This window comes from Aythya ferina (assembly GCF_964211825.1).
Source record: "Aythya ferina genome assembly, contig: HAP1_SCAFFOLD_225, whole genome shotgun sequence".
NCBI classification, from domain to species: domain Eukaryota; kingdom Metazoa; phylum Chordata; class Aves; order Anseriformes; family Anatidae; genus Aythya; species Aythya ferina.
In genome coordinates this window covers 812-61,759 of record NW_028181311.1, presented here as the reverse complement: position 1 = coordinate 61,759, position 60,948 = coordinate 812, and the positions used below count along the sequence as shown (strand labels likewise).

The window sequence follows — 60,948 nt, the reverse complement described above, 5'->3', positions numbered from 1 at the left end:
CGTTGTACTGGAAGTTGATGCAGCTGGTTCCATCCGTAACGTGTGACTGTACAGTGCTGTAAAAGAACTATTTTTTCACAGCTTTGGAGAAAGTGAAGCAGAGAAAACCACGCGTAACCACTGATACCTGGACCCCAAACTGCCACAGACTGACGGTGATGCCCACTGGATATCTCCTGATACCCTGCTGCCTTCTGACTGCTCCAGCAGAAGTCCCGTTTTAATTAGCCAGCAGGTCCCTCTGAGGGAGGGACTTTGCTAAAACTCCTGCCGTAGGAAGTATCCTACGGGAGCCAAGTTGCTAAACTGATGTGTGGTTTTCCCTTAACCCCCTCACCCCTGACTTTCCAGCTCCTGACGACACTGCCAACGTGTGCAGTGTCACCGTGTGCCATCTAGGTGCCAGCTGCCATGGTTTATATATTGTAAAATTAGTGATTTGGGACTCGTGAGCACTGAGGAGAGGCTAGCAATTGCTTAAGAGCTTTCCTTGTGTCGCTCTGGGGCAGGGAGATGGGTGAAACATCTTAGGCTTGAAAGTGATTCCCTGCAGAGTGACGTGCTCAGATCTGCACAACAGATCTGTCGTTTTGGTCACCTTATTAGATCCCTGCTTGAGAGGTTGCTTGCAAGAATCGATTCCTCTTCACCTTGATGTGTCAAGCTAAAGACAAATCTGTGCCGAAGCACTGTTTGATCAGACGAGTGCCTCGGTTCAGGATTGTTCTTTGACAGCTACAGAAACAGCAGGACGATCAGCGCCTTCAGGAACAGATGAATTTGATCTTGAGGCTGTCGTAAAACAGGTCCCTGAAGTTTGAAGACTCTTCAAATAGTTTGGGCCAGCAAGGAGCAGCTGTACGTGGCAGCTGCGGTAACTCGGGGCTCCGAGTCTCAGAGAGCGTGGTGAAAGCTGGCTGCTGGAGGAAGCTGAGGCAGCGTTCAGCTCTAACCTTTGCCTTCTTGGCTGGCATCTTTGCACTCCTGCTGTCAGTGGGTGTTGAGTGTCCGTCCCCCCAGCCTCAGAACGTGCCCTCAGATGTAGGCAGCGTTTAGCAGCTAGAATTCCCTCAAATAGAAAGAGTACAAATGATGCGTTTTCTGCTTTTTCTTTGGAACTCTTAGCTTGAGGTTTTCCTGCAGGCCTTGAGGTTTCTTGCAGCAGCAGGGATGAGTTCTGTTAGCAAGAGGCTGTTCTGTGCTTTGACTGTGGGAAGATGAATGGTTACGTGTGCACCGTTAAATATAACTTGACACCTAGCACACCGCACTTGCAGCCTGTGGGGTGCTTTAACAAGCAGGTAAATCAGCAGAGGCTGTTTTGCAGCCGGGGTGATGCTGGGTGATTAAAAAGCAGGGGCAGAACAAGGAGTTTCTAGTGTTTGTTCTTGCTTGTCATCCGACTCTCCACTTCCACTGTTCTTTAAAACAAACAAACAAACAAACAAACAAAAAAAAAACAAGCAAGGGGTAAGCATCTTAATATCTTTATTATAAATGGAAGGCACAAAAGAGGCCAGCAACAGAGACTGTCCAAGAGAAATGCTTTGTGCTTTATAAACAAACAAGGAAGTACCCTTAGGTGGGTGTGATAATCCTCCTCTAATGCGTTTTTGGGGTGCAAAAATAGATTTGTTCCTTTCTTGCTCTTCTCTGCAGGACAAAGGCAGAATAGGCACTGCAAAGTTCGACCAGGGAGGTCAGTTTGTTCCGTACTGAGAAAGACAAGCCTGTAAAACAAACTAGACAGATTTTCTTTGTACTATTCATCTTCCTTCAGCAAAGGCAAAGCTTATGACACTTGTTGGTGTGTATTTCCAGACCCCCAGCTACTGGCACTGTAGCGCATCTCTAATTCTTTGGTACAAAAGGTTCAAAATCTCTTAATGCAAAAATTTTACCAGCACCCTGGAGCAAAAAAAAAGAAATCTAAAACCCTTACCAACTTCTATTACAGACCTGCTGAGTGCACCAGAGTTACTCATTTTTATTCAGGCTTTCAGGGGCAACTTCAGTTGGTTTAGTGCTTGGATTGCTCTGTTAGCAGATGTCAGTTTAAAAAAAAAAAAAGCTTTTGAGGTCCTTTTTAAAATGAGACTGTTTTTTTGGAATTTGGAATACTGCAAGGTATCGTTGGTTTTGCTTTCTTCCCATTCCTTAGACCAGATCCATTCAGATTCTGAACAGCGTTCCCGGTCTGTTCTGGAAAATGGAAGGCAACAAGCAAAATGATGAGCTCCTTGGGCAGTCAAAAGAGCTAAATCTGGAGAGTGTTTTGAGTCAAACTTCCATGCTAAGGAGCACCAGTAATTGTTAGAAGTAGCTGCAGAGGAACCTGCATGGCACTGGGTGTGTTTCTGAAGGTGCTAAAGGTCCGAAGTGACGATTCCTATCCATACTAAAGAAGAGAAGGAAACCTTGCACTTAACTACTGTTTTTATTCCCTTTGTCCAGCAGTCAAAAGCAGTAACTAATATGAGAACCCAACTTTTCCTCTCTTTATTTTAGATTTGGGAAAATTCCCTGCCAAAAAAATATTTCCTGGAAAATTCACTAGTGTTTGTGTGAGTAAAAGCTTCCAACCTTTTATTATTAATTTGTAAGAACTATTTCATCCACTTTTGTCCAGAAGAGTCAGAAATAATTTGCACAGAAATGTGCAGCGTTTTAATGAAAGGATTCAGAATCACTCTGAATTGAACTTTATCTGGTCTGGTTGCAGGTTTTGTGACATTTAGTGTCTTTAAAAAAAAAATAATCAAAATTTCTGACTTCATATCAGAAAAAAAGAAAAAAAAATGCTTGTGGCGAAATAAAATCTGTTGCAGCTCTGCTCATCGAAAACTCATTGGCTGTTAAATTGGACCTAAGTCGTCTTCTCTAACCTTTCATGATCCTGCAGCAATGGATGATGATGGATATATGGATTAGGGAACAGCACGTGATGGCAAACCTGTGGTATTTGCTACGGCGCAGAAAGAAAAACCAAATTGCTTCCAAAAAATCAAAGTAATTCAAAATCCTTGGTATCATGCAGCCGTGCCACTGGCAAAGTGAGCATTCCCCTGCCTCTCAAAGCTTGCTGTACCCTTGATCTGCTGTCTTGCTGCTGTTAATTGATTGCAACTCTACGTGTCTGATCAGGGCTACGAGTTGTTCTCGATATGGAGATCATACAACATATACTGTGCACGCTTGTGTGTATAGATATGTTTATCCTGTATGCATGTACATCCGTATGCATATTTGTGTGCTGGCCCCCAGATCCCTCATGTTACAAAGCATCGGCCTCGAAGGCATACTCATCAAAATCTTTTGTAGAGCCTCCATTTTTTTCTAGTTCCCTCAAAATGAGAGAATTTTTACGCGCTCTCTGTGTCGAAAAGGCAAAAATTCTGATTTTCACTGTCGCTCTCGCTAACTTTCTCTCACTCCCTCCTCGTGTGTGTATAAACACAGATGTGTGTATGCGTATGCACATCTGTGGATTTAGATGCACTGGTATGTTTTTTGCTGTACAGGTAATAAAGACGGGGAAAGGTTTTTGTGTTTTCTTAATAGGTGAAGAAATCTTGAAGACCAGAGATTGGAACATGCTGAATTTTAAATTAAAAAAAAAAAAAAAAAAAGTTAAATTGTCCGGCTGTGGAAGATGGAGCCTCATTTTTGCAGCCACTTTGAATCACGAGTTCATCTCTAAATGCGCTGGTTTTTTTTGTTTTTGTTTTGTTTTGGGTTTTGTTTTTTATTTTTTTGAAGAGCTAACTAACCCTGGCTGCATCCAGTCTGAGAGAGCATTCAAATGGACTTGCTTCCTCTCTTAGTTATAAGCTGTTTAAAAGCGCATCCTATGTTTGAATTGTGGATGAGAGGTTCCCTTGGCAAAGTGAGGAGGAAAATTCTTCCTACCCCTTTATTATTAATTCACGGATTCAGTCTTGGTTCGGCCTACAGGAGCAGTTAACTGGAAGCCTTTGAAGATCGATAACTTTGCTGAGGTTGTCCAGGTAGGTGAAATCGAAGACCCACAGGGCCTGGAACGTGCTGTTTAATGCGTCCTAACTGTGTTCTAGAGAAGTTATTTGTAGCCATAGTTGATTATTGACTTGCATGTATCATCAGGTGGTTTTTTAAGGAGTGACTCCGTTTTCAGGCTTCCAGATGTGCTCCAGGTCATATTATTGAGGATGTGGAAGAGAACGCTTGCTGACAAAGCTCCTGGCAGCTTTACAGAACTTTAATATTTAGTTAGTTCATGTAACAGCTGATTTCAAGGCTTTGCTCTCTTTGAGAGACTGATAACTTGATTTGATTAACTGAAGAAAGCTGGAAAAATGTCCGTTCCTCATTATTTTTCACTTGTTACTTTCTTTCGGGTTACTTTTAAAAAGAAGATTTCACTGATCACAAGCCAGTAGAAGACTTTCAGCCCAAGCAAGGGTGAAGACAGCTCTCTCCAAGAGCAGAGGAAGTCCATGTGGAGAGAACCCGAGCTTGTTAGCAGAACTCGTCGGCATGTCTAAACAAGGAGACGATTGCTACTTCTATTTCTATTCTACCTGTACCAAGGTATGGCTGGCTTTCCTTTGCTTTGCTTTTTTTCCCCCTTTTTTTCAGGAAGGAGTAGATTAGGAGGAGGAAGCACACTGGTCTTTGGTTAACTTGAGAACCAGATAGATTGTGAATTCAGTTGTAGCACCATCAGGCAGCAGCATGGCCATTTTTGAGGCTGTACTCTATTTTCCTTGTTGGTTTCCTTTTGGTTCCAGGGAGACAAATGTGCCTACCGCCACTGCGAAGCTGCTCTGGGCAATGAGACGGTCTGCAAGCTGTGGCAGGAGGGTCGTTGTTTCAGGAATGTCTGCCGATTCAGACACATGGAAATTGACGTGAGTGCCTAACAATGTGTTCTCAAAATAAATCCACAAAAGCATTTTTCAGTGCCGTAGGTGTACTGATTGTGCTTTTGCAGGATAGATTTGTTTGCTTCAAAATCATACTGGTTTCTGTTACCAAGAGAGGGGGTGGGAGGAAGCAGAGGGAAATAAAATCAATGCCTTAGGTATGTCTTAGCAAGATATTTGTTTATTTTTTTTTATTAGATGCTGACAGTTTTCTCAAGAGATGCAGAATAGCTGTTAAATAGACTGCTAAAACCTGCTGGAGCAGGGGGGTAATAAACAGGCTGTTCTATCCTCATGGGAGCAGGCTTGATAATGAACTATCAGGTGTCTTCTGACCCACAGTCCTTCAGATAACGCTGTTGTAGCTGCCTGGGGTAGGAAGTGGGGAAAGTTAAAGGTGCAGCAGAACTAAGTGTCCAAGAAGTAGTTCTAGACAGGGTTAACCTAGGCAATTTCAGATGTTCTTTTTCCCTCTGAATAATCCTAGTATAATCCTAGGTGTATTAGTTTAAGCCACCCTCAACTGATGTCTGAGAGTGCCTGTCTTCTCAAACTGAGTGATGACCAAACTAAATGTGCATAATGGTTACAGCTTATGCAAACTTTGTGAATATGCCCAGAAATACTACACTTAACTGAGAAACTGACCTTTGGAATGATGTTTCAGCACTGTGTTGTGACAGCTGTCACAATCTGGAGCTGTGCATCTCTTTGCAAGCCTCAGGTGCATGTTATCACGAGCTTTTCTTTCTTTCTGTCTTCAGAAAAAGCGCAGTGAGATTCCTTGCTACTGGGAGAACCAGCCGGGAGGCTGTCAGAAAGCCAACTGTGCTTTTCATCATGCAAAGGGACGTTACATCGATGGACAATTCCTACCACCAAGCAAGAGTGAGTTTAGGTCCTTTTTCTTTAAGCGCTGAAGAATTAATTTTGAGTAGTACTTAGTGGGTGCCAATCCTGTAGGGGGCGTCAGGTAACTGTTCATTTGTGAGTGCAGGAAAAGGTCTGCAGTCATAGGTGTACTGCACCGAGTGTACTGCTGGTGTTTGTTTTCTGCTTTCGTGCTCAGCTTCTCTTTGCTTTGTGTGATGTTTGCCTTGCAGTTTGCTTCCTGTTGTTTCCTCTTTTGCTGGGTGGTAGGGAGATGTGTTGTTGTTGGAAGGGAAATCATTGTTCACGGTGTAAGCAGTGATGGGATGGGCAAAAGGAGATGCTGAATTCGTTGTCTGTGCGGGTTATCTGCCTTTGCTACCATCTCTTTGCATTGTGGTCAAAGTTTTAAACTGCCATATTACCGATGATCCTCCTCTTCCTCTAGCTACGCTGCCAAGTCCGCCTGAGTGCGCGGACGATGATCTGAAAGTGGCTCAGATGTCACTGCAGCAAAACAAACTTTCTGTCCAGTCAAATCCCTCTCCACAGCTAAGGGGGTGACGAAAGTGGAAAACTCTGAAAATGTCCCAAGCCCTACACACCCTCCAGTTGTAATCAATGCTGCAGATGATGATGAAGATGATGATGGTGAGCATGTTTTGGTTCTTGGAAGGAATTTGTGCTGTAAATGATTGTGTAAATCTTTGTTTCTTGAAGGAATTTGTGCTGTAAATGAATGTGTTAAATCTTTGGTTCTTGAAGGAATTTGTGCTGTAAATGAATGTGTTAAATCTTTGGTTCTTGAAGGAATTTGTGCTGTAAATGAATGTGTTAAATCTTTGGTTCTTGGAAGGAATCTGTGCTGTAAATGAATGTATAAATCACAGATGACCTGAGGTCTGACTAGCGATAGGGCAGGCAGTCTGGCCAGGTCACTGGTGGCTTTGTCTGGCAGTCAGTGGACAGAAGCTGAAACGTTGGAGGAAAGCTTAGAACCACTCCTGGCTTTAGCTGGTCTTTTGTGTAAAGTTCTATGTGAAACTAGGAAGGAAATTTCTTTTTTCTGTCTGAAGAGCAATGTGTTGTGTAGTAGTTAAAGCTGCAGAGAGAATCTAGAGTCCTAGATGTTTTGTCCTAGTGTATTCTACTTAGGAGTTCATCAGGTCAGTGTAGCTGTTTAAAAAAAAACAGACAAACAAACAAACAAACAAACAAAAAAACCAAAACAGCAACAAAGTTTTTTATATGAACCATGGGCTGAAGTGTCACTGCATGAGCTACGTAATCATGACCAACCTGGTCTATGCATAACTGAATCGATTTTTCCCCTTCAGACCAACTTTCTGAGGAAGGAGAAGAAACTAAAACTCCCGTCCAGCATCCAGCTGCGGAAGGCAAAAATGGATTACGGGTGATTTCCACTCGGAAAGGCAGTTCTACTACTACTAAACAAGGTATGCCAGCACCTTAGTAGGATAAATCAGAAGAACTTGACAGTTAAGTCAAAAGCAGCGTGGTGTAAAAACACAACAAAATGTAGGGGTGCTGAATGGAGTCGGTTATTTCCATGATCTCATTTCTGCCATTAATACCATCATGTGCCCATTGGGTCAGAAAGGTGAACTCCTTTTCTTTACTTTTGGAGAACAAAACAGGGCCACAGCATGGAGTTTAAATGGCTGCACGTGCAGCCTTGCAACCACTGTTGATAAGCCATATCTAACGATAGAGGGATCTAATATCGTGTAAATGGATTAAAATGTGGATCTAATATCGTGTAAATGGATTAAAATTAAAACTACATTTTGAACCCTGAAGGATGAAAGGAGGGGCAAAATGCCATTGGTTCTATGGCTCTTTCACTTGTGAGGAGTGTTGACAGGCTTTATTCGAAATACTTCAGAAAGTTCCTGAGCGCTAAGAAGCCTGAGGACCTGTGGTCCTCAGTGAGTGCCTCTAAGCCTGTCTCATGAACTGTTTCCTGTTTTCAGAGGGCAATCTGAATTTTGGAATAAAAACACTTGAGGAAATCAAATGGCAGAAGATGAAGGAAAAAAATAAGAGACACGGTGGTGAGTTAATATTCCCTACTTTCTTATCCTGTTCACGGCAGGTGATGGTGACTGGGAGCTGCTTGAGGGACAGACTTCCATTTTTAGCTGGGGGCATAAAGCAACCTGATTCTCAGCCAGCTGGTATTCTAAATGGGAGTTCAAAGGGCAACCAGAGGCAAATCAGTCACCTCTCTTCTTTACATGCTCTGCTTGCTGTATTTTTGACAGTAACAAATCATTTAAAGTTTTTTGTTCTTTGTGATAGTTTTTTATGTTGGGCAAACTTCCTTACGTTTTGGTTGCTCTGAACAGAAGGTTCTTCAAGATCTTCTCTTCGTCCCGTTGATTCTTTGATTTTTCCTGCTCCAGAAGAGGAAAACGTCCGGACAGTGGTGAGAACTGTGACAGTGTCTTCCAGGAAAGGTAATAATGAATGCTTTTGTTTTGATTTCATTACTCCTAAACTGGAGGGTTAAGCAATAATTAAAACAATTCACCCATGTTAGCCTTCTGGTGCTGCCTTCTGTTCAAAACGTGCTTTTATGCTTAAAGTCCCTGGTTGTACTGGAAAGATTTGGTGCTCAGGTTAAGTGCAGTGGCAGGAGAGAAAAAAAAAAGTGTCAGTATGCCAATAGGGGGGTAACTGAAAACCAGAAGAGTAACGAGAAGAGCGAGCTGTAGAAGCCAGTGCTATATAAGAAGCAATTTCTGAAGCATTAAAGAGGCGTACAGTGGCAGGTGTGGACACAGTATGACAGGAGTTTGTGTATAAATTGTTTAGAGCTGTGCAAATGCCTTTTAAAGGGAAAAAAGTGTGGAAGTACTTTTACTCGTAGACATTCACCTTAGAAAGGAATATTTCTCAGCATTTGCACCTAAGAATATTCTGCTTGCTTATGCAGCTTTGTTCTGCACAAAGTATAGGTGTCAAGCAGACTCAGATTCACTCTCCACTATCTCAGCTGGAATTTGAAGCAAGCACTGAGACTATTAATATTTTTTTTCCATGTTAATTATAGTTAAAATATGAGTTTATGTGGTTTAGCTGTCAAAAGAGTGTCTGACTGGAGTTTTTTGGACATGGGCTAACAGGATAATATTTCTGTTGGCTACTGGTTTCTGTGAAATAGAAAAAAAAATTCCCTTTTGTTTTAGGGGAGGAACCTGTGGTTCGAGTAGATCTTGCTGATAGACAAGGAAAACGGAAAGCCTCCGCGGGTAAGAACTTTTTACGAGCTGTTACGTAGGTGCTGCCTTCTATATATGACTGCATTAAAGAGTATTTGTGATGTATGAAAGGAAAATACATTGCAGTGGAGATCTGTGTTGACTGCAGAAATGGCAAAAAAAAAAAAAATCATTTAGCAGCTGAAAGGCAATTCTATGAAAATATGCTTGAAAAAGAGAAGCTTATTGTTGACTGTTCTCAAACCTTCCTGCAAAGAAAAGTTCTTACAATATTCCTTGTTTTCTCTGAAGATGATGTAAGCAGCCTTCCAGTGAAGCGCAGCCTTGCTGAAAGGCTGGGGAAGAAGGTAGAGGCTCCGGGAAATGCTGACAAAGCACCCAAGAGAGAGACAGGTACTAAATGGGCATCTGGATTGGATTCCTGGGTTTCGTATTTAGTCTTTCTGTTTGTCCTTTTCCAGTGATGTTTCTTTTTGCATGTTGGCTGAGGTCGTAATCACTGGGATTCAAAGTTACCTTTCCTGTCTTGTTTTGAAATGTGAACCTGAAGTTGACATTATGCAGCCTCCCTAATTCGTTCTTTTTCTGTTTTGCAGTTCGAGTTCCCAAGTCTCTGAAGGACAGGCTGGGATTACCTCCTAAGCAGACCAGTACTGAGAGAGGTAACAGCTAGATATTAAATATGCTTTCTCCTCCTTCCTTTCCACGAACTTGGACTGCTTTCATACATCCCTACAAACTAATTTAAACGAAAACAAAGAACTGACGCCTCTTGCTTGAGTGCTGAAGCTCTTCTGACAGCCACTATCAGAACTCTGGCTCTAGGTGTGTGTTTATTTTCTACTTGTGCCTTGTCGAGGTTTTTAGCTGCTTCTGTGAACCGTTACGTACAATTAGAATAGAACCACTGCCAGGAGCAGGAATTTGAAATGCAGTCTGAAAAAGTAATAAAGTAAAGCAGCATTTCTGTGTAGCAGTTCTCTCTGGATAGGGCTGGTCTTCAAAATACAAGTGGCTCAGAGGAGGAGGAGAATGTTGTTCTAAGGATATTGTTCTAAGATGCATTATTGGGAACGCTCAAGATGAGTTTTCCTTAGTGCTCTGACAAATTTTGGAGACTTAAAATATTGCTGGACTCTCTTTAAATGTTGGTGCTTCTCCTCATTTCTTGATGATGACAGGGAAGGCTGCCAAGCCGATGGGAGAGATCCATGTGAAAACACTGGAGGAAATCCGTCGTGAGAAAGCTCTTCAGAGACGCGAAACTCAAGCCAAAGCCGAGGCTGAAGGGCATGGTAAAACTGAAGATTCCAGCGCAGGGGCAAGAGCTGCTCGTGCAGGTCGCATCCAAACTTTCTCTGAAGCCTTGTCCGAAAAAAAGAATAATCGCTTGGTAGAAGAGAAGAAAAAAGCAGGAGAATGCCATAGCAAGAGCAAAATTCAGGGTGAGTCCAAGAAGCAGCTCGCTCTGTCCGGGCCCAGCAAAGGGCAGGCGAAGGAGCCGGCAGGAAAAGTCAAGCCGGAAGGAGAAGTGCGTGTTAAAACCTTGGAAGAAATAAAGCGTGAGAAAGCTCTGCGGATGCAGCAGAGTGAAGGAGATGTGCCAGCTCCCTCAGCACAACCCGGACCTGCCCCAGCAGAGCAGAAATCTTTATGGAGCACAAAACTAACAGGTAATAAGATGCTTTAATGCCTGCCCCAGTGAGGTGCTTCCCATATTGAGCAAGTTCAGTTTGCTCAGGATCTGCTTCATGGATAAATGCTGAATGGCTTGCACATTGTAGCCTTTCTCTCTCTCTCTCTCATGGGACACAAGGAAATAAGTGCACAAAGGAAACAAGTACCCAGCTTTCTTTATTTCTGCCGTTGACAACACTTTTTTTTGTCTTTTTTTAAAGCACCTGAAAAAGAAGAAAAGAAGGCAGTGGAATTGAACCGGCCTTTTCCTAAACTTTCCTCTGGACCTGATGTACAGGTGAGTCCTCTGTGAAGACACACATACATTCGTACAATTTCTGATAATTCTGACAAGTTTTGTTACTCACCGTGTGCCACCCTCTTGAGTGTGTTCTTACCCTTCAGCAGCTGGTAGGAGCTGCAGTGCAGTCTAAATCCTATCGCCAGCAGCATTTCCAGACAACTCTGTAATCCTCAAACTTGGAATCAGTCTGTTTATACCACAGCAACAAAGAAACCCTGTTAGCACCAGCTGAAATCTACACAGTTAACGTGGAGGGAATTCTTTTTGTTCTTACTGACTTGATCTGTCAGACATGAAGGATTTAATACAGAAGGCCAGAGTTCTGCGTTCAAGGAAATCAATCTGTCAGTGGATACTGTATAGGGGAACTTGTATGACTTTCTGCTGCTTAAAAAGAATGTGATAAATAGATGTACAGCAGAACACCCTAGCTGTTTAAAGAAGCTTGCCATAGTGGATATTGCAGATATGTGAGACTGCGTCCATAGTAAAGCATGGCTCTTGTTACAGGCAGAATTTTATGGAAAAAAAAAAAACAAAAACAAACAAAAAAAACAACAGTAACCTGAACGAGATTAATATGCTGTTCCACATCAAGACCATTTTGGAGGGATTGCTGATCAGATTTTCTTAACGAAATCTCCACGGATTTTATTTATTTTTTTTGTCCTATTCATGCACTACTTTTCTTTCCTTCTAGCCCACTCAGCAGAGTGGAACTCGTAAATGTCCAGAGAAGAGCTTTGAAGAGAGACGGTGGGAGAAGTGGCAACAGAGAGAACAACAAGAGAAGCTTCGGCAGGAGGAAGCTGCTGTCAAATCTACTGCTGGCTTCTTTAATACTGAACCAGCAGGGAAAGTGGCAGCTCAATTTCAGGGCCAGGAAGCTAAAAGTAAGTGTTGAAGGTTAAGAGTTACTTAGGTTGTCTTCTGAAATACAGACAGAAGATGACAATTCTCATGCTGTAACTCTGGCTGGGTGCATTTTGCCACGCAGTGCTACGAAGCGAAGGGTGTACTTTCTTTTTCTTAGTTTGTTTCTTTTCCTGCCAGCCAGATGTTAGGTAAGGAACGGGAGACTAGAAAATGACACTACAAATGTGGACTTTGTAGAACAACTTACCTGTGGGACATCACTGCAAGGGAGAGGAAGCTGGTACAAGAGTTGCATACACTCTTGTCCTACTATAACTGCTGCTTTTTCCTTTCCTAGCGGGAGCAGGACTTTAAATATAAAAGCTGTCTATATTTGTGAACCTAGCTTGCACTTAGGATTGCTATGTGTCTGAGGTTTCCCTTGTCCTGGATTATTATTTACTGTAGCTCTTCGGTTTCTTTGTTCCTTTGTATGGATTGTTGGTAGACAGAGTTTCCTATGTGGAAAAGATTCCTGAGAATCCAGGCAATGGTGGTGTAATTGTGCTGGCCAAATGCATTTAAGTGTGTAGAAGGACTGTGGAAATGATTAAGAGAACCTGGATTTTTCCTGAGGCAGAGCAAGACTGTATCAGTTCTCTCTTCCTTTTACTCTAGCCAACTTTATGACATCTGCGAAGCCTTCGCGTGGGAAAGTCACTTTCCCCAAGAAGAAGGCACTGAAACGTAAGGCACCTGGGAGTTATCCCTCTGCCATAGCAGCTGTGGAACTACAGACTGCCTTTGATGCTGACATGATGGGACCTCCAGCCAGAAAAGCAGCCATGGTAAGGCCAGGGGCTAATGCAGCGATGGATCCCTTGTTAAATTTCTACCCTCCTCTATTTGAAAAGGTGGAAAACTCAAACGTTCTGCAGGCCTTCTGTTTCCTTTGAAATCCAGTAGCTGTCTCCAGGATGCTTGTAGAACCCTTCTGTATTTATGAGATGAATGGCACTCTTTAACCGGTACTCTGATGCTGTGATTTCTCTGGTGTGGGGGATTTTGTCCATTAATGCCATGTTCTTAAAAGACACCAGATCATGAGTAACCTCCAGGTGAATGTGAACTTTCTTCAGGAGCACCTTGGTTTTGTATTTTGGCCACGGCTCCGCAATGCCAGAGGAGAAGCAGTGTGGAGGAAAAAGCTATTAAGGAATCTTTTACCCATGTGTCATAAATACTGTTTTGCTGCTTTCTAGGGTGTTTCAGACGTGCCGGAGCACGTCCCAGCCATCAGACTTGAAGAAAATCCCCAAAACAGGTGACAACCCCAACTTGTTCTTTTTCTTAATCAGTGTATATCCCCAGGGAAACATAAGTTCTGTCACATGTGGGAAAAAATGAGGGTTCTGAGATAATTGAAGCCAAAATCCATCAAAGGAATAAGTCACCTGAAACCACTTTCTAGCAGCTAGCAGGATTGCTTAATTAGGCTTTCTTGAAATGCTGCAAGTCAGCACAGCTTTCCGGTGACTTCTTGGGTTGTCTGAATACCTGAACGAGGATGAGGTGAAGTTCTACTTCCTCGTGAGGTGATAGATGATGAGTAGTGTCCTCTGCCTTTTGGTCCTCAAGAATGCCACCTCAACTCCAGGTGCCCTGGCTTCACAGATAAACCCCCAGACTGAAAAATGTACCTGGTAACACATCGGGCTCTAAATGTAGCCCTGGGTTGATTGATAACAATCCCTGTGTAAGATTGAAGCGTAGGAGGGCTTGCCTACAGTTTTAAGAGCCGGTTTGCAGGAAAGGGATTTCCCGTTAAGAAATGGCATATCCTGATTGTTCTTTCTTGCTCTCCCAAGACCTGAAGTGCGTCTTGGAAGCCCGGAAAGATTTGAGGAGCAGATGGAGATGGATCTCGAGACCTCGACCTCAGCTTCTTCCCAGCCAGAAGAGGCACGGACACGCTGGCTGAGTTCCACAGGGAACGCGCCCTTATCTGCGGATGAAGATTTTGAGAAGCTACTTTGGGAAATCTCAGGAGGCAGACTGGAAGCCGAAATCGACTTAGACCCAGGGAAGGACGAGGATGACCTCCTCCTTGAACTCTCCGAGATGATTGACAGTTGAACTGCGTAGTCCTAGGGTATAATTAAAAAAAAAAAAAAAAAATTAAAACTGTTCTTCTTGTTGGATACCCCGAGGTGATCCTTTTTCTAACTGAGGCTTTGCAATGAGACTTAAAGCACAGTCTGAAGTGGTAGAAATTGGCAGGATCTGCGCTCAGTTGTCCTAAATTTCCCTGCTGGTCAGAGTTAAGGTCTTGTGCATCCGTTCTGTAACTATAGGTGGTTACCTTCGATATCGAGAGGACAAAGCACTTCTTTTGCCACAGAAAGTTCTCCATTGGCACGCCATGGTGGCTACAAATCGATCTTCTGATGGAGCGATGCTCTGAAGGCTGAAATGTAAATCTTCTTCCTTCCTCCGCCCTTGGCACAACTCGATGTTGGGCACATTGTGAAGCTTCGGTGTTCTGATTTCTCGGACAGTTGATAGCCAAATCCTGGAGTTACTATGTCAATTCTTGACGTTTACTCGTGTATGCCATTGTTTTGACTGTACCCGTGTCAGATGATGAAGCTGTAGGGGTGGGAGGGAGCAGAATCGTTATTCCAGTGTGTTGTGGACCAAACTTGCTGCCAGGAATGGGGGTGGGGGTCAGCCCACCCAGCCTTCCTTTCAGTTATCAGGGGGGATCAGATGGTGAAAAGCAGCAGCTCTGCCATGCGGCTCCGCTACCCCCACTCCCTTCTGTTGTGCTATACCAAAGTTCCCCCAGGCTTTGGTTGGTGCTTTTTGCCTGTGTGAGGACTCCGGGGTGAGCAGTCGGGACTCTGCCACAGTCACAGGGTCGATGAAGGGTTGTTTAAGTGCCTCTTGGTTTTAAAACTTGCTCCCCTGAGCTGCTGGCTCTGCTGCCTGCTACAGCAAATGTTCGGGTGCCATCAGCATCGCGCTTGGGCATGGGCACTGACCCTGCGGAGGACAGAGCTGAGATTCGGGTGTATTGTGTACCCTGCCACCAGCCATCGTTTTTTTTCCCCTAGCAGGTCAATTTTGAATTATTTTCCGAACTTTTCGCGGCACGGTAGGCTCTTCCCGCTATGATTTGTGAAGCTGTGGGGGCCCTCAGGCATTTGCTGCTGGCAGAGGAAAAGCGCTTGTTGAATTTGTTGTAAATACTTAATGTTTGGACAAAACCACGCGTCTCTGTGTGTGTGTGTGTGTGTGTGCTGTGACGCCCCGGCCCCACCAGGGAAAACCTCCGCGGACGAAACTGCTGCTGGAGCTCACGCAGGCCTTCATCGTGCCGAAGGACTTCACGGGGACTTCTGCCGGCTCAGAAATGGGGGAGAAAAAGCAAAATCAGGAGGAGGAGAGCTCAGAGACTGCACCCACCTGCCCTCGCTTTCCCTTCACCCCAAGAAGCCCTGTTCTACCATCAGCCTTCGCCTCTTCTGCCTGCGGTGCTGGGAGCAGGAGCGGCGAGGCGGTGGCAGCCATGGCGTACCGCGGGCAGGGCCAGAAGGTGCAGAAGGTGATGGTGCAGCGCATCGTATCCTTCCTGCGGCTGGGGGGTGCCGGGGAGGTGGGTGGGGGGCGGCTCGGACCTCAGGGGGCTCGGCCCGGGCCTTGAGGCCTTGTCGCGGGGCCCTGAGGCCTCGCTGTGGGGTTTGGGGCCTTGTCCCGAGCCCAGAACTGTCGTCCCCGTGCTGAGCCCTTAACGCAGCGCCCCAGAACCTCATCTTCCGCTACCTGCAGAACGTGAGTACCGCGGGGAGGGGGCAGGGATGGGGATTTGGGAGGTGTGGGGGGAGTGGGGAGGGTCTGGGGATTCCCCTCAGTGAGTTTTCAGCTCCTGGCCGTGTCCCGGGACGGGTTTGTGGGGGATGGAGAGCTGTGCGGCGTGCTGGTGGGCACAAGGAGCCCGGCGTTTCCCCCTCGTGTAGCCGGGCGTGCAGGGGTGTTCCCTTGTGACTGGAAACGTGTTCTTCACCAAACGTGTAGTATTCACCCGATGGTATAACGTTCACATGTCAGATTGCTCATTGGAACTGCCCCTGAGAGTTGCTCCTCGGAGCGTTTGGGAGCTGTCGTGGCTGTGGCTAGCAGGTATTTCTGAACACATGAGAGAACAAAAGTGCTCAGTGTTTGTGGCCCGACTTACTCTCCTCCTTCGTTCTGCAGAGGTCGAGGATCCAGGTGTGGCTCTATGAGCAGGTGAACATGCGGATAGAAGGCTGCATCATCGTGAGTATCCGCACGTCCCCATGTTACATCTTTCATTTTCCCTCATTCACAATCGTGTTTTTTGGTCAAGAAAAGTTATCACAAGGAAAAAAAGATTTGTACTTCTCTGCCTTTCCCCTCGCCCTGCCCTTCCCTCCTGCTCCTGAGCCCTTCGTCAGGCCTTGCTGGGCCCTCTGTCCGGCTGTCTGTCTGTCCATCCGAACCTCTGGCCTTCTGTCCCACCACCCTGCCCCGTCCCTGCCCTCTCCCTAAGGAAGCAAAGAGTCCCCGGTCTGCCTTCATGAGGGGGGGGGAGAGGGGAGGTTCTGCTGAGAAAAAAATGAAAGATTTCCCCCTTAACGGGCACCTTGCGAGTTCTTTCGAGTTCCAACCTTCTGCCTTCCTTCCGTAGCAGTGCCTCTAAGGGGTGCGCTGTAAGGCAGCCCTCATCTGGCGCGTTGCTCCTCCGTTCCCCCAAGGAACTGCCTTCAGGATCTGACTAACTCTGGATGCACCCGGTTGTCGCCTTAATTTCTCCTTTAGCTTGCTGAAAACAAGCCGGTTGGGTGACCTTTTGCGTTTCTCGCTTAAAATTTGGATCGAGGAGGTCTGTGTTTCCTTACGCTGATGTCCACGCTGAAGGTGCAGAAGGGTTCCGTGCTGTTGCTTGGGTCAGCCTTGTTGCCAGGTTCGGAATGTTTAGCCTACCGGTGCTTCGGTGCTGTTGGGCTGCACTCAGAGTGTGAGCTCTGGGCGTTATTTCTCAAATACTGCGTTATTTGAGCGTACAGACCCGAGATATTCTGCGGAGAGGTGATTTAAGGCACGTCAGAACCACCGCTGCGGCGTGTGCCAGCGTCGGACGCCCGTTCGAGTGATCAGGCGGAGCAGGTGAGTTGAATTTGGTGCTGGGTGGCGAGGTGGTGTTGGGGGAAGAGCTAGGCTAAGGAGAGCTTCCTCTTGCTCTGCCCCTTCCCATCTCAAATGGCCGCTTCCTGGGGAGATGGGTTCGTTGGGAGGTTAACTACAACGTTACAGTGAGGATGAGGAATCATCTTTAGTCCCGTAGGTATTTGCTGCCAGGCCGCAGCGTTGATTTCAGAAATTGTATTTAAAAAAGGGAAAAGAAAGGAAAGATGTATTCTTTAACCTACTCTCTTTTCTCGGAGAGTAGATGGAGGAGCTTCAGCAGTGCCCTTCCTCCGGAAACGATTCCCAGTGTCTGCTCAGACACTGAGGAGGAAAATGGAGGAGAGCCACCCGATAGAAATAAAGGAAAGAAGGGGTCATGGATTAAGGGAAAAGCACTACTTAAAAAATTGGTGCTCTCTAAAAACGGGTTAAGGGTTTGGGACCTGCAGGTGCTGCCTACACCTGTGTGCGTTGCAGTCGTGCCTGTTGCCACTGAGCAAAACGGGGAGAGCTGCTTTGTCGAACGCGGCGTGTTAAAGCACGTGCCACTGCCTGGAAGAAAAGCACGGACTTCCCTCGTGTGGGCCTTCTTCCCTAGCGATCTGTGGTTTACCTGATGGTTTCCCATAAGCTGAGAATGTTTAAAAGAAAAAAAAAAAAAAAAATCAAAAACCAACACCAGCGTTGAGAGTGGTGAAGCAGATCCTCACGTGGGGACTCAGAATCAGCGGTGACATCACCATGCGAAGCATTGTGTGCGCTTCGGGTTGGGGCTGCTGCGAGCCTCGCAGCGGGGAGGGAGAGCGGATCCGGGGTGCCTCTGTGTCAGCCCTCTGCCCTGGTGGCTTCGTGAGCACTGAGAGTTTGACTCCTGTGTTCCCAGCTTTCGCTTCCGCACCTGCGGTGTGGCAGAGGCAGCGAGCTGCTTGCTCAGCTGGAGGAGGAAGAGGAGTGACCTCAACATTGCCGAGGTAAAGCACAATTATTGAAAAGATTTGGCAAAGATGTGGGTTGTACCAGCGCGGCTGCTGCAGCTGCAGCAGATCCTGGAGCATTGGAGAAGATAGAGAGGGTTTTCTTCATGAAAAGAATGCTGTTAAAAGTGTTTTCATGCCAGAAATTAGGATAAACGCCTCTGTTGTTTGACATCCTCTATTGAGCTGGCACATTGGCATTACAGCGTACCTGGCACGCTGTTTGTATTAAAAAAAAAAAGGTATTTTATTCAGGGCAGGCCAGAAACCTGCCTTGGCACTTGCACATCGCAGCAATGCTTACAGACCCTGCATCCTGGCTGCCAGGCCAGGATCTAAATCCGATGGTGCTGTTGGTAAACTGAAGCTCAGGAAGCGCTTCTGGGTTTTTTTGTCCTTCCATGTGAATTTTTACCCTGTGAAGATGGTGTATTAAGCTATTTTCGTAACAACAAATAGGTTTAAAAGCAGTTTCAGTTTAACATCTACACGCTTGGGTGTTATTAACAGAGCTTTGTATACTGAGCTGGTGCTTGGTAGGAGAAAAACCATCAATCTTACCTGGGAAACCTGGACCCCCTCAGCTACATACTGCTATGAGGAAACTCAGATGTAAGAACACACTTAAATAACACCTCACCAGAGCTGTTGTGCTCCTGACCACCAAAGGCACCTTTTTCCAACACCGTTGTACTGGAAGTTGATGCAGCTGGTTCCATCCGTAACGTGTGACTGTACAGTGCTGTAAAAGAACTATTTTTTCACAGCTTTGGAGAAAGTGAAGCAGAGAAAACCACGCGTAACCACTGATACCTGGACCCCAAACTGCCACAGACTGACGGTGATGCCCACTGGATATCTCCTGATACCCTGCTGCCTTCTGACTGCTCCAGCAGAAGTCCCGTTTTAATTAGCCAGCAGGTCCCTCTGAGGGAGGGACTTTGCTAAAACTCCTGCCGTAGGAAGTATCCTACGGGAGCCAAGTTGCTAAACTGATGTGTGGTTTTCCCTTAACCCCCTCACCCCTGACTTTCCAGCTCCTGACGACACTGCCAACGTGTGCAGTGTCACCGTGTGCCATCTAGGTGCCAGCTGCCATGGTTTATATATTGTAAAATTAGTGATTTGGGACTCGTGAGCACTGAGGAGAGGCTAGCAATTGCTTAAGAGCTTTCCTTGTGTCGCTCTGGGGCAGGGAGATGGGTGAAACATCTTAGGCTTGAAAGTGATTCCCTGCAGAGTGACGTGCTCAGATCTGCACAACAGATCTGTCGTTTTGGTCACCTTATTAGATCCCTGCTTGAGAGGTTGCTTGCAAGAATCGATTCCTCTTCACCTTGATGTGTCAAGCTAAAGACAAATCTGTGCCGAAGCACTGTTTGATCAGACGAGTGCCTCGGTTCAGGATTGTTCTTTGACAGCTACAGAAACAGCAGGACGATCAGCACCTTCAGGAACAGATGAATTTGATCTTGAGGCTGTCGTAAAACAGGTCCCTGAAGTTTGAAGACTCTTCAAATAGTTTGGGCCAGCAAGGAGCAGCTGTACGTGGTGGCTGCGGTAACTCGGGGCTCCGAGTCTCAGAGAGCGTGGTGAAAGCTGGCTGCTGGAGGAAGCTGAGGCAGCGTTCAGCTCTAACCTTTGCCTTCTTGGCTGGCATCTTTGCACTCCTGCTGTCAGTGGGTGTTGAGTGTCCGTCCCCCCAGCCTCAGAACGTGCCCTCAGATGTAGGCAGCGTTTAGCAGCTAGAATTCCCTCAAATAGAAAGAGTACAAATGATGCGTTTTCTGCTTTTTCTTTGGAACTCTTAGCTTGAGGTTTTCCTGCAGGCCTTGAGGTTTCTTGCAGCAGCAGGGATGAGTTCTGTTAGCAAGAGGCTGTTCTGTGCTTCGACTGTGGGAAGATGAATGGTTACGTGTGCACCGTTAAATATAACTTGACACCTAGCACACCGCACTTGCAGCCTGTGGGGTGCTTTAACAAGCAGGTAAATCAGCAGAGGCTGTTTTGCAGCCAGGGTGATGCTGGGTGATTAAAAAGCAGGGGCAGAACAAGGAGTTTCTAGTGTTTGTTCTTGCTTGTCATCCGACTCTCCACTTCCACTGTTCTTTAAACAAACAAACAAACAAACAAACAAAACAAGCAAGGGGTAAGCATCTTAATATCTTTATTATAAATGGAAGGCACAAAAGAGGCCAGCAATAGAGACTGTCCAAGAGAAATGCTTTGTGCTTTATAAACAAACAAGGAAGTACCCTTAGGTGGGTGTGATAATCCTCCTCTAATGCGTTTTTGGGGTGCAAAAATAGATTTGTTCCTTTCTTGCTCTTCTCTGCAGGACAAAGGCAGAATAGGCAACTGCAAAGTTCGACCAGGGAGGTCAGTTTGTTCCATACTGAGAAAGACAAGTCTGTAAAACAAACTAGACAGACTTTCTTTGTACTATTTATTTTCCGTCAGCAAAGGCAAAGCTTATGACACTTGTTGGTGTGTGTATATATATTTATCCAGTGCTCTCACAACAAAATTTTGATTTGAAGAGGGCACACAGATCTGATTTTTTTATTCTTTTCCAGTAAATAGTATAATAAGCACTGGTATATTTGTATAAAATCAGAGAAATACAAAACAAAAGACTGAATATTATATGGTATGCATGACATTAAAAAATATGGTGGTTTCAAAGCAATATGTACCCTGGTGTGTTTGCCATATACTAGAGTCCAGCTTAAAGTGCACGTGATGTGTATTGCATTTTGATATTAATCTCTATGTACAATGTTTTGCATGTAATTTATATGGTTCTTGGGAGAAAAAAAAACAAACAAACAAACAAACAAACAAAAAAAACCCCCAGAAACCATAGATCCACCCAAAAACCACCCTAAACCTACCTGATGTTCTCCAAATTCCACAATTTACCCTTTTCCATCATGATGACCACGGAAAACCCAACAAAACCCAATGGAGACCCCAAAACACGTCAAAAACACCCCAAAGAAAAACGACATCACCCCCAAAACTGAAAGAAAATCCCCAAAAAGCACGGATCCAATCCAAAAACCACCCTAAACTTACGTGATGTTCTCCAAATCCCAAAGTCCACTCCCAGCCACCATAAAATCCATTAGGATCTCAACGAAACACAACGGAAACCCCAAAACACGTCAAAAACACCCCAAAAGTAAACTGGATCAGAAGAAAAAATGTGATTTAACCCCCCAAAACCCTTAAACCTACCTGATGTTCTCCTAAATATACAATCCACTCCCAACCACCAGAAAACCCAATGGAAACCAAACAAAACCCAACGGAGACCCCAAAACACGTCAAAAACACCACAAAAATAAACAGGATCACACCAAAAAGGAAAGGAAACCACAAAAGCCATAGATCCACCCCAAAAGTCCCCCTAAACCTACCTGATGTTCTCCAAAACCCACAGTTTACCCTTTTTCACCATGATGACCAACAAGAACCACACTAAAACCCAACGGAGATGCCAAAACACGTGAAAAACACCCCAGAAAGGAACAGGATCACCCCCAAAAACGAAAGAAAACCTCCAAAACCACAGATCAACCCCAAAACCACTCTAAACCTACCTGATCTTCTGCAAAACCCACAATTTAAACTTTTCCACCATGATGACCATGGAAAACCCAACGAAACCCAACAGAGAACCCAAAACACGTCAAAAACAGCCCCAAAAAAGAACGGGATCAGAAGAAAAAACACCAAAAACTATGAATTTCCCCCCAAAACCACCCTAAACTCACCTGATCTTTTCTAAAACCCACAATCTACTCCCATTTACCTTAACGACCAACGAGAACCCAACGAAACCCAACAGAGACCCCAAAACACATCAAAAACTCCCTAAACAAGAACAGGATCATCCCAAAAAACAGAATAAAGGCCCAAATTCCATAGATCCACCCCAAAACCACCCTAAAGCAACCTAATTTTCTCCAAAACCCACAATTGACCCTTTTCCACCATGATGACCAAGGAAAACCCAACGAAACCCAACGGAGACAGCAAAACACGTCTAAAACACCCCAAAAAAGAACGGGATCAAAAAAAAAAACACCAAAAACAATGAATTTCCCGCCAAAACCACACTAAACTCACATGATCCTCTCCAAAACCCACAATCCGCTCCCATTTACCTTAACGTCAAATGAGAACCCAATGAAACCCAACAGAGACCTCAAAACACATCAAAAACACCCCAAAAAAGAAAGGGATCACCCCCAAAAAAAACAGAAGAAAACCGCAAATACCAAGAATCCACCCCCAAAGTCCCCCCAAACCTACCTGATATTCTCCAAAACCCGCAACTTACCCTTTTCCACCATGATGACCATGAAAAACCAAAAGAAACCCAACGGAGACCTCAAAACACGTCAAAACCAACACAAACACGAATGGGATCACCCAGAAACTAGAAGAAAATCCCCCAAAACCATAGATCCACCCCAAAACCATCCTAAACCTACCTGATCTTCTCCAAAACCCACAATTTACACTTTTCCACCATGATGACCATGGAAAACCAAAAGAAACCCAACGGAGACCCCAAAAAACGACAAAAACACCCCAAACAAGAACGGGATCACCCCCAAATCTGGAAGAAAACCCCTCAAAACTATAGATCCACCTCAACACCACGCTAAACCTACCTGATGTTCTCCAAAACCCACAATTTACCCTTTTCCACCATGATGACCAGGGAAAACCCAACGCAACGCAACGGAGACCCCAAAACACGTCTAAAACACCCCAAAAAAGAATGGGATCAGAAGAAAAAACACCAAAAACTATGAATTTCCCCCCAAAACCACACTAAACTCACCTGATCTTCTCCAAAACCCACAATCCACACCCATTTAAATTAACGACCAACAAGAAGCCAACGAAACCCAACGGAGACCCCAAAACACGTCAAAAACACCCCAAACAAGAACGGGATCACACCCAAATCTAGAAGAAAACACCTCAAAACTATAGATGCACCTCAAAACCACCCTAAACCTACCTGATCTTCTCCAAAACCCACAATTTACCCTTTTCCACCATGATGACCACGGAACACCCAACGAAACGCAACGGAGACCCCAAAACACGTCTAAAACACCCCAAAAAAGAATGGGATCAGAAGAAAAAACACCAAAAACTATGAATTTCCCCCCAAAACCACACTAAACTCACCTGATCTTCTCCAAAACCCACAATCCACACCCATTTAAATTAACGACCAACGAGAAGCCAACGAAACCCAACGGAGACCCCAAAACACGTCAAAAACACCCCAAACAAGAACGGGATCACCCCCAAAACTGGAAGAAAACCCCTCAAAACTATAGATCCACCTCAAAACCACCCTAAACCTACCTGATGTTCTCCAAAACCCACAATTTACCCTTTTCCACCATGATGACCAGGGAAAACCCAACGAAACCCAACGGAGACCCCAAAACACGTCTAAAACACCCCAAAAAAGAACGGGATCAGAAGAAAAAACACCAAAAACTATGAATTACCCCCAAAACCACACTAAACACACAAGATCTTCTCCAAAACCCACAATCCGATCCCATTTACCTTAACGTCAAACGAGAACCCAATGAAACGCAACAAAGACCCCAAAACACGTCAAAAACACCCCAAAAAATAAAGGGATCACCCCCAAAACTGGAAGAAAATCCCTCAAAACTATAGATCCACCTCAAAACCACGCTAAACCTACCTGATGTTCTCCAAAACCCGCAACTTACCCTTTTCCACCATGATGACCACGGAAAACCAAACGAAACCCAACGGAGATCCCAAAACACGTCAATACCACCGCAAACACAAATGGGATCACACAAAAACTGGAAGAAAGCCCATCAAAACCATAGATCCACCTCAAAACCACCCTAATCCTACCTGATGTTCTCCAAAACCCACAATTTACCCTTTTCCACCATGATGACCACGGAACACCCAACGAAACGCAACAAAGACAGCAAAACACGTCTAAAACACCCCAAAAAAGAACGGGATCAGAAGAAAAAAACACCAAAAACTATGAATTTCCCCCCAAAACCACACTAAACTCACCTGATCTTCTCCAAAACCCACAATCCACACCCATTTAAATTAACGACCAACGAGAAGCCAACGAAACCCAACGGAGACCCCAAAACACGTCAAAAACACCCCAAACAAGAACAGGATCACCCCCAAATCTAGAAGAAAACACCTCAAAACTATAGATGCACCTCAAAACCACCCTAAACCTACCTGATGTTCTCCAAAACCCACAATTTACCCTTTTCCACCATGATGACAATGGAAAACCAAACGAAACCCAACGGAGACCCCAAAACATGTCAAAATCACAGCAAACACGAACGGGATCACACAAAAACTGGAAGAAAATCCCCCAAAACCATAGATCCAGCCCAAAACGATCCTAAACCTACATGATGTTCTCCAAAACCCACCATTTATGCATTTCCACCATGATGACCACGGAAAACCCAACGAAACCCAACGGAGACCCTGAAACACGTCAAAAACACCCCAAAGAAAAACAAGAACGGGATCACCCCCAAAACTGGAAGAAAATCCCCAAAAAGCGCGGATCCAACCCCCAAACCACCCTAAACTCACTTGATCTTCTACAAAACCCACCATCCACTCCCATTTAACTTAACGACCAACGAGAACCCAACGAAACCCAACGGAGACCCCAAAACACGTCAAAAACAACGCAAACAAGAACCGGATCATCCCAAAAAACAGAATGAAGGCCCAAATTCCATAGATCCACCCCAAAACCACCCTAAAGCACCCTGATCTTCTCCAAAACCCACAATTAACCCTTTTCCACCATGATGACCAAGGAAAACCCAGAGAAACACAACAGAGACCCCAAAACACGTCAAAAACACCCCAGAAAGGAACAGGATCACCCGCAAAAACGAAAAAAACACCCCAAAACCATAGATCCACCCCCAAACCACCCTAAACCTACCTGATCTTCTCTAAAACCCACAATTTACCCTTTTCCACCATGATGACCATGGAAAACCCAACGAAACCCAACGGAGACCCCAAAACACGTCAAAAACACGGCAAAGAAGAACAGGATCAACCCAAAAAACAGAATAAAGGCCCAAATTCCATAGATCCACTCCAAAACCACCCTAAAGCAACCTGATCTTCTCCAAAACCAACAATTGACATTTTTCCACCATGATGAGCATGGAAAACCCAACGAAACCCAACGGAGACCCCAAAACACGTCTAAAACACCCCAAAAAAGAACGGGATCAGAAGAAAAAACACCAAAAACTATGAATTTCCCCCCAAAACCACACTAAACTCACCTGATCTTCTCCAAAACCCACAATCCACTCCCATTTACCTTGACGACCAACGAGAACCCAATGAAAGCCAACAAAGACCGCAAAACACGTCAAAAACACCCCAAAAAATAAAGGGATCACCCCCAAAAAAGAGAAGAAAACCCCAAATACCAAGAATCCACCCCCAAAGTCCCCCCAGGCCTACCTGATGTTCTCCAAAACCCGCAACTTACCCTTTTCCACCATGATGACCACGGAAAACCAAACGAAACCCAACGGAGACCCCAAAACACGTCAAAACCACCGCAAACACGAATGGGATCACCCAAAAACTGGAAGAAAACCCCTCAGAACCATAGATCCACCTCAAAACCACCCTAAACCTACTGATGTTCTCCAAAACCCACAATTTACCCTTTTCCACCATGATGACCACGGAACACCCAACGAAACGCAACGGAGACCCCAAAACACGTCTAAAACACCCCAAAAAAGAATGGGATCAGAAGAAAAAACACCAAAAACTATGAATTTCCCCCCAAAACCACACTAAACTCACCTGATCTTCTCCAAAACCCACAATCCACACCCATTTAAATTAACGACCAACGAGAAGCCAACGAAACCCAACGGAGACCCCAAAACACGTCAAAAACACCCCAAACAAGAACGGGATCACCCCCAAAACTGGAAGAAAACCCCTCAAAACTATAGATCCACCTCAAAACCACCCTAAACCTACCTGATGTTCTCCAAAACCCACAATTTACCCTTTTCCACCATGATGACCACGGAAAACCCAACGAAACCCAACGGAGACCCCAAAACACGTCTAAAACACCCCAAAAAAGAACGGGATCAGAAGAAAAAACACCAAAAACTATGAATTTCCCCCCCAAACCGCCGTAAACTAACCTGATCTTCTCCAAAACCCACAATCCACTCCCATTTACCTTGACGACCAACGAGAACCTAACGAAACCCAAAAGAGACCGCAAACCACGTCAAAAACACCCAAAAAAGAACAGAATTAACCCAAAAAATAGAACAAAATGCCAAATACCACATATCCTCCCGAAAAGCACCCTAAACCTACCTGATGTTCTCCAAAACCCACAACTTACTCTTTTCCACTAGGATGACCACGGATAACCAAACGAAACCCAATGGAGACCACAAAACACGTCAAAAACACCCAAACAAGAACGGGATCAACAACAAAACTGGAAGAAAATCCCCGAAAACCATAGATCCACCCCAAAACCACCCTAAACCTACCTGATCTTCTCCAAAACCCACAATTTACACTTTTCCACCATGATGACCATGGAAAACCCAACGAAACCCAACGGAGACCCCAAAACACGTCAAAAACACCCCAGAAAGGAACAGGATCACCCCCAAAAACAAAAGAAAACCCCCAAAACCATAGATCCACCCCAAAACGACCCTAAACATACCTGATGTTCTCCAAAACCCACAATTTACCCTTTTCCACCATGATGACCAGGGAAAACCCAACGAAACCCAACGGAGACCCCAAAACACGTCTAAAACACCCCAAAAAAGAACGGGATCAGAAGAAAAAACACCAAAAACTATGAATTTCCCCCCCCAAACCGCCGTAAACTAACCTGATCTTCTCCAAAACCCACAATCCAATCCCATTTACCTTGATGACCAACGAGAACCTAACGAAACCCAAAAGAGACCGCAAACCACGTCAAAAACACCCAAAAAAAAAACAGAATTAACCCAAAAAATAGAACAAGATGCCAAATACCACATATCCTCCCGAAAAGCACCCTAAACCTACCTGATGTTCTCCAAAACCCACAACTTCCTCTTTTCCACTAGGATGACCACGGATAACAAAACGAAACCCAACGGAGACCACAAAACACGTCAAAAACACCCAAACAAGAACGGGATCAACATCAAAACTGGAAGAAAATCCCCCAAAACCATAGATCCACCCCAAAACCACCCTAAACCTACCTGATGTTCTCCAAAACCCACAATTTACCCTTTTCCACCATGATGACCATGGAAAACCCAACGAAACCCAATGGAGACCCCAAAAAACGACAAAAACACCCCAAAAAAGAACGGGATCACCCCCAAAACTGGAAGAAAATACCCCAAAAGCAAGGATCAAACCCCCAAACCACCCTAAACTCACCTGATCTTCTGCAAAACCCACCATCCACTCCCATTTAACTTAACGACCAACGAGAACCCAACGAAACCCAACGGAGACCGCAAAACACGTCAAAAACACCACAAACAAGAACCGGATCACACCCAAAAACGAAAGAAAACCCCCTTAACCATAGATCCACCCCAAAACCACCCTAAACCTACCTGATCTTCTCCAAAACCCACAATTTACCCTTTTCCACCATGATGACCACGGAAAACCCAACGAAACCCAACGGAGACCCCCAAAAACAAAAACAAAAAAAAAACAAAAAAGAACGGGATCACCCCAAAAACTGGAAGAAAATCCCCAAAAAGCACGGATCCAACCCCCAAACCACCCTAAACTCAACTGATCTTCTGCAAAACCCACCATCCACTCCCATTTAACTTAACGACCAACTAGAACCCAACGAAACCCAACGGAGACCCCAAACCACATCAAAAACACCCCAAACAAGAACCGGATCACACCCAAAAACGAAAGAAAACCCCCTAAACCAAAGATCCACCCCAAAACCACCCTAAACCTACCTGATCTTCTCCAAAACCCACAATTTACACTTTTCCACCATGATGACCATGGAAAACCCAGTGAAACTCAATGGAGACTTCAAAAAACAACAAAAGCACCCCAAACAAGAACGGGATCACCCCTAAAACTGGAAGAAAATCCCCAAAAAGCACGGATCCAACCCCCAAACCACCCTAAACTGACCTGATCTTCTGCAAAACCCACCATCCACTCCCATTTAACTTAACGACCAACGAGAACCCAACGAAACCCAACGGAGACCCCAAAACACGTCAAAACCACCGCTAACACGAATGGGATCACACCCAAAAACGAAAGAAAACCCCCTAAACCATAGATCCACCTCAAAACCACCCTAAACCTACCTGATGTTCTCCAAAACCCACAATTTACACTTTTCCACCACGATGAACACCGAAAACCCAACAAAACCCAACGGAGATCTTTAAATAGGTCAAAAACACCCCAAACAAGAACGGGATCACCCCCAAAACTGGAAGAAAATCCCCAAAAAGCACGGATCCAACCCCCAAACCACTCTAAACTCACCTGATCTCCTCCAAAACCCACAATCCACACCCATTTAAATTAACGACCAATGAGAACCCAACGAAACCCAACGGAGACCCCAAAACACGTCAAACACACCCCAAACAAGAACGGGATCACCCCCAAAACAGGAAGAAAACCCCTCAAAACTATAGATCCACCTCAAAACCACCCTAAACCTACCTGATCTTCTCCAAAACCCACAATTTACCCTTTTCCACCATGATGACCACGGAAAACCCAACGAAACCCAACGGAGACCCCAAAACACGTCTAAAACACCCCAAAAAAGAACGGGATCAGAAGAAAAAACACCAAAAACTATGAATTGCCCTCCAAAACCACACTAAACTCACCTGATCTTCTCCAACACCCACAATCCGCTCCCATTTACCTTAACGTCAAACGAGAACCCAATGAAAGCCAACAAAGACCGCAAAACATGTCAAAAACACCCCAAAAAAGAAAGGGATCACCCCCAAAAAAGAGAAGAAAACCCCAAATACCAAGCATCCACCCCCAAAGTCCCCCCAAACCTACCTGATGTTCTCCAAAACACGCAACTTACACTTTTCCACCATGATGACCACGGAAAACCAAAAGAAACCCAACGGAGACCCAAAAACACGTCAAAACCACCGCTAACACGAATGGGATCACCCCAAAACTGGAAGAAAACCCCTCAAAACCATAGATCCACCCCAAAACCACCCTAAACCTACCCGATCTTCTCCAAAACCCACAATTTACCCTTTTCCACCATGATGACCACGGAAAACCCAACGAAACACAACGGAGACAGCAAAACACGTCTAAAACACCCCAAAAAAGAACGGGATCAGAAGAAAAAAACACCAAAAACTATGAATTTCCACCCAAAACCACACTAAACTCACCTGATCTTCTCCAAAACCCACAATCCACACCCATTTAAATTAACGACCAACGAGAAGCCAACGAAACCCAACGGAGACCCCAAAACACGTCAAAAACACCCCAAACAAGAACGGGATCACCCCCAAAACTGGAAGAAAACCCCTCAAAACTATAGATCCACCTCAAAACCACCCTAAACCTACCCGATCTTCTCCAAAATCCACAATTTACCCTTTTCCACCATGATGACCACGGAAAACCCAACGAAACCCAACGGAGACCCCAAAACACGTCTAAGACACCCCAAAAAAGAACGGGATCAGAAGAAAAAACACCAAAAACTACGAATTTCTCCCCCAAACCGCCGTAAACTAACCTGATCTTCTCCAAAACCCACAATCCACTCCCATTTACATTGACGACCAACGAGAACCTAACGAAACACAAAAGAGACCGCAAACCACGTCAAAAACACCCAAAAAAGTACAGAATTAACCCAAAAAATAGAACAAAATGCCAAATACCACATATCCTCCCGAAAAGCACCCTAAACCCACCTGATGTTCTCCAAAACCCACAACTTACTCTTTTCCATTAGGATGACCACGGAAAACCAAAAGAAACCCAACGGAGACCACAAAACACGTCAAAAACACCCAAACAAGAATGGGATCACCCAAAAACTGGAAGAAAACCCCTCAAAACCATAGATCCACCCCAAAACCACCCTAAACCTACCTGATCTTCTCCAAAACCCACAATTTACACTTTTCCACCATGATGACCATGGAAAACCCAACGAAACCCAACGGAGACCACAAAAAACAACAAAAACACCCCAAACAAGAACGGGATCACCCCAAAAACTGGAAGAAAATCCCCAAAAAGCACGGATCCAACCCCCAAACCACCCTAAACTCACCTGATCTTCTGCAAAACCCACCATCCACTCCCATTTAACTTAACGACCAACGAGAACCCAACGAAACCCAACGGAGACCGCAAAACACGTCAAAAACACCCCAAACAAGAACCGGATCACACCCAAAAACGAAAGAAAACCCCCTTAACCATAGATCCACCCCAAAACCACCCTAAACCTACCTGATGTTCTCCAAAACCCACAATTGACACTTTTCCAACATGATGACCAAGGAAAACCCAACGAAACACAACAGAGACCCCAAAACACGTGAAAAACACCCCAGAAAGGAACAGGATCACCCCCAAAAACGAAAGAAAACCCCCAAAACCATAGATCCACCCCAAAACCACCCTAAACCTACCTGATCTTCTCCAAAACCCACAATTTACACTTTTCCACCATGATGACCATGGAAAACCCAGTGAAACTCAATGGAGACTTCAAAAAACAACAAAAACACCCCAAACAAGAACGGGATCACCCCTAAAACTGGAAGAAAATCCCCAAAAGCACGGATCCAACCCCCAAACCACCCTAAACTCACCTGATCTTCTGCAAAACCCACCATCCACTCCCATTTAACTTAACGACCAACGAGAACCCAACGAAACCCAACGGAGACCGCAAAACACGTCAAAAACACCCCAAACAAGAACCGGATCAAACCCAAAAACGAAAGAAAACCCCCTAAACCATAGATCCACCTCAAAACCACCCTAAACCTACCTGATGTTCTCCAAAACCCACAATTTACACTTTTCCACCACGATGAACACGGAAAACCCAACAAAACCCAACGGAGATCTTTAAATAGGTCAAAAACACCCCAAACAAGAACGGGATCACCCCCAAAACTGGAAGAAAATCCCCAAAAAGCACGGATCCAACCCCGAAACCACTCTAAACTCACCTGATCTCCTCCAAAACCCACAATCCACACCCATTTAAATTAACGACCAATGAGAAGCCAACGAAACCCAACGGAGACCCCAAAACACGTCAAAAACACCCCAAACAAGAACGGGATCACCCCCAAAACTGGAAGAAAACCCCTCAAAACTATAGATCCACCTCAAAACCACCCTAAACCTACCCGATCTTCTCCAAAACCCACAATTTACCCTTTTCCACCATGATGACCACGGAAAACCAAAAGAAACCCAACGGAGACCCAAAAACACGTCAAAACCACCGCTAACACGAATGGGATCACCCCAAAACTGGAAGAAAACCCCTCAAAACCATAGATCCACCCCAAAACCACCCTAAACCTACCCGATCTTCTCCAAAACCCACAATTTACCCTTTTCCACCATGATGACCACGGAAAACCCAACGAAACACAACGGAGACAGCAAAACACGTCTAAAACACCCCAAAAAAGAACGGGATCAGAAGAAAAAAACACCAAAAACTATGAATTTCCACCCAAAACCACACTAAACTCACCTGATCTTCTCCAAAACCCACAATCCACACCCATTTAAATTAACGACCAACGAGAAGCCAACGAAACCCAACGGAGACCCCAAAACACGTCAAAAACACCCCAAACAAGAACGGGATCACCCCCAAAACTGGAAGAAAAGCCCTCAAAACTATAGATCCACCTCAAAACCACCCTAAACCTACCCGATCTTCTCCAAAATCCACAATTTACCCTTTTCCACCATGATGACCACAGAAAACCCAACGAAACCCAACGGAGACCCCAAAACACGTCTAAGACACCCCAAAAAAGAACGGGATCAGAAGAAAAAACACCAAAAACTACGAATTTCTCCCCCAAACCGCCGTAAACTAACCTGATCTTCTCCAAAACCCACAATCCACTCCCATTTACATTGACGACCAACGAGAACCTAACGAAACACAAAAGAGACCGCAAACCACGTCAAAAACACCCAAAAAAGAACAGAATTAACCCAAAAAATAGAACAAAATGCCAAATACCACATATCCTCCCGAAAAGCACCCTAAACCCACCTGATGTTCTCCAAAACCCACAACTTACTCTTTTCCACTAGGATGACCACGGAAAACCAAAAGAAACCCAACGGAGACCACAAAACACGTCAAAAACACCCAAACAAGAATGGGATCACCCAAAAACTGGAAGAAAACCCCTCAAAACCATAGATCCACCCCAAAATCAACCTTAACCTACCTGATTTTCTCCAAAACCCACAATTTACACTTTTCCACCATGATGACCATGGAAAACCCAACGAAACCCAACGGAGACCACAAAAAACAACAAAAACACCCCAAACAAGAACGGGATCACCCCAAAAACTGGAAGAAAATCCCCAAAAAGCACGGATCCAACCCCCAAACCACCCTAAACTCACCTGATCTTCTGCAAAACCCACCATCCACTCCCATTTAATTTAACGACCAACGAGAACCCAACGAAACCCAACGGAGACCGCAAAACACGTCAAAAACACCCCAAACAAGAACCGGATCACACCCAAAAACGAAAGAAAACCCCCTTAACCATAGATCCACCCCAAAACCACCCTAAACCTACCTGATGTTCTCCAAAACCCACAATTGACACTTTTCCAACATGATGACCAAGGAAAACCCAACGAAACACAACAGAGACCCCAAAACACGTGAAAAACACCCCAGAAAGGAACAGGATCACCCCCAAAAACGAAAGAAAACCCCCAAAACCATAGATCCACCCCAAAACCACCCTAAACCTACCTGATCTTCTCCAAAACCCACAATTTACACTTTTCCACCATGATGACCATGGAAAACCCAGTGAAACTCAATGGAGACTTCAAAAAACAACAAAAACACCCCAAACAAGAACGGGATCACCCCTAAAACTGGAAGAAAATCCCCAAAAGCACGGATCCAACCCCCAAACCACCCTAAACTCACCTGATCTTCTGCAAAACCCACCATCCACTCCCATTTAACTTAACGACCAACGAGAACCCAACGAAACCCAACGGAGACCGCAAAACACGTCAAAAACACCCCAAACAAGAACCGGATCAAACCCAAAAACGAAAGAAAACCCCCTAAACCATAGATCCACCTCAAAACCACCCTAAACCTACCTGATGTTCTCCAAAACCCACAATTTACACTTTTCCACCACGATGAACACGGAAAACCCAACAAAACCCAACGGAGATCTTTAAATAGGTCAAAAACACCCCAAACAAGAACGGGATCACCCCCAAAACTGGAAGAAAATCCCCAAAAAGCACGGATCCAACCCCGAAACCACTCTAAACTCACCTGATCTCCTCCAAAACCCACAATCCACACCCATTTAAATTAACGACCAATGAGAAGCCAACGAAACCCAACGGAGACCCCAAAACACGTCAAAAACACCCCAAACAAGAACGGGATCACCCCCAAAACTGGAAGAAAACCCCTCAAAACTATAGATCCACCTCAAAACCACCCTAAACCTACCCGATCTTCTCCAAAACCCACAATTTACCCTTTTCCACCATGATGACCACGGAAAACCAAAAGAAACCCAACGGAGACCCAAAAACACGTCAAAACCACCGCTAACACGAATGGGATCACCCCAAAACTGGAAGAAAACCCCTCAAAACCATAGATCCACCCCAAAACCACCCTAAACCTACCCGATCTTCTCCAAAACCCACAATTTACACTTTTCCACCATGATGACCACGGAAAACCCAACGAAACACAACGGAGACAGCAAAACACGTCTAAAACACCCCAAAAAAGAACGGGATCAGAAGAAAAAAACACCAAAAACTATGAATTTCCACCCAAAACCACACTAAACTCACCTGATCTTCTCCAAAACCCACAATCCACACCCATTTAAATTAACGACCAACGAGAAGCCAACGAAACCCAACGGAGACCCCAAAACACGTCAAAAACACCCCAAACAAGAACGGGATCACCCCCAAAACTGGAAGAAAAGCCCTCAAAACTATAGATCCACCTCAAAACCACCCTAAACCTACCCGATCTTCTCCAAAATCCACAATTTACCCTTTTCCACCATGATGACCACAGAAAACCCAACGAAACCCAACGGAGACCCCAAAACACGTCTAAGACACCCCAAAAAAGAACGGGATCAGAAGAAAAAACACCAAAAACTACGAATTTCTCCCCCAAACCGCCGTAAACTAACCTGATCTTCTCCAAAACCCACAATCCACTCCCATTTACATTGACGACCAACGAGAACCTAACGAAACACAAAAGAGACCGCAAACCACGTCAAAAACACCCAAAAAAGAACAGAATTAACCCAAAAAATAGAACAAAATGCCAAATACCACATATCCTCCCGAAAAGCACCCTAAACCCACCTGATGTTCTCCAAAACCCACAACTTACTCTTTTCCACTAGGATGACCACGGAAAACCAAAAGAAACCCAACGGAGACCACAAAACACGTCAAAAACACCCAAACAAGAATGGGATCACCCAAAAACTGGAAGAAAACCCCTCAAAACCATAGATCCACCCCAAAATCAACCTTAACCTACCTGATTTTCTCCAAAACCCACAATTTACACTTTTCCACCATGATGACCATGGAAAACCCAACGAAACCCAACGGAGACCCCAAAAAACGACAAAAACACCCCAAACAAGAACGGGATCACCCCCAAAACTGGAAGAAAATCCCCCAAAAGCATGGATCCAACCCCCAAACCACCCTAAACTCACCTGATCTTCTGCAAAACCCACCATCCACTCCCATTTAACTTAACGACCAACGAGAACCCAACGAAACCCAACGGAGACCGCAAAACACGTCAAAAACACCCCAAACAAGAACCGGATCACACCCAAAAACGAAAGAAAACCCCCTTAACCATAGATCCACCCCAAAACCACCCTAAACCTACCTGATCTTCTCCAAAACCCACAATTGACACTTTTCCAACATGATGACCAAGGAAAACCCAACGAAACAAAACAGAGACCCCAAAACACGTGAAAAACACCCCAGAAAGGAACAGGATCACCCCCAAAAACGAAAGAAAACCCCAAAACCATAGATCCACCCCAAAACCACCCTAAACCTACCTGATGTTCTCCAAAACCCACAATTTAGCTTTTCCACAACGATGAACACGGAAAACCCAACAAAACCCAACGGAGATCCCAAAACACGTCAAAAACACCCCAAACAAGAACGGGATCACCCCCAAAACTAGAAGAAAATCTCCAAAAAGCACGGATCCAACCCCGAAACCACTCTAAACTCACCTGATCTTCTCCAAAACCCACAATCCGCTCCCATTTACCTTAACGTCAAACGAGAACCCAATGAAAGCCAACAAAGACCGCAAAACACGTCAAAAACACCCCAAAAAAGAAAGGGATCACCCCCAGAAAAGAGAAGAAAACGCCAAATACCAAGAATCCACCCCCAAAGTCCCCCCAAACCTACCTGATGTTCTCCAAAACCCGCAACTTACCCTTTTCCACCATGATGACCACGGAACACCTAACGAAACCCAACAGAGACCCCAGAACACGTCTAAAACACCCCAAAAAAGAACGGGATCAGAAGAAAAAATACCAAAAACTATGAATTTCCCCCCAAAACCACACTAAACTCACCTGATCTTCTGCAAAACCCACCATCCACTCCCATTTAACTTAACGACCAACGAGAACCCAACGAAACCCAACGGAGACCCCAAAACACATCAAAAACACCCCAAACAAGAACCGGATCACACCCAAAAACAAAAGAAAACCCCCTAAACCAAAGATCCACCCCAAAACCACCCTAAACCTACCTGATCTTCTCCAAAACCCACAATTTACACTTTTCCACCATGATGACCATGGAAAACCCAGTGAAACTCAATGGAGACTTCAAAAAACAACAAAAACACCCCAAACAAGAACGGGATCACCCCTAAAACTGGAAGAAAATCCCCCAAAAGCACGGATCCAACCCCCAAACCACCCTAAACTCACCTGATCTTCTGCAAAACCCACCATCCACTCCCATTTAACTTAACGACCAACGAGAACCCAACGAAACCCAACGGAGACCGCAAAACACGTCAAAAACACCCCAAACAAGAACCGGATCAAACCCAAAAACGAAAGAAAACCCCCTAAACCATAGATCCACCTCAAAACCACCCTAAACCTACCTGATGTTCTCCAAAACCCACAATTTACACTTTTCCACCACGATGAACACGGAAAACCCAACAAAACCCAACGGAGATCTTTAAATAGGTCAAAAACACCCCAAACAAGAACGGGATCACCCCCAAAACTGGAAGAAAATCCCCAAAAAGCACGGATCCAACCCCGAAACCACTCTAAACTCACCTGATCTCCTCCAAAACCCACAATCCACACCCATTTAAATTAACGACCAATGAGAAGCCAACGAAACCCAACGGAGACCCCAAAACACGTCAAAAACACCCCAAACAAGAACGGGATCACCCCCAAAACAGGAAGAAAACCCCTCAAAACTATAGATCCACCTCAAAACCACCCTAAACCTACCTGATCTTCTCCAAAACCCACAATTTACCCTTTTCCACCATGATGACCACGGAAAACCCAACGAAACCCAACGGAGACCCCAAAACACGTCTAAAACACCCCAAAAAAGAACGGGATCAGAAGAAAAAACACCAAAAACTATGAATTGCCCTCCAAAACCACACTAAACTCACCTGATCTTCTCCAACACCCACAATCCGCTCCCATTTACCTTAACGTCAAACGAGAACCCAATGAAAGCCAACAAAGACCGCAAAACATGTCAAAAACACCCCAAAAAAGAAAGGGATCACCCCCAAAAAAGAGAAGAAAACCCCAAATACCAAGAATCCACCCCCAAAGTCCCCCCAAACCTACCTGATGTTCTCCAAAACACGCAACTTACACTTTTCCACCATGATGACCACGGAAAACCAAAAGAAACCCAACGGAGACCCAAAAACACGTCAAAACCACCGCTAACACGAATGGGATCACCCCAAAACTGGAAGAAAACCCCTCAAAACCATAGATCCACCCCAAAACCACCCTAAACCTACCCGATCTTCTCCAAAACACACAATTTACCCTTTTCCACCATGATGACCACGGAAAACCCAACGAAACACAACGGAGACAGCAAAACACGTCTAAAACACCCCAAAAAAGAACGGGATCAGAAGAAAAAAACACCAAAAACTATGAAATTCCCCCCAAAACCACACTAAACTCACCTGATCTTCTCCAAAACCCACAATCCACACCCATTTAAATTAACGACCAACGAGAAGCCAACGAAACCCAACAGAGACCCCAAAACACGTCAAAAACACCCCAAACAAGAACGGGATCACCCCCAAAACTGGAAGAAAAGCCCTCAAAACTATAGATCCACCTCAAAACCACCCTAAACCTACCCGATCTTCTCCAAAATCCACAATTTACCCTTTTCCACCATGATGACCACGGAAAACCCAACGAAACCCAACGGAGACCCCAAAACACGTCTAAGACACCCCAAAAAAGAACGGGATCAGAAGAAAAAACACCAAAAACTACGAATTTCTCCCCCAAACCGCCGTAAACTAACCTGATCTTCTCCAAAACCCACAATCCACTCCCATTTACATTGACGACCAACGAGAACCTAACGAAACACAAAAGAGACCGCAAACCACGTCAAAAACACCCAAAAAAGTACAGAATTAACCCAAAAAATAGAACAAAATGCCAAATACCACATATCCTCCCGAAAAGCACCCTAAACCCACCTGATGTTCTCCAAAACCCACAACTTACTCTTTTCCATTAGGATGACCACGGAAAACCAAAAGAAACCCAACGGAGACCACAAAACACGTCAAAAACACCCAAACAAGAATGGGATCACCCAAAAACTGGAAGAAAACCCCTCAAAACCATAGATCCACCCCAAAACCACCCTAAACCTACCTGATCTTCTCCAAAACCCACAATTTACACTTTTCCACCATGATGACCATGGAAAACCCAACGAAACCCAACGGAGACCACAAAAAACAACAAAAACACCCCAAACAAGAACGGGATCACCCCAAAAACTGGAAGAAAATCCCCAAAAAGCACGGATCCAACCCCCAAACCACCCTAAACTCACCTGATCTTCTGCAAAACCCACCATCCACTCCCATTTAATTTAACGACCAACGAGAACCCAACGAAACCCAACGGAGACCGCAAAACACGTCAAAAACACCCCAAACAAGAACCGGATCACACCCAAAAACGAAAGAAAACCCCCTTAACCATAGATCCACCCCAAAACCACCCTAAACCTACCTGATGTTCTCCAAAACCCACAATTGACACTTTTCCAACATGATGAACAAGGAAAACCCAACGAAACACAACAGAGACCCCAAAACACGTGAAAAACACCCCAGAAAGGAACAGGATCACCCCCAAAAACGAAAGAAAACCCCCAAAACCATAGATCCACCCCAAAACCACCCTAAACCTACCTGATCTTCTCCAAAACCCACAATTTACACTTTTCCACCATGATGACCATGGAAAACCCAGTGAAACTCAATGGAGACTTCAAAAAACAACAAAAACACCCCAAACAAGAACGGGATCACCCCTAAAACTGGAAGAAAATCCCCAAAAGCACGGATCCAACCCCCAAACCACCCTAAACTCACCTGATCTTCTGCAAAACCCACCATCCACTCCCATTTAACTTAACGACCAACGAGAACCCAACGAAACCCAACGGAGACCGCAAAACACGTCAAAAACACCCCAAACAAGAACCGGATCAAACCCAAAAACGAAAGAAAACCCCCTAAACCATAGATCCACCTCAAAACCACCCTAAACCTACCTGATGTTCTCCAAAACCCACAATTTACACTTTTCCACCACGATGAACACGGAAAACCCAACAAAACCCAACGGAGATCTTTAAATAGGTCAAAAACACCCCAAACAAGAACGGGATCACCCCCAAAACTGGAAGAAAATCCCCAAAAAGCACGGATCCAACCCCGAAACCACTCTAAACTCACCTGATCTCCTCCAAAACCCACAATCCACACCCATTTAAATTAACGACCAATGAGAAGCCAACGAAACCCAACGGAGACCCCAAAACACGTCAAAAACACCCCAAACAAGAACGGGATCACCCCCAAAACTGGAAGAAAACCCCTCAAAACTATAGATCCACCTCAAAACCACCCTAAACCTACCCGATCTTCTCCAAAACCCACAATTTACCCTTTTCCACCATGATGACCACGGAAAACCAAAAGAAACCCAACGGAGACCCAAAAACACGTCAAAACCACCGCTAACACGAATGGGATCACCCCAAAACTGGAAGAAAACCCCTCAAAACCATAGATCCACCCCAAAACCACCCTAAACCTACCCGATCTTCTCCAAAACCCACAATTTACCCTTTTCCACCATGATGACCACGGAAAACCCAACGAAACACAACGGAGACAGCAAAACACGTCTAAAACACCCCAAAAAAGAACGGGATCAGAAGAAAAAAACACCAAAAACTATGAATTTCCACCCAAAACCACACTAAACTCACCTGATCTTCTCCAAAACCCACAATCCACACCCATTTAAATTAACGACCAACGAGAAGCCAACGAAACCCAACGGAGACCCCAAAACACGTCAAAAACACCCCAAACAAGAACGGGATCACCCCCAAAACTGGAAGAAAAGCCCTCAAAACTATAGATCCACCTCAAAACCACCCTAAACCTACCCGATCTTCTCCAAAATCCACAATTTACCCTTTTCCACCATGATGACCACAGAAAACCCAACGAAACCCAACGGAGACCCCAAAACACGTCTAAGACACCCCAAAAAAGAACGGGATCAGAAGAAAAAACACCAAAAACTACGAATTTCTCCCCCAAACCGCCGTAAACTAACCTGATCTTCTCCAAAACCCACAATCCACTCCCATTTACATTGACGACCAACGAGAACCTAACGAAACACAAAAGAGACCGCAAACCACGTCAAAAACACCCAAAAAAGAACAGAATTAACCCAAAAAATAGAACAAAATGCCAAATACCACATATCCTCCCGAAAAGCACCCTAAACCCACCTGATGTTCTCCAAAACCCACAACTTACTCTTTTCCACTAGGATGACCACGGAAAACCAAAAGAAACCCAACGGAGACCACAAAACACGTCAAAAACACCCAAACAAGAATGGGATCACCCAAAAACTGGAAGAAAACCCCTCAAAACCATAGATCCACCCCAAAATCAACCTTAACCTACCTGATTTTCTCCAAAACCCACAATTTACACTTTTCCACCATGATGACCATGGAAAACCCAACGAAACCCAACGGAGACCCCAAAAAACGACAAAAACACCCCAAACAAGAACGGGATCACCCCCAAAACTGGAAGAAAATCCCCCAAAAGCATGGATCCAACCCCCAAACCACCCTAAACTCACCTGATCTTCTGCAAAACCCACCATCCACTCCCATTTAACTTAACGACCAACGAGAACCCAACGAAACCCAACGGAGACCGCAAAACACGTCAAAAACACCCCAAACAAGAACCGGATCACACCCAAAAACGAAAGAAAACCCCCTTAACCATAGATCCACCCCAAAACCACCCTAAACCTACCTGATCTTCTCCAAAACCCACAATTGACACTTTTCCAACATGATGACCAAGGAAAACCCAACGAAACAAAACAGAGACCCCAAAACACGTGAAAAACACCCCAGAAAGGAACAGGATCACCCCCAAAAACGAAAGAAAACCCCAAAACCATAGATCCACCCCAAAACCACCCTAAACCTACCTGATGTTCTCCAAAACCCACAATTTAGCTTTTCCACAACGATGAACACGGAAAACCCAACAAAACCCAACGGAGATCCCAAAACACGTCAAAAACACCCCAAACAAGAACGGGATCACCCCCAAAACTAGAAGAAAATCTCCAAAAAGCACGGATCCAACCCCGAAACCACTCTAAACTCACCTGATCTTCTCCAAAACCCACAATCCGCTCCCATTTACCTTAACGTCAAACGAGAACCCAATGAAAGCCAACAAAGACCGCAAAACACGTCAAAAACACCCCAAAAAAGAAAGGGATCACCCCCAGAAAAGAGAAGAAAACCCCAAATACCAAGAATCCACCCCCAAAGTCCCCCCAAACCTACCTGATGTTCTCCAAAACCCGCAACTTACCCTTTTCCACCATGATGACCACGGAACACCCAACGAAACCCAACAGAGACCCCAAAACACGACTAAAACACCCCAAAAAAGAACGGGATCAGAAGAAAAAATACCAAAAACTATGAATTTCCCCCCAAAACCACACTAAACTCACCTGATCTTCTCCAAAACCCACAATCCACACCCATTTAAATTAACGACCAACGAGAAGCCAACGAAACCCAATGGAGACCCCAAAACACGTCAAAAACACCCCAAACAAGAACGGGATCACCCCCAAAACTGGAAGAAAAGCCCTCAAAACTATAGATCCACCTCAAAACCACCCTAAACCTACCCGATCTTCTCCAAAATCCACAATTTACCCTTTTCCACCATGATGACCACGGAAAACCCAACGAAACCCAACGGAGACCCCCAAAAACAAAACAAAAAAAAAAACAAAAAAGAACGGGATCACCTCAAAAACTGGAAGAAAATCCCCAAAAAGCACGGATCCAACCCCCAAACCACCCTAAACTCACCTGATCTTCTGCAAAACCCACCATCCACTCCCATTTAACTTAACGACCAACGAGAACCCAACGAAACCCAACGGAGACCGCAAAACACGTCAAAAACACCCCAAACAAGAACCGGATCACACCCAAAAACGAAAGAAAACCCCCTAAACCATAGATCCACCTCAAAACCACAACTAAACCTACCTGATGTTCTCCAAAACCCACAATTTACACTTTTCCACCACGATGAACACGGAAAACCCAACAAAACCCAACGGAGATCTTTAAATAGTTCAAAAACACCCCAAACAAGAACGGGATCACCCCCAAAACTGGAAGAAAATCCCCAAAAAGCACGGATCCAACCCCGAAACCACTCTAAACTCACCTGATCTCCTCCAAAACCCACAATCCACACCCATTTAAATTAACGACCAATGAGAAGCCAACGAAACCCAACGGAGACCCCAAAACACGTCAAAAACACCCCAAACAAGAACGGGATCACCCCCAAAACTGGAAGAAAACCCCTCAAAACTATAGATCCACCTCAAAACCACCCTAAACCTACCTGATCTTCTCCAAAACCCACAATTTACCCTTTTCCACCATGATGACCACGGAAAACCAAAAGAAACCCAACGGAGACCCAAAAACACGTCAAAACCACCGCTAACACGAATGGGATCACCCCAAAACTGGAAGAAAACCCCTCAAAACCATAGATCCACCCCAAAACCACCCTAAACCTACCTGATCTTCTCCAAAACACACAATTTACCCTTTTCCACCATGATGACCACGGAAAACCCAACGAAACACAACGGAGACAGCAAAACACGTCTAAAACACCCCAAAAAAGAACGGGATCAGAAGAAAAAAACACCAAAAACTATGAATTTCCACCCAAAACCACACTAAACTCACCTGATCTTCTCCAAAACCCACAATCCACACCCATTTAAATTAACGACCAACGAGAAGCCAACGAAACCCAATGGAGACCCCAAAACACGTCAAAAACACCCCAAACAAGAACCGGATCACACCCAAAAACAAAAGAAAACCCCCTAAACCAAAGATCCACCCCAAAACCACCCTAAACCTACCTGATCTTCTCCAAAACCCACAATTTACACTTTTCCACCATGATGACCATGGAAAACCCAGTGAAACTCAATGGAGACTTCAAAAAACAACAAAAACACCCCAAACAAGAACGGGATCACCCCTAAAACTGGAAGAAAATCCCCCAAAAGCACGGATCCAACCCCCAAACCACCCTAAACTCACCTGATCTTCTGCAAAACCCACCATCCACTCCCATTTAACTTAACGACCAACGAGAACCCAACGAAACCCAACGGAGACCCCAAAACACGTCAAAACCACCGCTAACACGTATGGGATCACACCCAAAAACGAAAGAAAACCCCCTAAACCATAGATCCACCTCAAAACCACCCTAAACCTACCTGATGTTCTCCAAAACCCACAATTTACACTTTTCCACCACGATGAACACGGAAAACCCAACAAAACCCAACGGAGATCTTTAAATAGGTCAAAAACACCCCAAACAAGAACGGGATCACCCCCAAAACTGGAAGAAAATCCCCAAAAAGCACGGATCCAACCCCGAAACCACTCTAAACTCACCTGATCTCCTCCAAAACCCACAATCCACACCCATTTAAATTAACGACGAATGAGAACCCAACGAAACCCAACGGAGACCCCAAAACACGTCAAAAACACCCCAAACAAGAACGGGATCACCCCCAAAACAGGAAGAAAACCCCTCAAAACTATAGATCCACCTCAAAACCACCCTAAACCTACCTGATCTTCTCCAAAACCCACAATTTACCCTTTTCCACCATGATGACCACGGAAAACCCAACGAAACCCAACGGAGACCCCAAAACACGTCTAAAACACCCCAAAAAAGAACGGGATCAGAAGAAAAAACACCAAATACTATGAATTGCCCTCCAAAACCACACTAAACTCACCTGATCTTCTCCAACACCCACAATCCGCTCCCATTTACCTTAACGTCAAACGAGAACCCAATGAAAGCCAACAAAGACCGCAAAACACGTCAAAAACACCCCAAAAAAGAAAGGGATCACCCCCAAAAAAGAGAAGAAAACCCCAAATACCAAGAATCCACCCCCAAAGTCCCCCCAAACCTACCTGATGTTCTCCAAAACACGCAACTTACACTTTTCCACCATGATGACCACGGAAAACCAAAAGAAACCCTACGGAGACCCAAAAACACGTCAAAACCACCGCTAACACGAATGGGATCACCCCAAAACTGGAAGAAAACCCCTCAAAACCATAGATCCACCCCAAAACCACCCTAAACCTACCCGATCTTCTCCAAAACACACAATTTACCCTTTTCCACCATGATGACCACGGAAAACCCAACGAAACACAACGGAGACAGCAAAACACGTCTAAAACACCCCAAAAATAACGGGATCAGAAGAAAAAAACACCAAAAACTATGAAATTCCCCCCAAAACCACACTAAACTCACCTGATCTTCTCCAAAACCCACAATCCACACCCATTTAAATTAACGACCAACGAGAAGCCAACGAAACCCAACAGAGACCCCAAAACACGTCAAAAACACCCCAAACAAGAACGGGATCACCCCCAAAACTGGAAGAAAAGCCCTCAAAACTATAGATCCACCTCAAAACCACCCTAAACCTACCCGATCTTCTCCAAAATCCACAATTTACCCTTTTCCACCATGATGACCACGGAAAACCCAACGAAACCCAACGGAGACCCCAAAACACGTCTAAGACACCCCAAAAAAGAACGGGATCAGAAGAAAAAACACCAAAAACTACGAATTTCTCCCCCAAACCGCCGTAAACTAACCTGATCTTCTCCAAAACCCACAATCCACTCCCATTTACATTGACGACCAACGAGAACCTAACGAAACACAAAAGAGACCGCAAACCACGTCAAAAACACCCAAAAAAGTACAGAATTAACCCAAAAAATAGAACAAAATGCCAAATACCACATATCCTCCCGAAAAGCACCCTAAACCCACCTGATGTTCTCCAAAACCCACAACTTACTCTTTTCCATTAGGATGACCACGGAAAACCAAAAGAAACCCAACGGAGACCACAAAACACGTCAAAAACACCCAAACAAGAATGGGATCACCCAAAAACTGGAAGAAAACCCCTCAAAACCATAGATCCACCCCAAAACCACCCTAAACCTACCTGATCTTCTCCAAAACCCACAATTTACACTTTTCCACCATGATGACCATGGAAAACCCAACGAAACCCAACGGAGACCCCAAAAAACGACAAAAACACCCCAAACAAGAACGGGATCACCCCCAAAACTGGAAGAAAATCCCCCAAAAGCATGGATCCAACCCCCAAACCACCCTAAACTCACCTGATCTTCTGCAAAACCCACCATCCACTCCCATTTAACTTAACGACCAACGAGAACCCAACGAAACCCAACGGAGACCGCAAAACACGTCAAAAACACCCCAAACAAGAACCGGATCACACCCAAAAACGAAAGAAAACCCCCTTAACCATAGATCCACCCCAAAACCACCCTAAACCTACCTGATGTTCTCCAAAACCCACAATTGACACTTTTCCAACATGATGAACAAGGAAAACCCAACGAAACACAACAGAGACCCCAAAACACGTGAAAAACACCCCAGAAAGGAACAGGATCACCCCCAAAAACGAAAGAAAACCCCCAAAACCATAGATCCACCCCAAAACCACCCTAAACCTACCTGATCTTCTCCAAAACCCACAATTTACACTTTTCCACCATGATGACCATGGAAAACCCAGTGAAACTCAATGGAGACTTCAAAAAACAACAAAAACACCCCAAACAAGAACGGGATCACCCCTAAAACTGGAAGAAAATCCCCAAAAAGCACGGATCCAACCCCCAAAACACCCTAAACTCACCTGATCTTCTGCAAAACCCACCATCCACTCCCATTTAACTTAACGACCAACGAGAACCCAACGAAACCCAACGGAGACCGCAAAACACGTCAAAAACACCCCAAACAAGAACCGGATCACACCCAAAAACGAAAGAAAACCCCCTAAACCATAGATCCACCTCAAAACCACAACTAAACCTACCTGATGTTCTCCAAAACCCACAATTTACACTTTTCCACCACGATGAACACGGAAAACCCAACAAAACCCAACGGAGATCTTTAAATAGGTCAAAAACACCCCAAACAAGAACGGGATCACCCCCAAAACTGGAAGAAAATCCCCAAAAAGCACGGATCCAACCCCGAAACCACTCTAAACTCACCTGATCTCCTCCAAAACCCACAATCCACACCCATTTAAATTAACGACCAATGAGAAGCCAACGAAACCCAACGGAGACCCCAAAACACGTCAAAAACACCCCAAACAAGAACGGGATCACCCCCAAAACTGGAAGAAAACCCCTCAAAACTATAGATCCACCTCAAAACCACCCTAAACCTACCTGATCTTCTCCAAAACCCACAATTTACCCTTTCCACCATGATGACCACGGAAAACCCAACGAAACCCAACGGAGACCCCAAAACACATCTAAAACACCCCAAAAAAAGAACGGGATCAGAAGAAAAAACACCAAAAACTATGAATTGCCCCCCAAAACCACACTAAACTCACCTGATCTTCTCCAAAACCCACAATCCGCTCCCATTTACCTTAACGTCAAACGAGAACCCAATGAATGCCAACAAAGACCGCAAAACATGTCAAAAACACCCCAAAAAAGAAAGGGATCACCCCCAAAAAAGAGAAGAAAACCCCAAATACCAAGAATCCACCCCCAAAGTCCCCCCAAACCTACCTGATGTTCTCCAAAACACGCAACTTACACTTTTCCACCATGATGACCACGGAAAACCAAAAGAAACCCAACGGAGACCCAAAAACACGTCAAAACCACCGCTAACACGAATGGGATCACCCCAAAACTGGAAGAAAACCCCTCAAAACCATAGATCCACCCCAAAACCACCCTAAACCTACCCGATCTTCTCCAAAACCCACAATTTACCCTTTTCCACCATGATGACCACGGAAAACCCAACGAAACACAACGGAGACAGCAAAACACGTCTAAAACACCCCAAAAAAGAACGGGATCAGAAGAAAAAAACACCAAAAACTATGAATTTCCACCCAAAACCACACTAAACTCACCTGATCTTCTCCAAACCCCACAATCCACTCCCATTTACATTGACGACCAACGAGAACCTAACGAAACACAAAAGAGACCGCAAACCACGTCAAAAACACCCAAAAAAGAACAGAATTAACCCAAAAAATAGAACAAAATGCCAAATACCACATATCCTCCCGAAAAGCACCCTAAACCCACCTGATGTTCTCCAAAACCCACAACTTACTCTTTTCCACTAGGATGACCACGGAAAACCAAAAGAAACCCAACGGAGACCACAAAACACGTCAAAAACACCCAAACAAGAATGGGATCACCCAAAAACTGGAAGAAAACCCCTCAAAACCATAGATCCACCCCAAAACCACCCTAAACCTACCTGATCTTCTCCAAAACCCACAATTTACACTTTTCCACCATGATGACCATGGAAAACCCAACGAAACCCAACGGAGACCACAAAAAACAACAAAAACACCCCAAACAAGAACGGGATCACCCCAAAAACTGGAAGAAAATCCCCAAAAAGCACGGATCCAACCCCCAAACCACCCTAAACTCACCTGATCTTCTGCAAAACCCACCATCCACTCCCATTTAACTTCACGACCAACGAGAACCCAACGAAACCCAACGGAGACCGCAAAACACGTCAAAAACACCCCAAACAAGAACCGGATCACACCCAAAACTGGAAGAAAATCCCTAAAAAGCACGGATCCAACCCCGAAACCACTCTAAACTCACCTGATCTCCTCCAAAACCCACAATCCACACCCATTTAAATTAACGACCAATGAGAAGCCAACGAAACCCAACGGAGACCCCAAAACACGTCAAAAACACCCCAAACAAGAACGGGATCACCCCCAAAACTGGAAGAAAACCCCTCAAAACTATAGATCCACCTCAAAACCACCCTAAACCTACCTGATCTTCTCCAAAACCCACAATTTACCCTTTTCCACCATGATGACCACGGAAAACCCAACGAAACCCAACGGAGACCCCAAAACACGTCTAAAACACCCCAAAAAAAGAACGGGATCAGAAGAAAAAACACCAAAAACTATGAATTGCCCCCCAAAACCACACTAAACTCACCTGATCTTCTCCAAAACCCACAATCCGCTCCCATTTACCTTAACGTCAAACGAGAACCCAATGAATGCCAACAAAGACCGCAAAACATGTCAAAAACACCCCAAAAAAGAAAGGGATCACCCCCAAAAAAGAGAAGAAAACCCCAAATACCAAGAATCCACCCCCAAAGTCCCCCCAAACCTACCTGATGTTCTCCAAAACACGCAACTTACACTTTTCCACCATGATGACCACGGAAAACCAAAAGAAACCCAACGGAGACCCAAAAACACGTCAAAACCACCGCTAACACGAATGGGATCACCCCAAAACTGGAAGAAAACCCCTCAAAACCATAGATCCACCCCAAAACCACCCTAAACCTACCCGATCTTCTCCAAAACCCACAATTTACCCTTTTCCACCATGATGACCACGGAAAACCCAACGAAACACAACGGAGACAGCAAAACACGTCTAAAACACCCCAAAAAAGAACGGGATCAGAAGAAAAAAACACCAAAAACTATGAATTTCCACCCAAAACCACACTAAACTCACCTGATCTTCTCCAAAACCCACAATCCACACCCATTTAAATTAACGACCAACGAGAAGCCAACGAAACCCAACGGAGACCCCAAAACACGTCAAAAACACCCCAAACAAGAACGGCATCACCCCCAAAAATGGAAGAAAATCCGCCAAAACCATAGATCCACCCCAAAACCACCCTAAACCTACCTGATGTTCTCCAAAACCCACAATTTACCCTTTTCCACCATGATGACCACGGAAAACCCAACGAAACCCAACGGAGACCCCAAAACACGTCTAAGACACCCCAAAAAAGAACGGGATCAGAAGAAAAAACACCAAAAACTACGAATTTCTCCCCCAAACCGCCGTAAACTAACCTGATCTTCTCCAAAACCCACAATCCACTCCCATTTACATTGACAACCAACGAGAACCTAACGAAACACAAAAGAGACCGCAAACCACGTCAAAAACACCCAAAAAAGAACAGAATTAACCCAAAAAATAGAACAAAATGCCAAATACCACATATCCTCCCGAAAAGCACCCTAAACCCACCTGATGTTCTCCAAAACCCACAACTTACTCTTTTCCACTAGGATGACCACGGAAAACCAAAAGAAACCCAACGGAGACCACAAAACACGTCAAAAACACCCAAACAAGAATGGGATCACCCAAAAACTGGAAGAAAACCCCTCAAAACCATAGATCCACCCCAAAACCACCCTAAACCTACCTGATCTTCTCCAAAACCCACAATTTACACTTTTCCACCATGATGACCATGGAAAACCCAACGAAACCCAACGGAGACCACAAAAAACAACAAAAACACCCCAAACAAGAACGGGATCACCCCAAAAACTGGAAGAAAATCCCCAAAAAGCACGGATCCAACCCCCAAACCACCCTAAACTCACCTGATCTTCTGCAAAACCCACCATCCACTCCCATTTAATTTAACGACCAACGAGAACCCAACGAAACCCAACGGAGACCGCAAAACACGTCAAAAACACCCCAAACAAGAACCGGATCACACCCAAAAACGAAAGAAAACCCCCTTAACCATAGATCCACCCCAAAACCACCCTAAACCTACCTGATGTTCTCCAAAACCCACAATTGACACTTTTCCAACATGATGAACAAGGAAAACCCAACGAAACACAACAGAGACCCCAAAACACGTGAAAAACACCCCAGAAAGGAACAGGATCACCCCCAAAAACGAAAGAAAACCCCCAAAACCATAGATCCACCCCAAAACCACCCTAAACCTACCTGATCTTCTCCAAAACCCACAATTTACACTTTTCCACCATGATGACCATGGAAAACCCAACGAAACCCAACGGAGACCACAAAAAACAACAAAAACACCCCAAACAAGAACGGGATCACCCCAAAAACTGGAAGAAAATCCCCAAAAAGCACGGATCCAACCCCCAAACCACCCTAAACTCACCTGATCTTCTGCAAAACCCACCATCCACTCCCATTTAACTTCACGACCAACGAGAACCCAACGAAACCCAACGGAGACCGCAAAACACGTCAAAAACACCCCAAACAAGAACCGGATCACACCCAAAACTGGAAGAAAATCCCCAAAAAGCACGGATCCAACCCCGAAACCACTCTAAACTCACCTGATCTCCTCCAAAACCCACAATCCACACCCATTTAAATTAACGACCAATGAGAAGCCAACGAAACCCAACGGAGACCCCAAAACACGTCAAAAACACCCCAAACAAGAACCGGATCACACCCAAAAACAAAAGAAAACCCCCTAAACCAAAGATCCACCCCAAAACCACCCTAAACCTACCTGATCTTCTCCAAAACCCACAATTTACACTTTTCCACCATGATGACCATGGAAAACCCAGTGAAACTCAATGGAGACTTCAAAAAACAACAAAAACACCCCAAACAAGAACGGGATCACCCCTAAAACTGGAAGAAAATCCCCCAAAAGCACGGATCCAACCCCCAAACCACCCTAAACTCACCTGATCTTCTGCAAAACCCACCATCCACTCCCATTTAACTTAACGACCAACGAGAACCCAACGAAACCCAACGGAGACCCCAAAACACGTCAAAACCACCGCTAACACGTATGGGATCACACCCAAAAACGAAAGAAAACCCCCTAAACCATAGATCCACCTCAAAACCACCCTAAACCTACCTGATGTTCTCCAAAACCCACAATTTACACTTTTCCACCACGATGAACACGGAAAACCCAACAAAACCCAACGGAGATCTTTAAATAGGTCAAAAACACCCCAAACAAGAACGGGATCACCCCCAAAACTGGAAGAAAATCCCCAAAAAGCACGGATCCAACCCCGAAACCACTCTAAACTCACCTGATCTCCTCCAAAACCCACAATCCACACCCATTTAAATTAACGACGAATGAGAACCCAACGAAACCCAACGGAGACCCCAAACACATCAAAAACACCCCAAACAAGAACGGGATCACCCCCAAAACAGGAAGAAACCCCTCAAAACTATAGATCCACCTCAAAACCACCCTAAACCTACCTGATCTTCTCCAAAACCCACAATTTACCCTTTTCCACCATGATGACCACGGAAAACCCAACGAAACCCAACGGAGACCCAAAACACGTCTAAAACACCCCAAAAAAGAACGGGATCAGAAGAAAAAACACCAAATACTATGAATTGCCCTCCAAAACCACACTAAACTCACCTGATCTTCTCCAACACCCACAATCCGCTCCCATTTACCTTAACGTCAAACGAGAACCCAATGAAAGCCAACAAAGACCGCAAAACACGTCAAAAACACCCCAAAAAAGAAGGATCACCCCCAAAAAAGAGAAGAAAACCCCAAATACCAAGAATCCACCCCCAAAGTCCCCCAAACCTACCTGATGTTCTCCAAAACACGCAACTTACACTTTTCCACCATGATGACCACGGAAAACCAAAAGAAACCCAACGGAGACCCAAAAACACGTCAAAACCACCGCTAACACGAATGGGATCACCCCAAAACTGGAAGAAAACCCCTCAAAACCATAGATCCACCCCAAAACCACCCTAAACCTACCCGATCTTCTCCAAAACACACAATTTACCCTTTTCCACCATGATGACCACGGAAAACCCAACGAAACACAACGGAGACAGCAAAACACGTCTAAAACACCCCAAAAATAACGGGATCAGAAGAAAAAAACACCAAAAACTATGAAATTCCCCCCAAAACCACACTAAACTCACCTGATCTTCTCCAAAACCCACAATCCACACCCATTTAAATTAACGACCAACGAGAAGCCAACGAAACCCAACAGAGACCCCAAAACACGTCAAAAACACCCCAAACAAGAACGGGATCACCCCCAAAACTGGAAGAAAAGCCCTCAAAACTATAGATCCACCTCAAAACCACCCTAAACCTACCCGATCTTCTCCAAAATCCACAATTTACCCTTTTCCACCATGATGACCACGGAAAACCCAACGAAACCCAACGGAGACCCCAAAACACGTCTAAGACACCCCAAAAAAGAACGGGATCAGAAGAAAAAACACCAAAAACTACGAATTTCTCCCCCAAACCGCCGTAAACTAACCTGATCTTCTCCAAAACCCACAATCCACTCCCATTTACATTGACGACCAACGAGAACCTAACGAAACACAAAAGAGACCGCAAACCACGTCAAAAACACCCAAAAAAGTACAGAATTAACCCAAAAAATAGAACAAAATGCCAAATACCACATATCCTCCCGAAAAGCACCCTAAACCCACCTGATGTTCTCCAAAACCCACAACTTACTCTTTTCCATTAGGATGACCACGGAAAACCAAAAGAAACCCAACGGAGACCACAAAACACGTCAAAAACACCCAAACAAGAATGGGATCACCCAAAAACTGGAAGAAAACCCCTCAAAACCATAGATCCACCCCAAAACCACCCTAAACCTACCTGATCTTCTCCAAAACCCACAATTTACACTTTTCCACCATGATGACCATGGAAAACCCAACGAAACCCAACGGAGACCCCAAAAAACGACAAAAACACCCCAAACAAGAACGGATCACCCCCAAAACTGGAAGAAAATCCCCCAAAAGCATGGATCCAACCCCCAAACCACCCTAAACTCACCTGATCTTCTGCAAAACCCACCATCCACTCCCATTTAACTTAACGACCAACGAGAACCCAACGAAACCCAACGGAGACCTCAAAACACGTCAAAAACACCCCAAACAAGAACCGGATCACACCCAAAAACGAAAGAAAACCCCCTTAACCATAGATCCACCCCAAAACCACCCTAAACCTACCTGATGTTCTCCAAAACCCACAATTGACACTTTTCCAACATGATGAACAAGGAAAACCCAACGAAACACAACAGAGACCCCAAAACACGTGAAAAACACCCCAGAAAGGAACAGGATCACCCCCAAAAACGAAAGAAAACCCCCAAAACCATAGATCCACCCCAAAACCACCCTAAACCTACCTGATCTTCTCCAAAACCCACAATTTACACTTTTCCACCATGATGACCATGGAAAACCCAACGAAACCCAACGGAGACCACAAAAAACAACAAAAACACCCCAAACAAGAACGGGATCACCCCAAAAAACTGGAAGAAAATCCCCAAAAGCACGGATCCAACCCCCAAACCACCCTAAACTCACCTGATCTTCTGCAAAACCCACCATCCACTCCCATTTAACTTCACGACCAACGAGAACCCAACGAAACCCAACTGAGACCGCAAAACACGTCAAAAACACCCCAAACAAGAACCGGATCACACCCAAAACTGGAAGAAAATCCCCAAAAAGCACGGATCCAACCCCGAAACCACTCTAAACTCACCTGATCTCCTCCAAAACCCACAATCCACACCCATTTAAATTAACGACCAATGAGAAGCCAACGAAACCCAACGGAGACCCCAAAACACGTCAAAAACACCCCAAACAAGAACGGGATCACCCCCAAAACTGGAAGAAAACCCCTCAAAACTATAGATCCACCTCAAAACCACCCTAAACCTACCTGATCTTCTCCAAAACCCACAATTTACCCTTTTCCACCATGATGACCACGGAAAACCCAACGAAACCCAACGGAGACCCCAAAACACGTCTAAAACACCCCAAAAAAAGAACGGGATCAGAAGAAAAAACACCAAAAACTATGAATTGCCCCCCAAAACCACACTAAACTCACCTGATCTTCTCCAAAACCCACAATCCGCTCCCATTTACCTTAACGTCAAACGAGAACCCAATGACACCCAACAAAGACCGCAAAACATGTCAAAAACACCCCAAAAAAGAAAGGGATCACCCCCAAAAAAGAGAAGAAAACCCCAAATACCAAGAATCCACCCCCAAAGTCCCCCCAAACCTACCTGATGTTCTCCAAAACCCGCAACTTACACTTTTCCACCATGATGACCACGGAAAACCAAAAGAAACCCAACGGAGACCCAAAAACACGTCAAAACCACCGCTAACACGAATGGGATCACCCCAAAACTGGAAGAAAACCCCTCAAAACCATAGATCCACCCCAAAACCACCCTAAACCCACCCGATCTTCTCCAAAACCCACAATTTACCCTTTTCCACCATGATGACCACGGAAAACCCAACGAAACCCAACGGAGACCCCAAAACACGTCTAAGACACCCCAAAAAAGAACGGGATCAGAAGAAAAAACACCAAAAACTACGAATTTCTCCCCCAAACCGCCGTAAACTAACCTGATCTTCTCCAAAACCCACAATCCACTCCCATTTACATTGACGACCAACGAGAACCTAACGAAACACAAAAGAGACCGCAAACCACGTCAAAAACACCCAAAAAAGAACAGAATTAACCCAAAAAATAGAACAAAATGCCAAATACCACATATCCTCCCGAAAAGCACCCTAAACCCACCTGATGTTCTCCAAAACCCACAACTTACTCTTTTCCACTAGGATGACCACGGAAAACCAAAAGAAACCCAACGGAGACCCCAAAACACGTCAAAAACACCCAAACAAGAATGGGATCACGCAAAAACTGGAAGAAAACCCCTCAAAACCATAGATCCACCCCAAAACCACCCTAAACCTACCTGATCTTCTCCAAAACCCACAATTTACACTTTTCCACCATGATGACCATGGAAAACCCAACGAAACAAAACGGAGACCACAAAAAACAACAAAAACACCCCAAACAAGAACGGGATCACCCCTAAAACTGGAAGAAAATCCCCAAAAAGCACGGATCCAACCCCCAAACCACCCTAAACTCACCTGATCTTCTGCAAAACCCACAATCCACACCCATTTAAATTAACGACCAATGAGAAGCCAACGAAACCCAACGGAGACCCCAAAACACGTCAAAAACACCCCAAACAAGAACGGGATCACCCCCGAAACTGGAAGAAAACCCCTCAAAACTATAGATCCACCTCAAAACCACCCTAAACCTACCTGATCTTCTCCAAAACCCACAATTTACCCTTTTTCACCATGATGACCACGGAACACCCAACGAAACCCAACGGAGACCCCAAAACACGTCTAAAACACCCCAAAAAAGAACGGGATCAGAAGAAAAAACACCAAAAACTATGAATTGCCCCCCAAAACCACACTAAACTCACCTGATCTTCTCCAAAACCCACAATCCACACCCATTTAAATTAACGACCAACGAGAAGCCAACGAAACCCAACGGAGACCCCAAAACACGTCTAAGACACCCCAAAAAAGAACGGGATCAGAAGAAAAAACACCAAAAACTATGAATTGCCCCCCAAAACCACACTAAACTCACCTGATCTTCTCCAAAACCCACAATCCGCTCCCATTTACCTTAACGTCAAACGAGAACCCAATGACACCCAACAAAGACCGCAAAACATGTCAAAAACACCCCAAAAAAGAAAGGGATCACCCCCAAAAAAGAGAAGAAAACCCCAAATACCAAGAATCCACCCTCAAAGTCCCCCCAAACCTACCTGATGTTCTCCAAAACACGCAACTTACACTTTTCCACCATGATGACCACGGAAAACCAAACGAAACCCAACGGAGACCCCAAAACACGTCAAAACCACCGCTAACACGAATGGGATCACCCCAAAACTGGAAGAAAACCCCTCAAAACTATAGATCCACCTCAAAACCACCCTAAACCTACCTGATGTTCTCCAAAACCCACAATTTACCCTTTTCCACCATGATGACCACGGAACACCCAACGAAACGCAACGGAGACAGCAAAACACGTCTAAAACACCCCAAAAAAGAACGGGATCAGAAGAAAAAACACCAAAATCTATGAATTGCTGCCCAAAACCACACTAAACTCACATGATCTTCTCCAACACCCACAATCCGCTCCCATTTACCTTAACGTCAAACGAGAACCCAACGAAACACAACAGAGACCGCAAATCACGTCAAAAACACCCCAAAAAACAAAGGGATCACCCCAAAAAAAGAGAAGAAACCCCCTCAAAACCATAGATCCACCTCAAAACCACCCTAAACCTACCTGATGTTCTCCAAAACCCACAATTTACCCTTTTCCACCATGATGACCACGGAACACCCAACGAAATGCAACGGAGACAGCAAAACACGTCTAAAACACCCCAAAAAAGAACGGGATCAGAAGAAAAAACACCAAAAACTATGAATTTTCCCCCAAAACCACACTAAACTCACCTGATCTTCTCCAAAACCCACAATCCACACCCATTTAAATTAACGACCAACGAGAACCCAACGAAACACAACAGAGACCGCAATTCACGGCAAAAACACTCAAAAAAGAACAGAATTAACCCAAAAAATAGAACAAAATGCCAAATACCACATATCCTCCCAAAAAGCACCCTAAACCTACCTGATGTTCTCCAAAACCCACAACTTACTCTTTTCCACTAGGATGAACACGGAAAACCAAAAGAAACACAACGGAGACCACAAAACACGTCAAAAACACCCAAACAAGAACGGGATCAACAACAAAACTGGAAGAAAATCCCCCAAAACCATAGATCCACCCCAAAACCAACCAAACCAACCGGATCTTCTCCAAAACCCACAATTTACACTTTTCCACCATGATGACCATGGAAAACCCAACGAAACCCAACGGAGACCCCAAAACACGTCTAACAAACCCAAAAGTTAACTGGATCAGAAGTAAATACGTGATATAACCCCAAAACCACCATTAAACCTACCTGATGTTCTCCTAAATGTACAATCCACTCCCAAACACCAGAAAGCCCAATGGAAACCCAACAAAACCCAACGGAGACCACAAAACACGTCAAAAACACCCCAAACAAGAACGGCATCACCCCCAAAACTGGAAGAATTTCCGCCAAAACCATAGATCCACCCCAAAACCACCCTCAACCTACCTGATCTTCTCCAAAACCCACAATTTACCTTTTCCAACCTGATGACCACGCAAAATCCAACAAAACACAACTTAGACTGCAAAACACGTCAAAAATACACCCCAAAAAACAGGATCACCCCCAAAAACGAAAGAAAACCGCCAAAACAATAGATCCACCCCAAAATCACCCTAAACCTATCTGATCTTCTCCAAAACCCACCGTTTACACTTTTCCACAACGATGACCACGGAAAACGCAACAAAACCCAACGGAGACCCCAAAACATGTCAAAAACACCCCAATCAAGAGCGGGATAACCCAGAAAACTGGAAGAAAATCCCGAAAAAGCACGAATCCAATACCAACACCACCCTTAACTAACCTAATCAACTCCAATACCCACAATCCGCACCCATTTACCTTAACGACCAACGAGAACCAAACGAAACCCAACAGGGACACAAAAACACGTCAAAAACTCCCCAAAAAAGAACAGTACCACCCCAAGAAGAGAAGGAAACCCTAAAAAACAGAAGAAATCCCCCAAAACCATAGATTCACCCCCCCAAAAAAACTTAAACACACCTGATGTTCTCCAAACAACACCATTTAACTTTTTCCACCATCATGACCTACGAGAACACAATAAAACACAAAGAGACTCCCAAACACCTCAAAAACTTCCCAAAAATGTACGGGACCACCCCAAAAATACAGAAGAAAACCGCAAAAACCATGAATCTGCCCCAAAAGTCCCCCTAAACCTACGTGATGTTCTCCAAAACCCACAATTTACACTTTTCCAACATGATGACCACGGAAAACCCAACAAAACCCAACGGAGACCCCAAAACATGTCAAAAATACCCCAAAAAAAGAACTGGATCAGAAGAAAAAAACCAAATACTATGAATTTCCCCCCAACACCACCCTAAACTCACCTGATCTTCTCCAAAACCCACAATCCACTCCCATTTACCTTAACGACCAACAAGAACCAAACGAAACCCAACGGAGACTGCAAAACACATCAAACATAACACAAAAAAGAACAGGATCACACCAAAAAATAGAAGAAAATCCCAAATACCATAGATCAACCCCAATGCCACCCTAAACCTACCTGATGTTCTCTAAAACCGACAATTTACACTTTTCCACCATGATGACCAACGAGAACCCAACAAAACCCAACGGAGACCCCCAAACACGTCAAAAACACACCAAAATCAACCCAGATCCTATAAATAATACAAAATGCCATGATTAAACCCTAAAAAAACCTTTAAACCTACCTGATATTCTTCAAAACCCACAATCCACTCCTAATTAACATAATGACAAACAAGAACCCAACAAAACCTAATGGAGACCCCAAAACACGTCAAAAACACCCCAAAAATAACAGGATCATTCCCCAAAATGAAAGAAAAACCAAAAAGCCATAGATCCACCCCAAAACCACCCTAAACCTACCTGATGTTCTCCAAAACACACAATTTACACTTTTCCACCATGATGACAAACGAGAACCCAACAAAACCCAACAGAGACCCCAAAAAAGTGTAAAACACCCCAAACAAGAACCGGACCACCCCCAAAACTGGAAGAAAATCCACCAAAAACACAGATCCACCCAAAACCACCCTAAACCTACCTGATGTTCTCCAAAAGCCACAATTTACACTTTTCCACCATGATGACCATGGAAAACCCAACAAAACCCCACAGAGACCCCAAAAAAACGTCACAAACACCCCAAACAAGAACGGCATCACCCCCAAAACTGGAAGAATTTCCGCCAAAACCATAGATCCACCCCAAAGTCCCCCTAAACCTACCTGATGTTCTCCAAAACCCACAATTTACCCTTTTCCAACACGATGACCAACGAGAACCCAACAAAACACAACAGAGACCCAAAAACATGTCAAAAACACCGCAGACAAAAACAGGATCAACCCCAAAAACGAACGAAAACCCCAAAAGCCATAGATCCACTACAAAAGTACCCCTAAACCTAACTGAAGTTCTCCAAAACCCACAATTTAAACTTTTCCACCATGATGACCAACGAGAACCCAACAAAACCCAACAGAGACCCCAAAAAACGACAAAAACACCCTAAAAAGTATCGGCATCACCCCCAAAACTGGAAGAAAATCCCCCAAAAACACAGATCCACCCCAAAACCACGCTAAACCTACCTGAAGTTCTCCAAAACCCACAATTTACACTTTTCCACCAAGATGACCACGGAAAACCCAACGAAACCCAACGGAGACCCAAAAAACTCAAAACAACCCCAAAATCAACCCAGATCCTAAAAAAAAAAATAAAACAAAAAAAAACCCGCCATGATATAACCCCAAAAACAACTAAAACCTACCTGATGTTCTCCAAAACGCACAATCCACACCTATTTAACATAATGACCAACGAGAACCCAAAAAAAAATAATGGAGACGCCATAACAGGTCAAAAACACCCCAAAAATAACAGGATATTTCCCCAAAATGAAAGAAAACCCAAAAAGCCATAGATACACCCCAAAAGTACCCCTAAACCTACCTGATGTTCTCCAAAACCCACAATTTACCATTTTCGACCATGCTGACCACGGAAAACCCAAGGAAACCCAAAGGAGACCCCAAAACACGTCAAAAACACACCAAAATCAACCCAGATTCTAAAAAAATAAAAAAAAAAATGTCATGATTTAACCCAAAAAAACCCTTAAACCTACCTGATCTTCTGCAAAACCCACAATCCACTCCTATTTAACATAATGACAAACAAGAACCCAACAAAACCTAATGGAGACCCCAAAACACGTCAAAAACACCACAAAAATAACAGGATCATTCCCCAAAATGAAAGAAAACTCAAAAAGCCATAGATCCAACCCAAAAGTACCCCTAAACCTACCTAATGTTCTCCAAAACCCACAATTTAAACTTTTCCACCATGATGACCAACGAGAACCCAACAAAACCCAACAGTGACCCAAAAAAACGTCAAAAACACCCCAAACAAGAACGGCATCAACCCAAAATCGGAAGAAAATCCCCCAAACCATAGATACACCACAAAACCACCCTAAACCTACCTGATGTTCTCCAAAACCAGCAATTTACCCTTTTCCACCATGATGAGCACGGAAAACCCAACGAAACCCAACGGAGACCCAAAAAACTCAAAACAACCCCAAAATCAACCCAGATCCTAAAAAAAAAATAAAACAAAAAAAAAACGCCATGATATAACCCCAAAGAAACCTAAAACCTACCTGATGTTCTCCAAAACCCACAATCCACACCTATTTAACATAATGAACAACAAGAACACAACAAAACCCAACGGAGTCCCCAAAACACGTCC

General features: G+C 44.6%; 1 pseudogene across 1 annotated transcript; it reads left to right on the top strand.

Moving 5' to 3' along the window:
* Positions 1 to 2,210: 2,210 nt before the first annotated feature.
* Positions 2,211 to 14,081, top strand: LOC311428974 (zinc finger CCCH domain-containing protein 11A-like; annotated as a pseudogene). The gene is made up of 19 exons: positions 2,211 to 2,564; positions 3,562 to 4,007; positions 4,392 to 4,569; positions 4,770 to 4,889; positions 5,669 to 5,792; positions 6,223 to 6,425; positions 7,112 to 7,231; positions 7,769 to 7,849; positions 8,144 to 8,235; positions 8,486 to 8,489; positions 8,987 to 9,049; positions 9,311 to 9,412; positions 9,616 to 9,681; positions 10,201 to 10,692; positions 10,918 to 10,994; positions 11,701 to 11,893; positions 12,534 to 12,703; positions 13,118 to 13,179; positions 13,724 to 14,081. The product of its transcript is annotated as a zinc finger CCCH domain-containing protein 11A-like (transcript).
* The last annotated feature ends 46,867 nt before the right edge of the window (positions 14,082 to 60,948 follow it).